Here is a 70033-nt window from a genome sequence, read left to right as displayed (position 1 = left end):
TCAGCTTAGAGGAGACTCAAGGTGATGTCACTAATCTTTGAAGTTACATGTAGGACTGCTAAATGGAGAAACGAGTGGCCATGTGTGACACTGTGGCCACAAGGAGGTGGGTGACAGGACAGCGCTAGCATGCAGACCACAGAGGATGAAGGTATGATCCAGCAGGTTCCTTTTTCCTAAGGATTCTTGGCTGGAACACAAAGGCTCTGGCCTTGACCTTGAGTCAGCCAGGGAATGCAAATCTGAACTCTCAGTGTCTAGCAAGGTCTGGCATAGGCCAGGGCAGGGTAGCCCCTGACTCAGGCCTAAGCTGAGCTCCCATTTATCTGACACAGATGCTTAGAGCTGAGGACTGCCCTCACAGATTGCTGAGGGAGATAGAGGGCTGGCTCTTCTCCATCACAAGAAGTATGTTTGAAATGCAGAGGCTCCTGTAGTAGAGGAAGAGGGAAGAGGGAGGGAAGAATTCTTAGGCAAAGATAAAAATGGCCAAGAAGCCCCTGCAAACATGCTCCTGTGTTACGTGTCCCGCCAACATCTACTTTTTCACCATAGGAAAAAACTTGGCCACCTAGAATTAAGGCAGTTTCTAGCCTCCAGTCTAGGTGGGGCCCTGTGCCCAAGTTCTCTGATCATTGGAAAGCTTCCAGAAACCTTCCTTAGTGGCTGCTACGTGTTCTGTTTCCTTTTACTTTATCCCTTCTCTCCTCCCATGACTAGAAGGTGAAACGTGATGGTTGAATTCTCAGCAGCTGCACTGAATGAAGGAGACGGGGGGCAGAGCTGGCAAAGCAGCAAGATCACTGTCTTGGTGACTGACACCGTGAAGTCAGCACTGTCGCTTTTCCTTGAGAGTACATTTCTGGCCAGGCATGGCATCTCCAGCCTATGATCCCAATACTCTAGAAGCTGAGGCAGAGGGATTGCCAAGAGTTTGTAGTCAGCATGGGCTTTAGTGTGAGACCGTGTCTCAAGAGAAAAGGGGAGAGAGAGAGAGAGAGAGAGAGAGAGAGAGAGAGAGAGAGAGAGAGGATCTGTATTAGTTAGTTTCTCCATCGATGTGACTTAGTAGCTGACCAGAAGCAACTTAAGGAAGGAAGAATTTGTTCTGGTACAGTTTGAGGACACAGTCCACTCTGATGGGGAAGGTGTACTAGCAGGAGGGTGAGGGTGAGGGTGAGGGTGAGGGTGAGGGTGAGGGTGAGGGTGAGGGTGAGGGTGAGGGTGAGGGTGAGAGTGAGGCACCTATCATTGTATCCACAGTCGGGAAGGAAGCAGAGAGCCAGGAAAGTTTACTGTTCAGTTCCACTGTTTCAATGTGGTCCAGGAGCCAGCCTGGGAAAAGGTGCTGCCCACATTTAGGGCCTGCTCTTCCTACATCAGTTAAACTCCCCCCCCCACTAGAGACTCCCTCACAGGCATGTCCAGAAGGTTTTCCCCCCATATTGTAATTCTAAGTCCCATCAAGTTAACAAGAGTAGCCTTCACAAATTCACCCCTTGTTGACCTGACACACAAGTGGATCACACTTAAGCTATAACCTTCTATTCCCTGTCTCTCTAAGGCTGCTGACTAATACAAGATTCATCGGAAAAAATGTTCCACAGCCTTTAACAGCTCTGACATTGTAGAAAAGAGCACAGTCCAGGTCTTATCTGGAACTCAGGATACTCTTTTAACTAATTATGAGATTTGTAAAATGCAGGTTACATGTGTCTACTATACAGTGGCACAAAAAACACAAAGGGAACGAATGGGGTACAGCAAGATATAATTAGACCAAAAGCTAGCAGGGAAAACATCAAGTGTTTGTCTGTCCAGCATTTGGGGCTCACATGGAACCATCTGGGCTGTAAAGGACTTGAGTAGTTCACCTCTTCAGCTCTGCTGCTTATGCAAACATGGCTTCTCTCTTGGGCTAGCATCACTCTCCAGCTGTGGCATGTCTCATGGTCCTGGCATCTCCGACATCCTGCAGTCTTCATTTTGGGCTTCACCTTCACAGCTTCATGCAGCGGTCTCTCGGGGTTTCCATGCAGGAATTCTGCCACACTGCCACACTGCCACACATTGCCTTGAGTGACTCTCTGGAACTGTGGGGCAAGATTCCATGACCTTCTCAATCTTGTATGTTTCACGCCTGCAAAACAGGTGTCCTGTGGGACTATGCTGCCATGTTCTGATGCCTGTTTGGGATGGAGGCTTGGACTCCCTGGGTCAGTGCCAGCTCTATGGGCTCGTATGTGCTGATCCTGAGGATACATGCCCCTTGTTGTTGAGGAGCAGAGCACCAGCACTGGGTTTTTAACAATGCTAGTCTATTTAATAATCACAGATACTTTGTCATTTGCTCTCCCGTTGTTGAAACTATAAATTTAGGTACCCAGCTTTACCTCAGCAACCTTTTATTTCCGGTCACCACTGTGAACCTGGATGAGAGCAGTGAGCGAATCCATGTTGCGTCCTGTGTGTTCTTCTGCCAACATTACCTCTGCCAAAGGAGTCTGCTATCCACCCCCACCTAAGATGGCGACAACAGTATGTCTCTTAGTAGACGAGGTAGAGAAAAATTGCCTCTAGAAATGAGGTCTGCAGAGGCATTCCAGGTAGATAACACAGAGGTATGGACTAGAGAAACAGTGGGACAAGTTCTGGCCCAAGGCCTCTGTGTCCAAGGAAGGGAGGCCTTAATACTTGGTCGGTTCTGTAAACTGTCATGATTTCTCCTGCCAGCCGACTGGGTCCTAGAGACTATTAACGAACCAGATTCTACTAACAAGATGGCCATCAGTGAAATTTCCTTGGGGCAACAAGGCTTTCCTTTTAAGTTCACTGGAGGTTGCCTCACACCGCTTGTAAAATACTGCAACTTCCTGGACAGAAACACTCTCGCTAGCAGGGTTAGTCAAGACAGAGGGAAGGAGTAAAACTTCGAAGGCGGTCATGACACTGGCGAGATCACACGGTGCTGATACGTATATATGTGAGGTGGGTGCTTGCAGTGAGGGAGGGGAGTAGTGTCCTGGCACCAAACCCTCAAGGGGCTCTCACCACGGGGTAATCTGTTGGAAACATGACCATGAAGTCCACTAGCTTTAACTTCAACTCCAGGGGCTGGAAACACAGCTCAGCAGTTAGGGTGTGCACTGTTTTCTGAGGACCTGGATTCGGTTCCCAGCTGCTCACACACTCTGCAGCTCAAGCTCCACACGACTTGATGCCTACCTCAGGACTCAGTGAGCACCACCACCCCTGCCCCACCCCACCTGTCCACATAAAATACAAATGTTTAAATTCAACTTCATTCAGGGTTTCAGGACATGGGCACACGCAGCTATACTATCTGCCTGGGTATTTCCTGAATGGCCTTGTTCTAACCCTCTGAAGCCTCACCGGCCGGGCCTCCAGTGCCTCCTGCATTTCTCTTGGAATTCTACTTTCCCCAGAGCTCTGCTCCTAGTATTCAAGGGCATTTCTAGCCTAACTTCCAAAGCCTTCCACATTCCTCCCAGAAACGAGTCCCCAAAGCCCCAGAGCCACATTGATTTATCACACAGCTCCACCCTGTGTCCATTGCCTTTGTGTTGCTGTGATAAAGCACTGTAACCAAAGGGAACTCGAGGAAGAGGGGGTTTGTTTTGGATTAGGGTTCCAGAGGGATAAGAATGAGGGTTGAGGGGATTGGAGAGGGGGCCAAGCAGCAGTCACACTGCAGGAGCAGGAAGCTGAGAGCTTGTCTCTCAACCTCTTGCATAAAGTGAGAGAAAAGTTGAATGTAGGCAAAGAGCCCTTTTATTCTCACAGCGTGTCCCTTGACATATTGGCTCAGTAAGGCCATAACTCCCAAGTATTCAAATGTTATGATGGGGGACATTTTTAAAAATAGTAAATGTTTCTGCAGGTGTGTATGTGAGTTTCACGTACCTCTGATGTCCAGATGCTTGTGAGCCTACCAGATAGGTGCTGGGAACCAAACTCAGGTCCTCTGCAAGAGCAGCATGTGTTTCCCTCCCCCTTCCTTCCTCCCAGAGACAGGGTCTCTGTGTAGCCCTGGCTGTACTAGAACTCGTTTTGCAGAGCAGGCTGACCTCCAACACAGATCCACCTGCCTCTGCCTCCCTAGTGCTGGGACTAAAGGTGGGAGGTGGGGGGTAGGGGGAGCAGTTAAGAAAACAAAAACAAACCAAAGCAAAACTGTGAGCCAGCTCTTCAGTCTAGAACATTCCACCACTCACCTCTTGGAACCAATTTTCTGGGTCACTGCTGTGACAGAATGTGACAAGATACAAGAGGGAGAAGGGATCTTGGCACACAGCTTGGGGAGGGTGGGGGTGCTGCATTCCACCATGGCAGAGATCAGGGCAAGAAGAGCCTTATGTCTGCAGTTGGAGAGCAGGGAGTGGTGAGTTCCTGCTACTCAGATTGCTTTTTATTCCGCTTGGCACCTTGGCCTATAGAGCGCCTCCGCCCACCTTTAGGGAGGGTCTTCCCACCTTGCTAATGCACCTAGACACCCACTCTAGAAACTAAGCTCAGTCTGGTTTTGAATCCCACCAAGTTGATAGCAAAGACCAACAATGGACGCCTTCCCCACTCAGGGGCGAGCTACTTATGCCCATGTCCTATCTTGACAAATGAAACAACAGGACTTCAAGAGACCACGAAATGTCACTTAAACATACGAGACTGGCAAAAAATTCAAAAGGTTGTATCTGCGGCGAGTGTCAGGGTGGTTAATGTCCCGCCTTTGCCCTGAGGTGTGCAATGCCTGTGTATCGGTTTTCCTCACCCCAAAGATGGAGGCAGAACAAGGGAATTTGGCCAGAGTCACTGTGAAAAACAGAGGTGAGATGGCCCAGGGTGGACCAGGTACCTGTCACATCACTCGGTGACCCCCGGTGTGGATGTGACCCGCACACATGGTCCCTGTGGGACTGCTATTTCAGAGAGCTCTGGCTGGCTTTATGAGAGAGGTTTTGCACCCCAGGGACCCAAAGTCCTCAGGGAAGGAGGACTGTTGCTGGTGTATATGAGTCACTTTCCCACTCAGAGGTGTTCCTGCAGCAGACCCACCCCATGGAGTCTTTAGCCTGGGTGGTCTGGAAGTGAATGCCTGTGGTGGCCCTTGTCATGGAGAGATATGGGCAGGTGGTAAGTACCCAGTGGCCTGCAGCCCCTGGGATGCATGCTGCAGTTCTAGAATTCCCAGAAGAACAGGCAGCAGCTCCCCAGGCAGTGCCCTCCTGGATGACCTTTGCACTGGCATCTCGTGTACCTTCCTGTTCCCTTGTTCCCCTGCATGGCTGCTTCCTGTGTGGCCTTCTGAGTACGTTTCCTTGCCTTTTCCTGTTGCTGTGATAAAGTTCTCTGACGAAAGCCACTTAAGGGAGAAAGGGCTTTAGTTCGCAGTTTCATGCGGAGGAGGTCAGGCATCTGGGGCTTTGTGTCTGCAGGCAAAGGGAACAGTGAGTGCATGCCGACACGCTGGAGCTCTGCTTGCCTCCTCAAACAGTTCAGGGTGCCCCGGCCAGCACCCACAATTAAGATGAGTCTTGCTCTATCCATCAACACAGTGTGATCCCCCGGGGGGGTCCATCTTCCCTTAAGTGTGTTTTCCTCATGCTAGTGACATCCAGGCTCAGATGACACAAAAAGGGGCATATGTGCATGGGTGGGTGTGAGTTTACATTATTTCTGTGTATAGGCATATGGGCATGCATGTACCATGATGTACCTATGGAGGACAGGGGACAATGGTGGGAGTCTGTTCTACTGTGCAGGTTCTGGATATCACACCAACAGCATCAAGCTCGGCTGTGAGCACTTTACCTGCTAAGCCCAGAAAGGCCTTTGGTACCTGAGAGGCAAACACTCTGTCCAAGGAGCAGACAAAAACACAGCTGAAGGCTAATCTGCCCAGGGTGGACTGTGCCACCCTGAGACAGACCTGTGAGGGTGAATGCCCCACCCCACCCCTGTCTCCCAACTCCCTCTCCTCACAGAACCATGCATGCCCTTTTGCAGCCCCTTTCCTCTCCCAACCTGTCAGCCTCAAAACTCCTCGGAGAGCCAAGGAGAAGCAACAGTCACTTCCACTGTGCCTCACCACAACCTGTCCAAATCACCAACGCACTGCCTAGGTGGTAGCCAGAGCAGCAAGGTGGCTTAAAACGGGACCTGTGGTCCCAGGAGGAAGCTGAGATGGTTGACAGGAAGATCCAGTCTCAGAAGGCAACACAGATACACACACAATACAGACACACAGACACACACACCCACTAAACAAAAACATCAAAAATAAAACAGATGTGTAGCCCTTGCTTCGAATCCTTGCACTGGAAAAACTGAAGAACCAGGACTGCTGTGAGTTCAAGGTCAGCCTGGGCTATCGGGTGATACTGTCAAATCAAATCGACATGAACACACATCTCCCTGAGAGCCTCTTGCCCTCTCTGGTCCCAGCCACCAGGGTCATCTCTAAAACAACTGTAGGTATCCCTGCCTCAGGGCCTTTCCAAATGTGACCCCTGCAGGCTCCTCTTTCACATTGGTGACTTGTCATTTGGGCTCCGATGCCAGGTGTGCCTGTGGCTTCACTTCCTAAGGATGGCCGCCACTCACTCTAGAGACCCACCAGCCTCTCTAGCCTCTTTTTTTGCAGGAAGTGAGGAAGAAGAATAAGGTTCCTCTGCTGTCTCCCCAGAGGCCGTGCCTGATGCACAATGCATGCCGAGGATACCTGGGTGCCGGAGTTGCTGGTGGGACACCGTGGCCTCCCCCTGTTAGAGATGCTATGATCAGAGACAGCACACACACAGACAGGCTGCCTGTGGATCACCAGACCTTACTGCCCCACCCCTATACCAAGAATAAATGAGTCAGAATCATGGAAGGAAAACTGCACAGCTGGCCACCGGGCTTGTTCCCACCCCAGCCTTACCTATGCCCTCCTTTGTGGCCTGCTCAGGACCCTTGTAGTGGGATTAGGTGGCAGGGGGGCTTGGGTAAACATGGCATTTTCCCCTCTCTAGGGGTTGGGGCTAGGCAGTCCAGGGTGTTGTTAGGACAGAGACTGGCCAGGACCTGGGGACCTAAAAAGCCCACTGGCATTGGGTGGCTGTCTACTCAGTGAAACCACTCGAGGGCCCTGTGCTGGTTAGCATTGTTTATACATGCTGGTTTGTTTTTGTCTACACGGGCTAGAGTCATCGAGGAAGCGGGAACTACCGTTGAGGGAGTCTCTCCATCCATCACGTTGGCTTACAGGGGAGTCTGTGGGTCATTTGCTGGATCAGTGATTTCTGTGAGAGGGTCCACATCACTACAGATGGTTCCACTCCTGGTCAGGTGCTCCTGGGTTCTCTAAGAAAGCAGGCTGAACAAGCCACAAGGAGCAAGCCAGTAAGCAGCATCTCTCCATGGCCTCTGCATCAGTTCCTGCCTTGAGTTCCCTCTTTTGAGTTCCTCCCCAACATCCCTTGGTGACGAACTGCAATCAGAACATATAAGCAACAAACACTTTCCCGAAAACCCCAAGTTCTTTTTGGTCGTGGTGTTTATCACAGCAATAGAAATCATACCAAGGTATCCTGAGAGTAGAAATGCTGGCTGTCTTTGACCGTACACCAGATGGACCAAGAGAAGACTGGTATTGCCCAGATGGAGGGAGTGAGGAGGAGAGAGAGGGAGACCTAAAGATGTGGAGACCAGAAGATCTGAAGATAGTTGGGGGGTGGGGGGCAGTCACCAGAACAGGGCTGGAAGTCCCAGGCACCCAGTGAGACCCCAGAGAGAGCATGGCTGATGGGTTCAAGGAAGAGGTGAGGAGCTGGGTGGGCAGAGTTGGGGAAGAAGACGGGGCAGGAGGGTACCAGCATCAGCATCAGCTGTCTCTGGGAGAGACCACGGCCCAGGCAACGGGGCGGGGCATTAGTATTCCCGACTGCTCTCCGACACCCAATTTTCCAGCTGGGTGCTCTAGCTGGCTTTCAGCACCTGCTGCCAGAGCCAGCTAATTGACAGGGAGAGGAGGCTGCTGGAGTTGGGACAGGGGCAGGAGGAAGTGGGAGGAGGTTGGAGAAGTGGGGGAGAGAAAGAGATGGTGAGGAGGAAGAGAGGGAGGGAGGATGAACGATGGAAGAAGGATGGTAAGAAAAGGGAGGGGGAGAAGAGGAAGGGAGGGGGAAGAGACAGGAGGGGAGGAGACAGGAGGTGAGCACAGGAGGCTGGATGGGAGTGGCTGCAATGGAGAGACCTGACAGGGAACAAGAAGAGCCACTGCTCCTCAGAGACCCAGAGAGATGTGGTGGCTTGCTTGGGGACACACAGCCCAGGAAGGGGAGGCAGCATCAGAGGGATGAGGGCCTGTTTCCTGACTCGAGGCCAGGGATGAGCGGCTACAAAAGGGGGAAAAAGGCGTGGAAAGAGCTTCTTGGTGGTGAGACGGGACCCAGAGGCTCCCTTGCTTGCTTGCCTTCATTCTGTACTCTACCCACGGGGGCACAGAGCAGGAGCAACTGGCATAATGTGTGGGGGTGTGTGCACATGTGTGTCTGTGTTAATGGAGGCCAGAGGTTGAAATCAGACGTTTTCCTCAGCGTCTCGCTGCTTTATTTTTAAAAAGTGGGCTAGAGAGATGGCACGGTTGGTTAAGAACACATGTCCACACATAGAAGTAAAATGAGGGCAGGAGAGTTGGCTCAGTGCTCAGAGCACTGTCGCTCTGGCCGAAGATTGATTCCCAGCAACCATGTGGCACTCACAGCCGTTTGTAACTCCAGTTCTAGGGGATCTGACACTCTCTTCTGACCTCCACAGGCACCGGGCTTCGGTGGCGCACAGACAGACAGACAGACAGGGAAAACACCATACGCATTTTAAAAATGCTACTTTTCTTTTTCTTTTTCTTTTTTTTTTTTTAAGGAAAAGTAAGATAAATCTTTGTTTGCTTGTTTATTGCATGAGTGTGAAGGTCAGAGGCCAGCTTGTGGGAACCAGTTCTCTCCATGTGGGTCCCGAGGCTCAGACTCTGGTCATCGGGGTTGGTGACAAGTGACTTTACCTGCCAAGTCATCTTGCTGGCTCTTCGCATTAAATCTTTTTAAAAAACGGTTTTTATTTTTAGCTCTGTGTGTAGGGGCTATGTGCACATAGATGAAGATGTCAAAGGAAGCCAGAAGAGTGTGTTAGACCCCCTGGAACTCGAGTTACAGCTAGCAACGAGGCACCCAGTGTGGGTTCTGGGAGCCAAACTCGGGCCTTCTACCAGAGCAGTATATATTCTTAACCCTGAGCCGTCTCTCCAGCCCGTCTTCACATATTTTGAGCCAAGGTCTCTCACTGAATCTGGAGCCCACTAATTGGCTGACCACAGGGCTCCTCCTGTCTCTGTGTCCCCACTCTGGATAACAGGCACTTGGTTATTCCTAACTCGGATGCTTGCTTGCACAGCAAGCACTTAGGTGACTGAAGCATCCCCCCTCAGCCAGAATCTACCATTTCTGATGCTGTCTGTGCTGTTGGGGTGGGCTGTGTGTCTCCCCCTTACCCAGCCTCCCACCCGTGGAGTCATTAGCACTAATGATAGGATTGGGGGCTGTGTTATCACACACTCAGCCCTGCTGGGGCTCAGGGCCCAGGAGGTGGGAAGGGGCTGGCAGGTAGCCCAGGGAGGGAGCTGAGGTGGGAAGGGGGGGGCAGAGGAGGCAGGGCGGGAAGGAAGAAGGAAGGCCTTGGGGTCTGTTCAAGAGAAGCTTCTCAGCCCTCAGAACAAAACCTACCCCTGTGTCCCTTGTAGTGGCCACTGGGCACACAGTAAAGCATGCTCAATGAGGAAAGGGACCTCATGCAGACTGGGAAATCAGGAGGCAGAGAGGCGACTAATGCCTAGGAACCAAGGCCCGTATGCTTAGTCCTGTATATCACTGTCACTTTAGGTCTCCTTCCACTTCTGTCCCCAAGGCTCATGTTTCTGCCAGTTGAGGTTAGATATCCCTTCATTGTCAAGGGTACCCTTAGGTGCTTCATCTGTCCCAAGAGCAGCCCTCTCAGTCCATAGCCCAAGCCCCGCTGGCCTTCACACTTGTCCCTCGGACCCACCAGATGCTGTGGTGGACTCTGTCTTTGAGCTCAAGGACTCTTGGTGTCTCCCAGGGTCCCAGAGATGCAACCAGAAAACTGCCTGTTTTCAGGGGACAAACACCTCTGTGGCAGCCTCTGTTCTTTAAGTATCAAGACCTAAGGGTCTCACTGTGTAGCTCAGGTTGGCTACGTAGCCACTGAGCTCCTCCTGACTCAGCCTCCTGAGCACTGAGATTAAAGGCGTGTACCACCCTAGGAGTTGCGCAATCTTTGAATGAGTGCTGTGTGATACTTCATTTGTGTAATTCTAGCCCTCTAGAGGTTGTGGCAGGAGGATTGTTGTGAGTTCAAGGCCAGCCTAAGATCCTAAGATACAGTGTGTATCCCTGTTCTTGACCTCCTCCATCCTCTACTTAAAGGCGGGGGTGGGGAGGAGGTGGTGGTGGCAGGGGGAGACAAGAATGTCAAGATCTAGACTGGGATTGGGACTGTGGCTCAGAGGCAGAGTGCTCACGGAGTCTGCACATGGCCTAGGGCTCCTTCCCCAGCACTGAGACAAACACACAGAAATCTCAAGAGCCATGTTCATACCTGTAAATCCAGCCCTTAGAGAAGGAGGCAAGAGGACTGTGGGAAGTAAGTTCAAAGCCAGCCTGGCCTATCTTGGGATACTGTTTGAAAGCAGACAGGCAACTCAGCAGTGGATCTGAAGGCAATGAATTGGAATGTTCTGGACTGGGGGTGGGGGGAGCACCAGGTTGGTGGTGGGAGTGGAGTCTGAAGAACAGAATGGTTGACTCCTGTGCCCTTGGAGGTATCCCATACCAGCTATCTAAAGGGGCAGGGTCTCTGCTGAACTCATCCTGTAATAAGCAGATGGCCCCTTGTGTGAGTTCAGCATGGAGAGGAGACTGGATGTGGGAGTGGGCAGGGCCCAGGCACCTCCCAGGAATCTCTAGGCCTTCTGGAGAAATAGGCCAGATTTGGCCCGGCCAATGCAGTGTCCCCAAACTGGGGCAGGATCAAGGAATCTGGGCCGAGGACCTGGTTGGTCCCTGGGGGTAACACCACGTGTTCTGGCATCTTCCCTCCAACTGTCCCTGGGGGAAGAGTTGGGCAGGCCAGAGGTCCACCACTGCCAGTCTGCCCTGAGCCTCACAGGAGTCTGGGTAAAGAGGGACGAGCAGAGCTGGGGTGAGTACCCTGCCTCCTCAGTCCTAGGGTTCAGCTGCTTCCTTGTGTCTTAGAGCACACACCACACGCTCAGAAGAGGTAGCTGAGAGGGAGCCACGTCTCTAGGAGCTTTATCTTACCTGGTTGGCCTCCCCAGTCCTCAGCTTCCATTCACAGCTACTCTACCTCGTCCAGGAAGCCTCCTGATACCACGTCAGCAAGAAAATGTGGTCCTAACTCATGCTAGAACATCCACTGCTGGGCCCTTCTGCTCACAGGTTGCCCTGGAGGCAGGATTCAGTCAACCTTCATGGCTTCCTCCTGCTTCTGCCCAACACCTCAGACAGGCCTAGGAGAGAGGCCCAGAGTGTGGTAGCGATGGCAGAGTCTGTTCTCACTGAACAGAATGTGGGTTGACCGGCATGGAGAAACTGAGGAATGAGCTCCTACATCTGACGTCCATGCTAACCAGCTTCCCCTCCCCTCCTGCAGTCTCAGCAAGCCCTGTGTACCACTTCCCTACCTTTGACACAGGGCTCTGCGCTGCCACACCCTCTCCCTAATTTCCCCTGAGCTCAGAATTCTTGGTGAGGGCAGTCATGGAAGGGCAGATGGTGCTCTTACCTGTCATCCCCTTCCCTGCATCCTTCCCTGACTGAGACTGCATGGTGTCTCGTGCATGGGTGTCTGTGACTTCTCAATCACAATGCTCACTACTCGGTCTGAAGGCCTGGGATAGGGAGAGTTCCCTGACGGAACTTGAGTCTAAGAGTGGCTGGCAGAGGGGTCCCAGGCCATGGCACCAGTGCAGAAGCTGAGGCCAGCATAGCATTCAGTATAGAGACGTACTTCAACTTCATAAGAGATCAGATAAATTGGTGTCAGCACTGGGTGTGTGCGACTGCCGGCTGGTGTGTGAGGTTGCACTGAGTCGGGTTTAGGGCCTCTGTGGCTCCATGATCCAGGAACTGTGGGCTCCTGCCTTAGAGGGTCAAATATTTTCCTAGGGGAGCCTCTATCTTCACACAAACACCTGCAAATCTTCCAGAGGCTAAAGACGAGTCAGTGATGGGTGGAGGGTATGCATGTGTGTGTGTGTGTACATGTGTGTACATGTGTGTACATGTCTGTATATGTGTAAACGTGTGTGCATGTCTGCATGTATACATGTCTGTATGTGTGAACGTGTGTGCATGTGTGTGCATGTGTGTGTACATGTCTGCATGTGTGAACGTGTGTGCATGTGTGTGTACATGTCTGCATGTGTGAACGTGTGTGCATGTGTGCATGTGTGCATGTGCGGGTGTGAACCAGTTCTACAGTTTTGAGAAATACCTTCCCAGATTCCTGAGTGCATAATCATGGAAGCTCATGGTGCCAGACTTGGGCTAGGCTCAGCAGTTGCTCATTCTGTCAGGGCAGCCAGGGCAGTGATGTTTAATGCACATGTGCTTTTGCTGCAAAAAGTGCAGGTTACTGTAGCCATGGTTTGCATGTGATTGTCAACCAGTCAGCCATAGGTAGCCTATGAATGTTCCTAAGAGGGTAACAATACTGGATCTTGAATCCTTGCTGTGTCGAACCTAGGAAGGACCTTTGGAATGATGGGCCTAGAGACAATGAGGATTGGCCTGGGAGCAAGACTGAGTGGAGACCAGAGGCAGAGTCAGCTAGTGGGTGAAGATAGCTTTTCTATAGCCCTTTGTCGGGACTGTTGGGGGGAGGGTCTGGCACAGGGTGTTGTGCTGAGAAAGAGCTATGTGTAAGCACATGTGTGTGCATACCTGTGTTTACATATGTATGTGCATGTATGTGGTTGTGTATGGTATATGGTATAGATATACACGTGTGTGTGCACATGTATGTGTATAGGTGTATGTTGTGGTTGTGCATGGGTGTACATGGATGTGTGCATGTACATATGTGTGAGCATGTATGCCACATGTGTGCCATTGTGTGAATAAACAGGTATACATGTGAGTGTGCCTATCGTGTGCATGTGTGGTTGAGTGCATGAGTGTACGTACACGTATGTAAATACGTATAGTCCTATGTGGTTGTGCGAGAACATTGTATACATGCATATGGGTGTGTGGTGTGTACATTTGTAGCTGCGTGAGTGTACAGTGTGCTTGGGTGCATCACACAGCTGCCATTGTCTTACCTACCTGTTTTGCTGTCATAGCAAGAGCTGCCTGTTGCCCATCACCAGGGCTGGGGGCAGAGGATCCTTTATTCCCCAAACCTTCCATGGTGATTAAGTCTCCAAACTTTTCCTTAACCATCGTATCTTCAAAATGAAAAACCAAATTGCATCTCCGAGAGCTTGGAAATCGATTTCTTTCAAAATGAACTTTGGGTGAAGCGATTCCAAAGAGAAATGAGAGGAGGAAGGTAGGAGGGGGATGGGGAAGGGACAGAGGGCCTGGTTGGGGGCCAGCAGGGCAGGGCAGGTACTGGTCTTTCCTGGGAGGTGGGGGAGGCATCAGGAGTTCTCTGGAAGAGGCACAGTAACTGTGTAACCACAGTGGGGGCAGAGATGGAGGATGCTGGGAGACAAGGGCTATTAGAAATGGGCTCTCAGGAGGACTTCCCAGCATCCTGAGTGTCTTTCTCTCCTTCCCGTGTGCTTTGAACATCTCCACGGTCCTGAATAGTGCTTGTATCTGAGGGGTAGGGGGAACATGGGGCCTGTGCAGGGGCTTGGCTTGATAACTGCTGTACTGATGTAGGAGTTGAATACTCTCAGTCCAGTCAGGTGGGAGGTCCATGCTGCTGGCCCCTCCCTCACTGCTCAACTGGGCTGCTGCTGCTACTGCCTCTGCCAATGGCCAATGCCGGACAGCCCTAGAAATAGGTCGGAGAGGAAAAGGCTAGGGCAGGTTGGAGAGGACTTGGAGGCTAGGTCAGCTGGGAGGGGAGGAAGAGAAGGGACCTGCTGCTGGAGAGGGTGACCCTAGGAGACTGTGGCTGGCAGCTTTTGAGCCAGGGGAGCAATTGTGGAGGCCTCTCCTCTCCTGCTCCCTGTCTGGCTCAGCTCTGGCTGGCAGCCGTGGGTGTTGAATATTGCTCAGCTGAGCGTCGAGCACTTGGGAGGGAGCAAGACAGCTAGATGGGTGCGCAGTGCAGTGGCGGTGGCAGGGGTGGCAGCAGGAGGTGGCAGGGGAAGTTGGCCAAGGTGGGGGCGGATGAGGAGGCTTCGGAAATAGGGCCTTAGGGCCCAGCTGAAAGATGCAAAACAGTGGTTGGAGGTGGCCTGGGGTAGGGATGGGAGCCTGCCTTTTCTCTCACAGAACACCAGGAAATGAGGAAGCAGACTGCTCATCCATTGGGGGAAACTGAGGCTCAGGAGAGCAGGCTGTCCAGTAGCTAGCAAGTCAGAGATGGGATTCTGGAGCCCAGTGTTGGGAGAGGGCAGTAGAAGGTGTGACAGACCCTTAGGGCTGGGGACTCTCCCATCCTCTCCACCCCCAGAGAATCCTTGGACAGGAAGGGAGGACACCTGAGGGACAGGGGAGCAAGCTTAGTCTCTACTGCTCAGTGGCCTCAAGTCCCTGCTCTCAGTGGCCCCAATCACTTCTCTGTGAAATGGGAATCATCTTGGGCTCTTTGTCAATGCTTTAAGCTTTTGTGATGAACCCTGAGATTCCAGCATTCATAGGAAATGGAACCTATTACCCCTAGAAACTGCCTCTTCACTGTTTCAGTCTCCACCCTGCATGAGAACCCCAAGTCTTTCTGGAATGTGCTGGCACAGGGTAGCTGAGTACTGTGCCTCCCTCCTTCCTTCCCACCTCCCTGTCTTTGTCTGCCCCCGACTGCCTCCCCCCCAACCTCCCGCCATCTCCACACTTCCCCCTCCCCCACCCCTGGCTCCCAGATCCCTGGAGGGCTGCTCTGATGAGAGGTTCACTTTCCTTTCCTCATGCGGGTGACAGACCCTGCTGCCAATAATCTCCTGTGACAAATCAACACTGAAGTCCAGTGGCTCCCTGGCCCTGGAGGAATCCAAGTAGATCAAAGTGGAAAAAAACCCAGGGGCTCTGGGACTGGGGCCTGGAGGGACTGCTATAGTCAGCAGACACATCAGGGGCTCACCCTCCTTATCACCCTCTCTCTACCTGGAAAGCACCTCCTTCCTCATCCTCCAGGTGCTTTGAGGGTATAGGATGACAGGCCTGGCTGCAGTGCCAGGAAGAGGGGGTCCATCCTGAAGGGCACCCCAAAATGCCTGGAGAGAAGGGATCCTCTGCTGGACCTCAGGGAGCCATGGGAGGCTTGTGAGCTCAGGATGGTTGTCTCTGCCTCCTTAGCATGCAGCTCTCAGGGTGGACCTGGCCAGCCTCTGGGCACTCAAGCCCTCACCCTATCACGGGTGAGGGGTGTGAAGAGTGCTGGAGGTGAGACCTCTGGATAGGCTACCTCACAGGTTGAGCCTGGGCCTGGCATAAGCTGAGGCCAAGGGTTGGGGGTTGGGCAGATTTTTTCAGATTTTTGTGCCTCTTCCTTATTCTGAGGGAGGGGCTCTGTCTGCACGAACACATTTTTTCAGATGAGGAAAGCCAGCGTTGAGAGTAGTAGAGTTACTGAAGGCCGTCAAAGAAATCTTCTCCCCTGCATCAGCACTCGGCACCATGAGGAGCTCAGCTCAGCAAAGGGAGAGGAATGGTTGCTTGAGGTTTTCCTGGTGAAACAGCTCCGAATCCTTTCCAGATTGGGTTATCCTTAGCAAAACTATCAGAATTATCCACGTTGGAGATACAGAGTGAGACATTGGCTTGACCATGGACAGAGCTGGAGTCTCTGGGTCCCGTGGTCGCAGGCTATGAGCATGGAAGACATACTCACACTCACTGCGCTGAAGTCTCCCTGGGTCCATCGTTGCGTGGCACTACCCAGGATGGGCAGGGATAGAAGCCCAGTACCATGACAACCTGTCATTGTCCTGAAGAGCAGTACAAATGGACGTCAGTGGGGCAGGATGGGCCAAATGTCCTTAGGCTCTTAGGGATCTCTAAGCTCAAACTGAGCAGAGCGAGCATCTGTAGAGGACCCAGACCTTCAAGGCCTCAACTTCCAGCCTCTCTCCACAGTCACATGATCCCTAGTGCCCTGCTTCCACCAATGACGCTGCCCTGCAAGGCTGGGGGGTCCTCTCCCTGACATCCTCTCCTCTCTGGCTCTCTTTGTGTGTCTTTCTCTGTGTTTCTGTCTGTCCCTTTCTCCCTCTCCCGATGGATGACAGTTCTAAGTCCCCTCCGTGCCTTTTCAGCCTAGTGACCCTTGCCATACCTCAGTTAGGTTCACACCTATGGCTCTGGCCCTCTGGGTCTTGTGTGCTTGTTGAGAGCCATTTGACCACATGGTCTCCTTGAGGTCAGCCTCCCAAGGGAGGGAAGGAGCTGTGTTGGTTGACCACAAGAGAGAGGGGGTAAGGGGACGGAGAGAAGGGGCAAGGGCTCCAACACCTCTCTGGAATCACACTGGGTCCAGGCTTGTACCCAAACATTAGAAAGGAAGACCAAGGTTGAGAGATCTTTGTACCCCAGCCAGCCCTCAAGCCTTGCCCATTCTTCCCTAATGTGACAAGTGACCAGCTAACCCCAAGCAATAAATGGAGTAAAAAAGTGCCTTTTAGACATGTAAAACGGGCTGAATTAGGGTCTCCACCACACAAGGCTGTATATGACCAGAACTCAGTGACGTCACTCAGGATAACCAGACACCGTCTTAGAGCCCCATGACACCCGTTGGACAGTATTTAGGCAGAGACCAAGAACAATGCTCTGCTCTGCACATCGGGAGAGACGACACCTTCCTCGATCTGCCCTTGGGCCAGAGAGTCTACCCCAGGATCCTGGCCCTTCATCAGAGACTTCTGTTAGAGACTGGAGGTGACCTTCGGCTAAGATATGTCACAGGTGAGCAGCCTTGGGGAAGACAGGCTTAGGACCGTAGTGAGGAGTTTAGAGTGTGAACATTGTGCGATGACCCTCAGCAGAATCAAATATGACTTTGTTACACTATGTGTACCTACCTTTTTGCTGGAGACACCCTGGAAGGGCAGAAGGAGTGTGTGTGCACGTGTATTTTTGTGGATGTGTATGATATATGTATCATAAAAGTCCCCCTTGTGCATTTTCATGACATGCGTTTACTGTATCAGCTGACATTTGCAAACGTTTCTGTCCTGCACTCATCAGAAGCAATGACCCCAGTAACCCCACTCCCTAAGTAGAATCACACATTCTGTCCTTTGGTGCCTGGCTTAGGTCACTGAGAATGTTCCGATGACCTCTTAACAGATGGGTAAACTGAGGCACAGAGAGACTGTGGCATTTCCCTCCTGCACCCTTCTGCTCCCTTGTGCCCCTGCCATGCCCCCATCCTGCTGAGAAAAGGAGAAACTGTGAGCTGTGTACTCGTGCATGTGTGTGTGTGTTTGCACATGCATGTGCTCTGGGCCCCAGCTGGAACTCAAACACAGACATTGGAGGAGTCACTTAGCCCTCTGTGGGTGTAGTGTGGCAGGTGGTAGGATGGTCACATCTCTTTGCTGGTCCCAGTGTCTTTCCCTGAGGCCGACCCTAGGAGCAGGCCCTGCGGGTTGCTTCAGGCTATGCTGACATCGCTTCTCCAGGGCTATGCGGTTAAGGGAGGGGGACAGGCTGGTAGTTAGAAACATGGCCCAAGGGGATACCTCAGGCACAAAAAGAGTCTGATATGGCCCTGGCCTGCAGGCGACCTCTACCACCTGATACCTTCTTCCCTACGCTCATGTTTGGACTTCTGAGTTTCTGAGCATGCCTGTGAGCGCGTGTGCCTGTGTGTGCCCATGCCCGTGTGGTGTGTGTGTATGTGTGTGTGTGTGTGTGTGTGTGTGTGTGTGTGTGTGTGTAACTAGGACATGAGAAAGCTTTCACTGAGCAGACAGTGTGAGCCAAGGGACCTAACATTCAGGCATCTGACCAGGGGAGGAGGGAAGGTTTTTTCCCCTGGCCCTTTCTAATAAGACCTTCTGTCATTCGACACAGGAACGTGTGTCTGTCCACTCACAAGCAGATCCTGCCGTAGGTAGTGACAGCTCTGTAGATCTGTTCCTTCAGTGGGCACTGACTGAAGACCAAGCCTGGCTGTGCCCAGGAGCAGCACCAGACAGGAATGCCAAGCCGCAAGGGAGATCAACTCACCCAGCTGTCCTTTCTGGGAATCCACACAGCCCAGGGTGCTGAGCGAGTACCAGGAGATGGAAGCCACTGGATGAAGCTGTGGGACGTAACAGGACACAGGATCAGGAGAGTCAGGAGACAGGGGGAGCCTGGCTGAGACCCTGGGAAAGGACTGCCTGTAGTCTAAGACCTTGGGACCTCATGGAGCAGTTGGTGGGAGCTGCTGTAGACTCAGAGCCTCATCTGGGGCAAACACATGAGAGTCCCAGCTTCCTTCAGGATCCTGGTCCAGGGCCTCCTGCTTGTCCATCACACTAACCCCACAGGAAACCGTCAACATGAAGCTGGGAGAAAGTCTCAAGCTGCCAAGGACAGCCCAAGGGCTGTTCTCTGCTGTGTGCTACCCACCGCTCCGAGTATGGCCTTGCCCCTGGATGGCCCTTTCAGCCTGAGGTGTGACTGCCTTCTCTCCAGGGCTCTCTCTGGCCTCCAGGTCCCAACTGGGAGCCTAACTGGGGTTGCAGATTACATAGTCTCTTCCAAAGGTTTGTCACTTAGCCCCAGCCGGGACAGGAGAGTAGGCATGGTTGAGGCTGGGCCTTCAGGAGCCATCTAAGCCCCAGAAGCAGAGAAAGCAGCAGGCTCTAAGAGCTGTTGTGGGTACAGAATCTTGTAACTGGAATTGTGTACAGTATGAGGGTGTGTCCACCAGGGAAGGTGCCAGGCCTGAGAATCACCCTAAGCCCATGACTTGAAATTTAAGGCTTTGAGGGATTTTTATGTGCGTGTATATGTGAGTGAGGCCATCTGTGGAGGTTAGAAATGTTTCCTGAAGCTGGAGTTACAGGCAGATGTGAGCCTCCTGGCATGGGTGCCGGGACTTGAACTCAGGTGCCTCTGGAAGAGCAGTATTTACTCTCTAGCCTCTGAGGGATGTTTTTTGAGATTCAGAGGCCAGACCCATGAGCACTGGAGAAATTGCAACAGTCCACTCACAATCTTTATCAGAGACAGAGACCTGGCTCTCAGGTCCCAGCCAGCCATGCCTCTTGGGAAGACTTTCTAGGGTCCATGATTCACCCCCATGCTCACCTTGGAATTTCCCATTCAGATCTCTGAGATGCTTAAGGTCGAGATTTATCCGCCCCACCCTGCTCGGTCACCCTCAGGCTGGTGGCAGGCGGACACTGGGTACTGATGATAGTTCAGACGAGCAGCAAGGGAGAACAGTGGGGAGAGGCCACTAGGACGAGAGAGGGAGAAACCTACACCTATCCAAGGGTCCCTTGATATCCTGTGACATTGGGACTGATTGTGAGTACACTAGGAGCCTGTTGAATAAGGGACAGGGTTCTGAGGTCCTCTGAGGACTGTCTCTGCAGAACCCTGAAGCTAGACTGGGAATCCCCTCCCAAGCCCTGGGGCTGGTGTCCCTGCCCCTGGCTCAACCCTCCTCTGTTCCCTACCATGGATCCTGTTGCCCTCCAAGGAAGCAGCAGATGCTGCACCCCAGGGTGGGACACGGAGTAGGGTGGGGGATGTGGTGAGGGGTGGGAGGCAGTGTGGCGAGGGAAGGGGCGTGCGAATTGTCTCTGTCTCTTCCACAGAATGCTTCCTTCTCCTTCTCCTGCTACTGGTGTTATTTTTAAAGTTTCACTTTGTAAACGTTTGTGCTTTATTTGTTTATTCGCTAGAATTACCGGTGCATTTATGCATTCAATATTTGAAAGGTAAGCGTGTGCCATACGGAGGCTCCCCTCCCCTCCCCCAGGGACCAGACTCCCTCCCTGGAGGCAGCCTGCTTTGCCAACGACTTCCCCTCCAAGGTGTCTGCTTAGAAGAACAAACACAGGCGTGGGAAAGCAAGCAGAACCTTATGCTCGCCCCTTTCACTCAGAGAGCAGCAGCCTTCTATCACCGGGATCTTCACGGCAGTTTCCTACCAGATTCTAATAGCTAAGAACACTGCTAAAGTCCGGAGAGGTTAAGACTTGGTCTAGAGTCACACAGCTTGGTGGCAGGATGTCCAACCATCACAGAACACGTGTGGTGTGGGTAGCAGAAAGAGGCAAGGGAGAACCAGAAGGGATGACTTGGGGCTGGGGAGGTGGGTGTGTAGGTAGCAGAGCAGGGGTGGCCTCTTATCTACTCTCTGCTTGGGAGTGGGACACCAGGCTGAGCACACCCCTGCCCTGCCCTGCCCCTGCAGGCCACTGGAGCTGGCCTCTGCCATCTGGAAAATGGGTGTAGAGTAGGGGAGGCAGTATCAAGATATGGAACTGGAGAGGTGGTGTAGCGCACACGCAGACACACTCAACGCACAGGCTCGCTCGCACACATGCACTGTGACTATTCTGTCCTTCCCTGTGCTCCACTGGGTTCTGGGAGGTGACTCTCAACACAGCTTCACTGCAGCTTGAGGCTGTAGCTTTTAAGTGCTGGGGTCTGGGCACGCTGCCCTGAATCCTAGAGCATGGTCCAGCAGAGTTGCTGCAGATTTGATCCCTGCAGGGCTATCCTGACACCCCCACCTCCACTGGGAGCTGGGCAGGAGCAGGAAAGTCGGCTTAGACTGGAGGTGAAGTGTCTGGGACAGACTGATCTTGACTGATGGTTATGGTCACCTGGCCAGAGCAGGGGCCCAATCAGGAGCTGCTGTGATTGAGGATGGTTACCTGTCAGGTCAGCCAGCCTGGCTGGAGACTCTGGAGCCCGTGTGAACCCTTGGAGAGACCACTAGGTATTCCCAGCTCCCTCTCAATTTCCTGATGCCCATATCATACAAAGTCAGAAGGATTCCTGAACTCCTGGCTCCAGGGATCCTCCTGCCTCATACTTTGGAATAGCTGGGACTAGAGCGCAAGCCATTGCCCCTGGCCATTCTCTCTGCTCACTGGCTTCTCTGAAAATGTCCAGAAAGGGAAGTGATTGTGAGCCGCCATCCTACCTGACCCTCTGATTTGCTATGTGACCTTGGGATATATGGTCACCCTCTCTGGGTCCATACTCACACCTGTCAACCTAGCAGTTTCCAAACCCTAGCTGCACATCAGTGTCCTGCCCATTCCTGACTCCTCCTCACACACAATGTGAGTCAGCACTCCCCATACCAGGGAATCTGTGAGCCCACAAACTGTACCTGAGAAGCACGGACCCAAGGACAACTGGCTGCGGCCCGCTCATGGTCTGATTTTGGACTCCGGCAGATGAGGACCTTGGGACCAGGCCTCCATTCTGCTGGGTCCCAGCTTTACTCCTGGAGGCTGAAATGATTCTGGCTAAGTAGCCTAGGCTGGTCTGGAACTCAAGGCAAACCTCCTGCATCCTCCACCTCCTGAATGCTGGGGTAACCTCAAACAGCTTCCCTGGTCTCTCAAATGTTTCTCCCACACTCCCAAGTGCCAGGTTGCTGTAGGCTGGGCCATAGTGGAGCTGTGGGGGAAGGGAATGGCAGACTGTGGTGGAGGGGTGGGGGGAGGGAGCTGCCTCCTCCTTAGTCTCCAGGGGTTTGTGTTCCACCCTGGCTCCCGAGGGGGAATGGTTTGGGGGAGGAACTGATTGAAATGTACTTTTCATTTCAGTGCGGGGTGGGGGGTGGGGGGAGCGGTGTTTAAAGTCTTCAATTTGAGAGAGTGGCGGCAATTAGTGTCTAATCACGGGAGGTTCTAGAATGTGGAACAGTGCCCTGGCTGGGGAGGGCACCTGGCCCCAGGGCTGATTACAGACCTGCTTCCTGTCAGCCACCCCCAACCCCCACAAAGACCAAAGTATAATGGGTGCATCCATTTGTTTTCTGAAGGAGAGAAGCAGCTCCTAGAGAGGTGATACCAGGGTCCTCTTGCTCCATCTTGCTCTGTGGGAGCCATGACGACAAGGAGTAGGGAGAGCGAAGCGTCAGAAGGAAGATGCCACCATCTTCCTTAGGGACTGGCTTTGAAGTCTCTCCCATCCGGTCCAAACCCTGTCCCTGCCACTTATTTCCTGGCTATGTGGCCATGGGAAACCCACAAGTCTCTGCGCCAGGCTCGCATCTAAGAAGAGGACAAGCCAGTGGGAGGCTGCGTGGTGTGGTGCAAACACACCTGTAGATCATAGTGGGTCCATGCTGAGGGAGAGAGGAAGGTGGGGTCAGCTATGGTGGCACTGGGCCCATGCACCCGGCTGAGCAGGGCTCGGGCTGCTGCCAGATGGATCTTGGGCCACACATTCTGGATGCCAGCAGAAAGAGCTGGAGTCCCGGAGCATGGCTTCTAGGCAGAAGGCAACAGCCTAACCCATGGGTGGTGAGACACCTCTGCAGCTCTCTGTGAGCCCAGCTCGCCTTTTCCTTCCTTCCTCAGCACTCGGAACCCACTCAAGTCCCTACTGTCACCTTTGCTGTGGCACAGCATTGACAACCACACAGACTTGGGGTGGCATCAGATCCCCCAGCTAGCCGTGTCTGGACCCCTGCCAGGGAAACCTCTAGATGCCACCTGCAGTTCTCTATGTTCCTATCTGGTTGCAAACATTGGTAGCATTCACCTCCTTGCCTCTCCAGCAAGGCGGATGTCTTGGGAGGGTGGGCTCCCAGGAACAGTTTTGGGTTCCGAGCTGGGGGAGTCGGGCCTCCAGTCCACAGAGTATAATATAACATACCAGGTATTGTGCTAAGTTTTCCCTGCCCTTGGGTTGCCTTCTTGTTACTCCTCTGTGAGGCAGACACAATCACCCCCATTTAACCATCTGAGAAACTCAGCCTCCTCCCAGTGAGAAGCCAAGTGATGGGCTCTGCTGGGCTGACAGGGAGCCAGGGCTCTGTCCAGTTCTGGCCGCACTGCAGGAGTCAGAGGCTGCAGCTGCGTGGGTGGGCAGGCGGGAGCAGGCCCACAGGCTTGGCTAACGGCCCTCGGTAAGACTGCCATGAATGGGAACAGGAAGTGCTAAGTTCTGATCTGGTGGGAAGGCAGAGTTCCTCTGACTGTCCCTCCTTCATCTCTCATGCCATGGAGGAGAGAGACCCAGAGTGGAGGCTCAGAAGGAAGGTTTAGACCTCCATTGCTAGAGACTCTGGGGCTGTGCCTCCGCTTTCTCTTCTGCCCAATGAGCTCGTGACCCCTCCCCTCAGCTCCTGCTCCAAGCACCAAAGGGTAAGGCTATAATGCAGTGGTTCTCAACCTCCCTGGTGATACAGTCCTTAATACAGTGTCTCATGTTGTGGTGACCCTCAACCATAAAATTATTTTTGTTGCTACTTCATCACTGCAATTTTGCTGCTGTTATGAATTATAATGTAAATTTCGGATATGCAGATGGTCTTTGGTACCCTGTAAAAGGATCTTTCAACCCCCAAAGGGCTTGCTTCCACCTGGTTAAGAACCACTGCTATAATGTAAGGTGTGAGCCTGGTAAAATCTGAAGAGGGGGACTACTTGGGAGGGTCAGGTCCCCCAAGATAACATCTAGTCCTTGGGGGGCTCTCAAGAGAGTATGGGGGACAGTTTGATGATCTGAGTCATATCAGGAGCCCCGCTTCTTCCCTTCTTGTGACTTCCCCAACAGTTCTAAGTGAGGGACATTCACAGCCAAGCCTGAGTAGGTGGGTAGGTAGCACTGGCTTAGCTAAGAAGTGCCTCTCTCTGATTCGTGGCTTGTTTCTATGGTAACCGATTGATTGCCCCAGCTGCAAACTCAAGGAGAATGAGCTTTCTCCCAAGCTGGGCTGCCTGGGAGGCCACCACAGCAGTGGTACCTATGCCTCCTCAATGGGGTCACCTTAGCTCAGCTCAAGAGCCATGGCGACACCTGGTACACACATACGTGATGGTGTAACAGGAGGAGGGTCCTAGTGTGTGGGAAGCATCTACTATCTATGACTGGAGTCCTAGAGCCTTGACCAGAACCTGGCCCAGCCACATCCCAAGCTTGGGAGCTTAGCTGAGTTTAGCCACGAGGCCCAGACGCTATCACCACAGCACTCCGGGGATTAGCACAGTTAGTGGAACCCACCAGGACAGAAAGGCAGTCCATGGGTCTCTGAGGGAGGCCAGGATAGAGTGATGGATGAGTCAGGGTGTGGCTTGACTGAGAATATGACTGGGTGGGAGCGAAGGGGATCAGGTGTGGTAAAGGAGTGGACAAAGGCAGGGAGGGTGACCAGCAAGACCTTGGTCTGCCCTCAAACTATAATGAGGTGACCAGGCTGGTGTCTGATTTGTCAGCTTCTAGTCCTTCTGGCCACACCTGCTTTCTTAAGGACCCCTGTCCTCAGCTCTGCTTTCTGTCCAGGTCTGGACATGGGCTTCCAGGGTGTCCTCTGCCTAGGCCGGCTGAATGTCTAGCCTCTAGCTGTTGTGGAAGGGTCCCAGGTACTGATAGCGGCTTCTCCTTTTTATGCACTTATATTCTTTCTGTCTCTTTAGCCCCTAAAACTACCTCTGTTCTGCCCCCACCCCCACCCCCTGCGTTCCTTTCTTGCCCTTGGAGGCAGTTTTACAGTGAGCCTGGCCCTAATCCCAACCCGTTTCATTCAGTGTGGTTCTCATCCCACCCTTGCTCTCTGACCTGCCTCCTGCCTCCTCGCCCTCTTCATTTTCAGCCTCTGCCTGGTCTCTGGTCCCCAGATGGGCTCTTCAGGCCTGGCCTCATTGACATTCTACCCATGGCAGCCTCAGTCGCATGCTAGCTGCAGGAACTGTTCCAGTGAAGGAGCAAGACAGAGTGGTTGGGCTGCGGGCTGGGAGAGGACTGAGGGGGGTGCTCTGGGGTGTCTGTCTGAGCTTCAGTCTAGAGTCTAAGCAGGACAGACTGCAAGTCATGTTTGCCACTGAAGCACTGCACCCAGAACTTCAAACCTCAGCTGCTTAAACCCAGGAGCTGGGGAGGCCTTTCTGATCTTCTGGGAGGTGAGGCCCATCCCTAGCGGGACGGCTGCCAGACATCCGGGTCCCAGCTCCCGGGTCCTTGGGGCAGTTAGGCAGATGGTTCTTGCTCCCAATGCTCCCGGGTTCCTGAAGGGCTGGGGAGCCTCTACGAATAGAATAGAATCGGGGTTTAGCAAGGAAGCAGGAGGGGGACCTGGATCATTTCATTGAGAGCGGCACAACAGGAGCCTCAGAGATCAGAGATCATCGGACAACACGGAGTGGGGCCTAACTGTATTAATTGGTTATTCATTGTTCTCCCGCCTCTTCCTTGTCCTCCTCTTTTTCTATTCCTCCTCCCCCCCCCCCTCCTTTTTTTTGAGGCAGGATTTCACTATGCAGCCCAGGCTGGCTTCCGGGTCACAACAATCTTTCTGCCTCAGCTCTCAGTGCCACACTACAGGTGTTCAGCACCCCAGGTGGCTTTCATTTATTGCATATTTAGTTAAGTCTGGCCCATGCTTTTGCTGGGACTGCACGTTCAGAAATACCAATACAAGTCCTGGTGCTCCCTGGCCTAACAGGAGAACTATGAGAGATTCATGAATATTCATAAGGGCAACAGGAGACGCTCATGCATATTTATAAGGGCAGCAAGGTCTCATCAGGGGCAGCCAGAGGTGGGGGTTGGGGAGCACATCTAGAGAGGTGCCCTAGACTCAGGCTTTTCTATGATCATGGCTTGAGTGGCCACACAGAGAATGAGGGGCCACACTGGACTGGGCATAAGGAAGAGAATTCCTGACCCATGCACTGGTGTCGGAAAAGCAGGCTACAGTGGATAGATTGGAGAAAGGACAGCCTTCCACATTAGGGTGCTGAGCAAGGGCCTCCAGGGGTAGGGCAGTGAGGAATCAGAGGGCTGTGGGTTACCTATGGAGAGTATGGGATGAAAAGCAAAGAGACTTGAGATCTGGCTCCATCTGGTAGAGTGATCGTCCAGCATGCACGGAGCACGGGTTCAATTCTCAGCACCCCATAAATGCTGGCAAGTGCCTATAATTCTAACTCTAGGCAGGCGGAGGCAAGAGGCTGAGTTCAAACTCATCCTTGGCTCCTGGGTTACGTGGACGCTGTCCCACCGAAACAATTACAGCAAAACAAAAGCAAAAACAAAATACCCCAAACCTCAACCACCACCACCACCACCAGCGTAGCCAGCCAGGCTTCTCACAACCATGCCATCCAGGTAATGTGTGGTCTCAGGGCCGGAGATGAAGCTGGCATAGACTGTGTGTGCTATGATGGAGGCTAAACTAGGGAGATGGAGAGAGTGGGTCCCTTCCGATGCAGAGGGCAGGAGGCAGGGTCACCCAGGAGTGACATAATACATCACAGGTATTTCCTGGAAGGCCACAGTGCTCGCTCTTGGGCACTCTCCCAGCCTTCGCAGGTAACCCTCATTGTCTGGCATTCCCATTTGTTCTGATGAGAATCTGAGCCTAATGAACCACTCGTCCCATTAGGGAAGGGTGGGCGCCAGATTCCGGAAAGGACTGGGCAGTCCATAGTTTGAGAGTTATACCTTGTGGGCAAAACTACCCAGCTTGCCTATTCCTTGTCATGGAAACACCACCACAGAATGGGTGGGGTTTAAATACAGCCGTGGTGTGGAAGTGAAGCTCAGTGGGCAGAGCCCTCCTAGCACCACAGAGGCCCTGGGCTCCACACTCTCTGTACTCAGAACTATCAGTCTGGGTACAAACACAAACTTGAAAAGTCCAATTTCAGACAAATTTCACAGGAAATGTTTGTTTTCTTTCTCTTTACAAATATTCGAGCTGAGGATACTGTGTGCCTACAGTGTCAACACTCAGAGGCTGAGGTGGGGGAGTGACTGAGAAACAGAGGCCAGCCTGGGCTACATAGTGGGATCTGGTCTGAAAGTAAACCATGGATGCAGAGATTGCTCAGTGGGTAGAGCTTCTTCCTGACCCTCAAACTCAGGGTGTGCACCCCCCAAATAAAAATAATAAAAATGAAAGAAACAACTTGGGAGGTTGATGCAATATGAGATTGTGCTGAGTTCAAGGCCAGGGTGGGCTATGTAGTGAGTTCAGGGCCAGGCTGAGCTATATAGTGTAGCACTCTGTCTCTAAACATATATACATACACACATACATACATACATACATACATACATGCATGCATACGTACACACATACATACATACATGCATACGTACACACATACATGAGTACATACATACATGCATACATATATACATATGTATGTATGTATATACGTATATACATACATACATACATCCTTTTCTAAAAGATAAAACTCTCAATATTATTTTTAAAGGGTGATTAATTGCCAGTTATCCCGAAGCAATGTTAGCAAGACTGAGGCTCCTTGGGTGGTTACTGTGCAAGCATCTCTAGTGTCCAGCGCAGTCCAAGGCCGAGTCTCCTCCCATAGCCTTGCCTGACCTGACCACCTCCCTCTCTTACCCTGGGATGCACTTGCAAGCACAGCGAACCCACTCCCAGGACACCCAGCTCCGTTAGAAGGTAATGTGAGCCGGCCACCCAGAACAGGATCTCTCCCCAGCTACTCCCCAGTGGAGCATCTGAGACCTCCAGGAGCCTCCATTTCTCTGCTAGAACTCTAGTTAGTATTCTGTTTGTGGGCTGTAGCAAAGAACCCACCTGCAGGGTCATTGTGGGGTCTCTCTGACAGTGTCCTTGGAACGGTGTCCAGTTCCCGAGTGCCCCAGTCCCCTGTCCCTTCATTTCTCTTCTTTAGAGACTGAAAAACAGTGTCCTATGGTCTCTGTGGCCTCTGGGTGGTGTTTCAAATGCTATTAAACATGAGGCTCCCCCCAGGCCCAGCCTGGCAGGGGGGCCTCTGTGGGAGCTTGACCAAAGGGCTGGTCATTATCAGTTCAAATAGAGAAAAAGTCACTGCCCGGGAAACAGAACTGGACAGAAGAACAAGTTCCACTTAGGCACCATGGTAACTGTGGATCCACTCAACTCCTGCTGCTGACTTGGTCGCCTGATTCACTTATTTTGTGTGTATGTGTGTTTTGTCTGCTACACACACACATACACACACACACACACACACACGCCTGTGGAGACCAGAGAGGCTATTCCTTGGAACTGGAATTATGGACAGTTGGGAGATGTTCCATGGCTGGGAACTGAACCTGCATCCTCTGGAAGAGCATCATCCAGTGATCTTAACCACTGAGCCATCTCTCCAGCCAGGCTCAGCTAACACAAGAGACCATTTTTGTTTGTCCTGAGAAAGGGTTTCTTCTAGCCCAGGGTGGCCTGAAACTTGATAAGTAGCTAAGTATGACCCTTGAATTTCTCATTCTTTATCTCCTGAGTCCTGGGATTACAGGCATGTGGTACTGTATTGGCTGGTTTTGTGTGTCAACTTGACACAAGCTGGAGTTATCACAGAGAAAGGAGCCTCCCTTGTAGAAATGCCTCTATGAGATCCAGTTGTAAGGCATTTTCTCAATTAGTGATCAAGGGCGAGGGCCCTGCCCATAGTGGATGGTGCCATTCCTAAGCTGGTGGTCTGGGGTTCTATAAGAAAGAAAGCTGAGCAAGGCAGGGGAAGCAAGCCAGTAAGCAGCATCCCTCCATGGCCTCTGCACCAGCTCCTGCCTTCATGTTCCTGCCCTGTGTGAGTTCCTGTCCTGACTTCCTTTGATGATGAACAGCAATGTGGAAGTGTAAGCTGAATAAACCCTTTTCTCCCCAACTTGTTTCTTGGTCCTGATGTTTTGTGCAGGAATAGGAACCCTGACTCAGACAGGTATTGTGCTGGGCTGTGGGTCCTTATTGTTTGTTTGCTTGTTTGTTTTATGAGACGGGGTCTCCTCTGGTTAGCCTGGAACTCATTATACAGACCAGAACTCCCAGAGATCCTCCCGCCTCTGTCCAAGTGCTGGGACTTGGGGGGCAGTTCTTAAAGCCCTTGCCTGTTTCCAGCTGGTAGTGGGTGACAGGACTCCCTAGGAGCCTTTCTGGAGGGGACCTGTGAGTGGGGAGAGAGAACACTGCAGTATATGCAGAACTTATGGTGGGGATGGGTATAGGACAGGGAGACCCAAGTTCCTGACTCAGTCCTTTATCAGAACCAGATAGCTTGGAGTGATCCAGGACACTCCCTTCTCCTCGAAGCCACCGAAAGGCAGGAAGTCCCACCCTTCAAACCCAGTTCTTTCTCTTTGTCATATTCTAGACCAAGTCATCAGCTAAGCTTGACCTTGACTGAGGGAATAACTACTGAGGCGGAGGGAGCGGCTTTGGCTTCCTGTAATGTGCACATTTTCTCCGCACGCAGGGAAGCTGTGGGGGTGGGCTGTCTGCTCTGGATGGAGCAGGTGGGGAAGGGCAGGGGCTCTGCAGATAACGGGCAAAGGCAGGCAGGAGCCGGTGATTCACGCAGGAGAGGAAACACATGTGCTTAGCCAGGCACAGAGATAATTCATTCCCACTCAGCTCTGAAAGCCATGGAAATTTTAATAAATGCAATTCCATTCAAATGAACAAATATTTTAAAACACGAAGTTATTTAATCTAGCACTGAAGAACACTCACTGTCTTCAACAGCTTGTCACCAGCCTGGGCGTCCCCTCAAAGCCTGCCATGTGGGCCCTTCTCAAAGGGGCCACAACTCACAGGTGAGGAAACTGAGTAGGGATGAGTCACCTCACCAGCAGCTGTCAGGTGACAGGCAGGTGGCACAGAATGGCTAACTGGGTAGGTCTCAAATGCATGATCTTAGACCTGGAGCCATCAACACAGCCCAGGAACATGCTGGAAACCACGTTGGTGGGTTCCACTCAAGACCTACTGAGTAGAAATTCTGATGATCATGTATGTATTTCTCCGAGCTCTCTTTGGGATCTGTGGTGGAGACGTCTCCTGCTGGCTTCTGGGAGAGTGTGTAACAGGCCAATGCCCATCTGATTGTTTAGCTTCATTTCTCCTTCAGGTACCCTGACCTGCTGAGCCACTCCACAGCTTGGCATTGGGTTTGGAAAAGTGTCAAACCAGAAGCAACCTAAGTCTCCAGACATATAGGAAAACTATAGAGTCGTGCAGTCTGGCTACTGCACAGTAAGAAAGAAGCTTATGAGGGACGTAGGATATGGCACAATGGGTTTCAGATCTGCCCAGGAGGAATCCCCAGAGTTAACACCAGGCATCCTGACTCCAGAACCACCTTAGCCCTGAGCAAATGGGATCACATAGCCGCCTGAAGGGTAACTGCTGTTAATGCTGCGGGCAGACTTGTTCTGCTGCCCTCTTGCTGGGCAGGGGTTAGCATGGTACTTCACTCTCTTGAAGCTAGGCGACCATATGACTTACATCTGCCAGTGAAGCATGAGAGGAGATGACTGTCCTGCCCAGATGACATCTAGTCAGGCCGGGTCCCCAACTGCCCATGGCAGAGACCCTTGTGCAACTTCCCACAGGGTAACGTAAGCCATGCCCTTCATTGCAAGTGATATATGACATTATTTCTTGGAAGACTCAGACCCAGATAGGGAGCCAATGACAGACTAAAGAATGGGTACCATAAAAATCTAGTCTTAAGATGTTTTGACGGGGGTGTGTGGTGTGTGGTTACCTACAGGAGTGTGGGTGAAGAATTACTCACAGGGAAAGAAATGAATCAAAGACAGCCGCATCTCCAAAGCCTAACCCAGCACGGGTGACAGCTCACAAAAGCTGGGAACCTGGAGCATGGGGCACAGCCAGCAGGTAGCTAGATGGCTTCAAGAGTGTCCTTTTCAGGGAGTGCAGTTGGTCTAAACCAGTGCTTCTTATCCAGTGGGTCATGACCCCCGGGTGCAACAGCCCTTTCACAGATGCCCTGCATATCAGATCTTTACAACTCATAATAGTAGCAAAATTACAGTTATGAAATAGAAATGAAAATAATTTGTGGTTGGGGATTATCACAACATAAGGAACTGTATTAAAGGGCCACAGCATTAGGAAGGTTGAGAACCACTGCTCTAAACCTCTTCCAGGACACTCTTCTGGTCTCTGCCTCTTCTAGGAAGCTTAGAGGGCAGTCCTTACTGCTGATATATGCTAACAGAGAGCCCTAAAGAATCTGATCAGTTTCAGGGACTTCCTGAAGCTTTTGAGTTGTTTACTTCCGCATGGAACCTTTCACTTCTCTTTAGAACAGTCTGTCTCTGAAGGCACCTCCCTCCAGAATGGAATGTTTTCTCTCTCAGGGAATTGCTACACAACTGCAAGGGATTAAGGCTTGTTACTGCAGGGTGCCCTCACCTGCTCTGACTGGTCCTGTAGGACATGGGAATTCCATAGTAGTAAGGCAGATGCAGGCCACTAAATAGAATGGGCTGTACCACTGCGGATATCTAAGTCATCACACATGTGTGCGTGCTAGACAGGTTTGGAAATGCTGGCAATATCAGGTATACTATAGGAAGTTTTGTGACTTTTATTTTCTTCTCTGTTACACTGTCTTAACTTTCTATAGAGACTGTCTTTATTGTTTTTTGACAGTGGATGTTTTATTAAATAATTTCTTTGCAGCAGAGATGGCTGCTCTCTGGTCTTTATTCAGGGAAAATCCTCAAGGGAGATGGGAAGAGATTAATTGTAGCCTTTAGAGGAGGGACAAGCTGAGGAGGTTGTGGATCTGACCCCACTATGATGAGCAATGGCTCCTAACAATTCAACTACTGGGTGGGAGTGGTCCTGTCTCTCTGTGGGCTGCTGGGAGGAAGTGATGACATACATCCAGAAGACGGAGGAATCTTCCTTCCTTGGGAGCAGGGTGTGTCTCTGTGATGGTACCTTAATAATAGTGAACCTTTGTTTCCTCTGGATGGATGGAAGGAAGGAAGGAAGGAGGGAGGGAAGGAAGGAAGGAAGGAAGGAAGGAAGGGAGGAAGGAAGGAAGGAAGGAAAGAAGGAAGGCAGGCAGGCAGGCTGTTGTTACTGGCTAAGAGGTCCCTGGATAGGGCTGTGGTTAAACACGACATGAGATGAAGTGTCTCAGAATCAGCTGCGTGGCACTTACAGCCTCCTTGAGGGCAGCCCAGACAGCCACGGTTTTGCACCAGAAGCCAAGCTGTAACCAGATAATTGGGATAAGAGAGAGGCTAGAGTCTTTGGGAGAAACTGGCTGGTGCTCTATGGCACAGGGAACTGCCCCTGCATTGGAGAGCGCAGGAGGAACGGGGTAAGCTGGCAGCTAGAGTGGCTGATAGGTGTTTGGCATTTTGGGCTGTGGCATCAGTGCTGGCCCAGGTGGGCTGTGCTGTCTGTGCCTAATGCAGAAATTTCAAGAAATTGAGGGGACGCTGAACGAAGAGGTAGATGCTGGGAACCCTAGAATTTCTCCCGAAGAGAGGATCACAATGAGTTGATGCCAGCATGGGTTACAGAGTGAGACCCTGCCTCAGAAAACTAATCCCAGTATTCAAAAAGCTAAGGCAGGAGGACTGCCCATGAGTTCTAGGCCAGCCTAGAACCGTGAAATCCCATTTCAAGCAACCAAGCCTCTAAACAATTCTCCTAAGAAAAAGAAAACGGAGGGACAACTGCAGAGCTGTCAGGGTTGTTAAGGCTAGTCCACTGCAGCCTTTAAGGTAAGAGAAAAGAAGGGTCAGGGACTTCTGAGACCCATTGAAAGTCTACTTCTTCCTTTGGGCTATCCTGGGCTAGCAGGTCAGCTGGAGATTCTGAGACCCAAGATTACATCTGGGAACCCCAAGCTTCCTGTGGCAGGAGGTGCGCTGACAAGGTCCAGAGACAGCAGTGCATCTGGGCCAAAGCCATACAACTGGCCTTGGGGAAAGTCAGGATCTGAACTCAGGTCTTCAATTACTTACAATATGCCATTGGGGCAGGGCAGGGTGACCAAAAAAGAAAGACAGGGCACAGGAAGACCACAGGGGAAGTGGGGGGGGGGGCTTCCATGTGGCCTAGCTGACTGTCCCAATATAGGGAGTCTTGCACCTTGTAGCTCCCTCCACTGACTGTGGTTTATGTCAGTCTGGCCACGTACCAGACTGTTGGGAAGAACAGAGATCCCCGACATTCAGGCTGCTGCTTCCCAGCCACCATCTCCCCCACATCCCTGCCAGTGCCGGGGTCTTCCTTACTCCACCCTAATGGAGAGTCCCTAGAAAGGCTCTGGGCCCTGCCCACAGTCTGAGGCTGCACACCCTTCTGCTGCTTTTTGTGTCTTCTTGTTCTAAGGTAGCCACAGAGCAGGGAAGTCCCCTCCCCCAAATCCACCAAACTGCTCCCCACTTCCCACTTGTGTCCAGCTGCTGTTTGAGGGATTCCCATACTCCCTAGAGCAGACCTTCAGGTGGACATGTCCCCCACCCCCACCCCGATCCCCTCCCTGCTATCTCCTTGCCTCTCTGTCACTGCGACCTCTAGCTTGCACAGTTCATCTTGGGTTCCAGTGCCGGCCTGCGACTTGGCCCTGGAAAGTTGCTGCCTCCCCTTTCCTAGGTCCTGTGGAGTCTGGCTTTTCTCCTGGAGAGCAGTTGGGAGCTTTTCTGGTAAAGAAAACATCACTCAACTTCTGAGAGAAACCAACGGGATGAGAGAAGGAGGTGGGGCCTGGTTCATTGCGGTAGAGAATGTGGGTACAGAGAGGGCCAGCCATTGGACTAAGATCACAGAGCAATTTGGAGAAAATCCAGGATTAGACCAAACTGTCTCTCTCTGAGGGGTCTTTCTGAGGGGTGAGGTCAGCTAGTGCCTGGGCCTTGTAGGCCAGAGTGGCTGTTTCCCATCGCTGGGGTGATGGGCTTGGCAGTACCCTGGTAGGAGGAGGCTTGCCTTTGGTTCTTTGATGCTCGTTCTCTTGAACCCCTGGGGAATGCCTGAGTCATCGCTGAACGGCAAACATATTTAGCTCCTTTCATCGTCTCTAATAAATCAACTTCTCCAGGTCTCTCATACCAGCCTCCAACTCCAGGCTGCCTGCCCCCACGTCCTGTCGCCTGACATCTGGGCACTACAGAGACTTCCAGCCCCCAGGTTCCTGGCAGTGGTCCTCTCACCATTTCCTCTCTCTCCCCAGGCATTCTGGGCCAGACCAGGCCTCCTCGTGCTGGGCTGGCCTCCACTCAACAGCTGCGGTCCTGGAGCCTTCCAGAGATCCCTGCAGCTAGGAGCTGCCAGGCATGGACACAGGGATGAGCAACTTCCGCCACAGCTCACCCCTGACCCTGACTAACACCACCGCACCCTCTTGGCCCAGTGGGGCTCGTGTTGGGGCCCAGGGAATTTCCCAGAACACCTCATCCTGTCTTTTATGGGTCATGCATGTGCATGTGAGTGTGTGTGCGCATGTGTGCATGTGTAAGTGTCCCAGGATATACAGAGGTCAGAGGATGGCTTTTATGAGTTGCTTCTGTCCTACCTTGTGGGTCCTGAGGATCTAACATGGATCCTCAGGTTCCTTGACAGGTACATTTACCCATTAAGCTTTTGTGTTGGCCCCACTGGCCTAAGCATTTTGTATATATACTTAGTTATTCCTATTTTACAGGTAGGCAGTCCAAGGCACCGAACCCAGATCTTCTGGAAGGCTATCATTGCTTTCCCTCCATTGGAGTAAGTGGCCATCAGAGACCTGCTTGTCACCCCCTCCCATTGCTCCGGCCCTGGGAAGAGCCCATTCCTGAGACCTCGTTGTCAATAGACATCTCCATTAAAGGTTAGTGCCATTAAAAGAGTTCTCAGGGAAGAAAATCTAATCCAAACAGAGAGCAGCTTGTTCTGAGGTGCAGCCAGAAAGAAGGCCGGGGAGGCAGATGTGTGTGGTCTCTGTGAAGAAGGGAGAAGACCCTAAAGGGCTGCTCAAGGACACAGGACCTCGCTGATCAGATGCCCGCCACATGCCACCCCCCAAAACTCACGATTCCTTCACAGGTTCTGAGCTGGTCAGGGGTCCAGGCTCTGTCCTTCCGATTTCAGGAGAAAGCTCTTCTGTGTGTGGTGAGTGCCGCCTGCTGGCCAGATATAGCACTGACTGCACATCCGCAGAAATGGGTGAAAACCATCCCTGGGGAGGTCTTCTTGAACAGAGTCAGAGGGACCTCCCAAATGTCCAGGTGTGATGTGATCCTGGGCCCTCTCTGTCCCTAGAAATATCTGTCTTTTTGGTCTCACAGTCTCAGAGGCCCCGGAACCTATTGATGCTGAGACCTCAAGGGTTTTATTGGTTTTGTTTTTGTTCCTGTTTTTTAAATAGGGTAATTTCAAGCCAAACTAACGATTACTTTGAACCCATTGTGTGCCAGGTGCTCAGCAAGTGCACAGTTAGACCTGGATGGATGCCACAGTCTGGCAGGGTGAGGTGACTCTGTAATACAGGTCTGGCTGCCTAGCCTAGGCACCCTCCTCCTGGATTCACCTGCTCAGCCCAGTCCTTCCCTGACCCCTGTGCATGCCAGTCCGCACTGGGTCTGCACCGAGGATTTGTGTGTAGAACAGTTTCACTCTGTAGCCTAGGCTGGTCTTGAACTCACAGAGATCCAGCTGCTTCTGCCTCCCAAGTGCTGGGATTAAAGGAGTATGTCACCATACTCTGCATGCTATTTTTAAAAATTATTATTATTTACATGTACATGTATGAGTGTTTGAGTGAGTATATGAATGTGTGCATGCATGTGTGCATGTGTGGGCATGTGTTTTCATGCACATGGATGTGTACATGAGTGTGCATGTATGTAGATGTGTACATTTGTGTGTGAGTGTGTGCATGCATGTGGATGTGGATGTGTGTGCATGTGGATGTGTGTGCATGCATGTGGATATGTGCATGTGTGTGCATGTGTGTACATGCATGTGTGTGCATGCGTGCATGTGGATATGTGCATGTGTGTGTACATGTGTGTGCATGCATGTGTGTGCATGCATGCATGTGGATGTGTGTGTTTACTATGTGCCTGTGGGGGTCTCAAGATGAGCTTGGATCTCTTGAGTTACAGGCGGTATGAGCTGTGTGGGGCTGGAAACCAAACCTGAGTCCCCTTGGAAGAGCAGCAAGTGTGCATAACTGTTGAGCCATCTCTCTAGCCTCCAGCCTTGGATGCCACTGTGGTCGCAGGTGTCTTTGGATCCCCGGCTCTGTTGCAGAGATCTGGGTACACCATAAACACTCAATACATGGACAACAGAAGAGAGCCATGAACAAGCTGGACTAGTTCAGCCAGGGATCTCTGAGGAGGGTCCTGATAGTGGGGTTTTAGGTCAGAGCCTGAGCGAAGGACCAGAGAGCACTGGATCATGAGCTTAGGTGGCAGGGATTCTGCCTTGGCCTGCCAGTGCCTGGGACAGAGCCTGGCACAGCTGGGATGCTTCACAAACATCTGTGTGAAGACAGTCAGCAAAGCTTACACCATCCTGCCCCACACTGGTCCCTGAGCCAGTCTGTGCTTGCATCCCTCCAGCGGTGGTGGGATCACTACCTATTTTCCATATCACTTGTTCTATCTGTAGATTGGGCTGCCTTCTGGAAAATTCTGTCTTTCCCTGGGCATAGCAGAACCAACCCAGCATAGCCCCACCTTCTGCCCCATGTGAGCCCACGGAGAAGCTTGGCTGCTGGGGAACTTCTGTCCAGCATGGTAACACCCACCCCACACAGAGTCCCAAGGCTCACTGAGTGCTTCTTCTTCCTGGTCTGGGAAAAGGATGATGGGGGAGGACCAGGGAGGAGTCAAGGGTGGTGATGTAATCACAGAAGGATAGCTTTCTGCCACGAGTTGAGTCATGAGCTTTTATTCTTGCTTCTAAGTGTTACAACAGGAAAGAAAAAGATGCTCCCCCACCTTGGAGCTGGGGAAGGAGCTGAGGACCAAAGAGGGGAAGGGATAAGAGTCTGACAGCCTCTGTACACACACACATGCCAGAGGCAGAGGAAGACTTTCGGGTCCCTTAACCCACAAATGGGAGCAGCTGGTGTGGACTCAGCTCACCAGAAAGTCTTCAATAGTCCAGCAAGGGCTCCATTGCCGATGCCCCAGCTCTCAGCCGAGTGTTCCTCCTGAGACAGGCGTCTTACCCCACCCCACCCCACCCCACCCCACCCCACAGCACTTCTCTTCCTACCCTGTAGACAGTGCACCCATGTGTGCTCCTGCAGAGGACAAGGGTAGCCTAGCCACCTGCTGCTCCTTCCCAGAGCCCAGGCTGGCCCAGGGCACAGGGAGCCCCATTTCTTGCTCCCTTGCTGAGGAACTTTCCCTCCTTCGGTCTCTTCAGTCAGGAGGAGGTACAAACGCTCTGGGGAAGAAATATCCCCCCAAGAGGGACCTCCCTGGGGACAGAGCAGCCTGTATGCAAAGCTGGCCTTGCTCTGTCAGGAGGCAGGAACAGGGGCCCATCCTGCAGCCCCTGACTACCTCAGCTCTGCTGGCCAGGTCGCCAGCAATGGCACCATGACTGAGAGTCTGTCCAAGCCTGAGTCCTGTGTTACCACAGGCTGGCTGTGGCCTCCAAGCAGCTGTCCTGGTGGGCACAACCTGAAGCATTCTCTTCTCCCATTTTCCTTGGTTGTACGCCAGACTGGCAAGCCATAGAGACTGCCAGAGCCTCCAGGGTCTGTCTCCTCTGCTCGTCTCAGGTCAGCACCCTTGGGAATAATGCTGGCAGTGTCCTCAGAATCTTCCAGCTCAGTCTGTCCCATTCAGTCACCTGGTATCCCAGCTCCCTCTGGAAACCAAGCTGACCATAAAGTTACTGGACCAAGATGTTTCCTATTCAAACTCTATGATTCGAAAGACCCAGAGGAGGGCTGTGTGCAGTGGAGGGGTTTGTCTGAAGCTTCCGAGCTCCAAGTTAGATGAACGCTGATACTTGTCCATGGCAGAGACAGCCTGGCTCAAGCTGAGGGAAGGAGAACTTCTGAGGTGGAAGCCTCCAGGGAATCCATAGTCCTCCTGATGGGAGGGAAAGGGTGAGATACACAGAAGGGCTCTAGGCTGGCCATCCACACACACAGTGGTCCCAGATAGAGCTTCATAAGTTCTTCCTGTCAAGCTCCCTGTGAACTCTGTGCTTTCTGAGGATCCACAGCCCCAAACAGCCAGTTCCAATGATGTGGAGGGGCAGGTTTGTGAGCAGGAGCAGGCACAGTGGGTCTGTGTCTCCTGGTACCATGGTTCCCACGGGGTTGCCAGCACTGCCTCCCAGAAGTTCACTGCTTGCCCACTATCTTCTTTTTCCGAGCAGACAATAGATCATAGAAGGGAACTCGGGTGATGCTGGCCCTAAGGGTAGGGAGGAAATGAGACTTCAGGGCTTGCTAGAGTTTAGGACTTCCAGGCTTATGATTTGGGACATGGGCTCACCCTGTTGCATAAGAAAGGCCAGGGATAGATATAGTAATGATCATCCTTGCTAGTTTTGTCTCAGGGGCAGGCCCAGCAAGCATGAGACCACCAGATACCACCAGACTCCTTTCTGGAGAAGCAAGAGAGCTGGTGGTGGAGCCAACTGGGTCCCTCACTGCTGTGCAGCTCTGAGCAAGGGTCTGCCATCTCTGAGTCTCTCTGATCCTTCAAATGCCTTGCCCAGTGGCCACTGCTGCCTTCTAGCTGACAGGTCTCCCATTCACCCATGTCTGCCCTGTTATCTACATACAGAGTCCTTCACCTCTTCCCTTCCCTGTCCCAACCCCTTCCAGGCTGAGCTCCTTGGAAGCACCAAGTGCCTGGGACCTCCCTTCTGAGTTCCCTGGATTTGGCATGGCGCCTGACTCAAGAACATGCCCACCGATGGCCACCCAATAGGAGAGAGATCTGGAGTTTGTTTCCTTATAGACAAGGAAAGAAGAGCCCAAAGAAGTCAGAAGGGGACAGATGTCCACTGTCCCTGCTGCCCCTCACCTGATGGCCTCGATCCACTGGTCGCGCTCCTCGGCATTGGCAGCTGAGATGCGGTAGGATTCGTGTTTGCCTTCCACCACCTTGCCATCCCCGTCCGTCTTGCATGCCTTTATCTTCTGGCCCCGGCAGCTGGGGTTGTACAGCTCCAGGCAGAACTATGTGAGGTGCCATTTAGGGTGAAATTCAGGGGACAGGCTAGGACAGTCTTGGGGGGGGTCAAGGAGGAGGGAAGAGCAGCATTCCCACAGAATGCCCTTCCCAAACAGCCCTCGGGGAGAGGAAACTGAGCACCTACTATGTACCAGGTTTCCTAAATGCCATGTAACAGATCTGGGGCATGCGTGCATGCATGAGTGTGTGCGTGTGTGGGTGCATGAGTGCGTCTGTATCCTGGCTCAGAAAATAGCTGGGATTTAGAAGTTCCCTAGTTAGTGCCAGAGTCAAGCTCCACAAGACAACTGAGGCTTGTTCTTTCAATGACACTGTCCAAAGCTTCAGGAGACCCTACAGGAGGAGTGGTTGGGCCTCATGGAGGGTCCCACGAAGGCCCCTTCCCTCAGCCATGCAGGGAACCCCCAACTGAACCCTTACCGGCTTCTTGGGGTCATCCACCTTCTGCACAGAGAGGTTCTCCAGGGGGATGATCCCCCGAGGCTCTTTGTCCTACGGAAGCAAAGTAAGGGGCAGGAAATAATCTTGGGACCTCCTCAGGCCATCTTTGCATACTGCCTAGCCAGAGAGCGTTCAACACTAGCGCCTTGGTTGGGATCTGGAAGACCCAATTAAAAATGTCTTTTTCATTTTTTATTCTATGTGTATGGGTGTTTTGCCTGAATGCATGTAAGTGGGCCACACGTTGGGTTGGTAGTGCTCACAAAGGCCAGAAGACGGTGTCCGATTTCACTTCAGGACTGGAAGGAGTTACAGACAGCTGTGAGCCACCATGTGGGTGCTGGGAATTGAACCCAGATCCCCTGGAAGAGCAGCCAGTGTTAACTGCTGAGTCATCTCTCTAGCCCCCTACCTCTTTTACAATGTTTTTTTGAAAGAAGGATCTTGTTCTGTAGCCCAGGTTGGCCTTGACCATGTTAGGAGCTCCCATGCCTGGCCTTTAGCAACTCCATTTGCCTTGAACAATTTGTTTGTTTGTTTGTTTGTTTTCGGTGCTGGGAATTGGCCAGGGCCTCACACAAATTAGGCTCACGCTTTAACACTGATCTACAGCCCTAGCCTGGGAAACCCAACTTTAAGCCAGGCCTCTCCCCTGCCCAGCCCCTTCTCCTCTTAGTTCTCTACGTCTGTGGAATGGGACATAGGGGCACTGAACCCTCTAAAAGGGCCTAACACTCTACAGCAGTGACACTGGCTCTCTTGCGGACAGGGTCTGGTTATGTCTGGTTGTGTCCTATTCCCACCTCCCCACACACTCACTCACAGTGGTGAACTCAAAGTAGTAGAGGCAGTTGTCCGTGAGAATGAACCAGCGTCGCTTCCATGTCTTCACACGGCCCCCTGCACGAGACAGGCAGAGGGGAGGAGGGTCAGCCTTCCTCCTCCTGGGTCACCAAGTCCCCCCAGAGGACAGCCACAGAGCCTTGTGAGCATTGCTCTCCAAGCCTCCAGATCCATTCTTTCTATATCTCAAGTGTTAGCAGCTCCCAGCAACTCCCATCACCCCGTTTCCTTGGATTTGGGTTCCCAGAAATTAGGTAGAGGGACAGTGGCACTGTTCCCTGCTCTCCCAGCTAATGTTACCTGACCTTTACTTGACCCCCCACCCAGACCCATGCTTGCTTTACGTGCTTGCAATGCTTAGTGTGGACTGTATGATCTAAAGTCATCAGGACAAGCCTCTGGACAGGTCCATTCACGAGAGGGTTTCCTGACTGAGTTTGCTGAGGGTAGTAAGCAGGGGCTGGACTCCGGGACTGAAAAAGGAGAGACTGAGCCTTCGTTGCTCTCTGCTTCCTGACGGTGACCTGCCTCCCCAAGCTTGTTGCAGGAGGGGCTCTTCCTCCTCAGTTGCTTTTGTTGCAGCTCTGAGACCAGTAGCTAACACAGCACTCTACCTTTGATGTATCAGGCCTTTGATGATGAAGATGTGAATCCCTGTGGCCATTCCCACCACACCCCTGGATGGCCACTGGCAATCCCATTTTATAGATGAGGAAACCAAGGCTGGGAAAAACTAGACTATGTATTCAAGTCCCTGTGCTTTTCAACTCCAGTGTCCTTGTCCTGGAGCCCAAGCTCTCAGCCATGTTGCTATGTGGCCAGCATTCTCTTGGGTCACTGCCTCCACAGTCCAACTACAGAAAGGGATGCTGAAGAGGGGGCAGTGAGTTCTGACGCCCCCTCTGCTGTCTGGCTTTGTGACCTGGAGGCTGGAAGCCAGTGCCGGGCAGCAGAGGAGGCCCAGAGGACTGTGGGAAGAGAGGCTGGGGTGACAGACAGAAGGCTTGGTGGGCATCTGGGATATGGGTAAGTCTGTCATGATCTAGGTACACAGTAAGTGATGGAGACTGCCCAGCCCAGGCATTCCTCCAAGATGAGCCATTTTTCTTCATCTGCCTTGGAAGACCCCAGTCCTTGCCTGGCTGGCCATGCTGGGTTGGCTCCTGAGGGTGTTTGTGGAGGCAGGGTTGGTTGTTTCTATCAACCATTGGAGCACCCATTGCTGCATTCACCATGGCTCTGTCTTAGTTACACCCTTCCCCCCTCCCCTCTCTCTGTCCTCCTGCTTCAGGGACATCCAGCTCTCTGCTGCCCTAGGTAGGATGCTTGCTGTCTGTGTGCTCTTGAGAAGTTCCTTTAACCTTGCTGACTCTTGGCTTCTGGAGAATGATCACCCAAATGTTCGGCTGTTCAAGGACCAGCACCTTACAGTCAGTAGTCCTGAGCAGAGCTACTCTGCTAGACTCTTCTCTCCAACCCTCTGGGAGAGAAACATCCATGGAGCCTCTGTCTCCCACTGTCCTCTAGCAGTCACCCCTGTACCCCTGTACCCCTAAGACAGATGGATGGGTAGAAGGGGAGGTGTTTTTATATATATGTGCACGAGTGGATATGTGCATGAGTGAATATATGGATAAGAGGATAGGTAGATGGATGAATGGATGATGAGCAGGAGGATGGATAAAGGAATGTGGATAGATAGGTGGGTAGATGGATGGAAGAATGAGTGGATGGATGAATGAGTAGAGGAATGGGTGGGTAGATAGATGAGAGGATAGATAGAACAATGGTGGGTAGGGGTGGATAGATTGATAGATGACTGTAACAGATGGATAGATAAACAGGCTAGGTGGAGAGGTGAATGGGACAGTTGGATAAGACAATTGGTGGGTAGGTAGATGGGTGGGTGGGTAGATGGGTGGGTGGGTAGATGGGTAGATGGATGGATGGGTGGATGGATGGATGAGTGCATGGGTGGTTGAGAGGAAGGATAGAAAGTGTAAGCAGACTGCTAGGCTGTGGGTTAAGAGACCCAGAGCTGTGCAGGTCCACTCCTGAGGGGTATGTGTGTGTGTGTGTGTGTGTGTGTGTGTGTGTGTGTGTGTGTGTGTGTGTGTGTGTGAAACGTGTACAGGTAAGCACATTTGAGAATGTACATAGAGGTCTCACCCAGCTTGAGTAGCCATCCTTCACGGTCAGGATTGAAGAAGGTGTGAGTAAGGTCACTACCATCATCCTCGGGGATGGAGAAGGGCTCACTCTTGATGCTGTCAAACAGGTTCTGCCCGAGAGGAGGAAAAGGGTGGCTTCAGTTCACTGATATGGGCCCTGAACAAGTCAGCCCTCTCCTGGTAAACCCATTCCTGAGCCATTCTTGTGACCTATCCTGCCAAGTCCCTGTCCCCTCAGGTGACTGGCACTCACCTTTTGCACTGGCCACACCCAGAGCCTTGTATGCCTTCCCCTGTGTTACCCACAGGCAGAGTCAGCAGGGTGGGTGCCTTGGGTTCACACATAAGGACACTGACGCTCATTCCTACCCTCCCTGGGGACAGCAGCTGAAGTAGGAACTGCTTTGGGCAGGGCTCATGGTGGGAGATGCCTCTCTTCTATTTAGATAGACAGTAGAACCTTCTAGATAACACATGCTGGGGTGAGGCTAGAGGAGGCCTTAGGGAGGAAGGGATTGACTGCTCCAGGCTCAGAGGCCCAGTGGCAGGCAGGAGAAGTACCCAGTGTGGGGTGCTGGCCACGGTGTCTATCTAGAATGGGTTCTCATTGTAGGGATTGGGATTTAGAGGGTCCCCCTTTAGCCCTCCCTAGATGACTTAGCTGTTTAAATGTGCAAAGAGTGACCCCAGAGGTATGTGAGCCAGGGCTGAGATGGCTTCTACCCTAGGGCAGGGCATGGGTGCAGACCCACCAGAGTGATTTGAATCTCTAGTGGGCACTGGGCTCGCCCAGCTGTGTGATTGAATCTATGGGGGTGGGCCTGGGCCATCCTCTGGCTCAGCCTTTATGTCCCCTTCCAATCTTACTGTGGTGTGGGAATGACAGGAAAGTGAGGACCCACTTTTTTGGCTGGAGTAGGGGGAGCGGTTCGTGGGGGTGGGGCGGCAGGCTTTACCTTGGGAATCCCCAAGTGGCCTGGCAGGTGGAATGAGTGTCTGGGGCAGGAAAACCATTGCAGTAGCTGAGCTGTTAGCTCAGACAACTATTAGGGAGCCTGAGGAGGCTGCAGGGCCACAGACAGGTTTTCAGCCTCTGCTAAACCCACAAGGGTACCTGAAAGTTTCTGCGGTCACAGTAGCAAAGTTTGTATTCTGCCTCGCAAAGACGGTGCAGCACACCCACACTTCCTGTGTTTTGAAGACACCCGAGGCCCCTGTCACTGAACAAACCACTGCATAGAAAACGTCAGGGCCCTGGGTGACCCTGTGGCCCTGTTCCTAGGATTCCCTCTCCTCTCCTTTTGTCTAGGTTTACAGTGAGTTGGGTATCCCACTCCATCTCCAGATTCCAGGGAGGGACAGTGACCTCCATTTGGCTGTGTACAGCCTTGTATCCTATGTGCTATGATGACTAGTTTAAGCAGAGATACGTGACCCCAGCCAGTCAATAGGAATTCATTCCAGGAGTTTAGTTTTCTGGGCGAAGCTGGCAGCCTGGACCCACTTGGGTATCGCTGATGTAGCCAGGGTCTAGAAGAGAGCCAGGGTTCAGGGTAGCCTTGATGTGACATGTAGCTCCTTTGAACCATCAAGCCCCTGGATCTAGCCACACCTGAAGCCAACAGTCTGAGAAAAAGGGAATTCCTGTTCTTTCTTTCTAAAATCAATCAATCAATCAATCAATCAATCAATCAATTGTATATGCACGTTCGTGTGAGGGTGTTGGATTCCTCGGAACTGGAATTACAGACAGTTATGAGTTGTCATGTGGGTGCTAGGAATTGAACCCCAGTCCTTTGGAAGAGCAGTCAATGCTCTTAACCGCTGAGCCATCTCTCCGGCCCCATCCCTGTTCTTTCCAGTGATATTAGTTGTGATTCTCCCAGTCAGTGTGACAGGACAGGAAGGCATGAAGGAAGAGGTATTACGATGTACATATGATGGGCTGGCTGAAGGGCTCAGTGGGTAAAGGCGCTTGCTGCCAAACCTAATAACCTGAGCTGGATTCTTTGGAAGGAGAGAACCAACTCCTGAGTTGACCTCTGACCTTCACAGGTGTACTGTGGCCCCATGTAAGGGACAGAACCCACAGAAGATGAGCCTCCATTTTCAAATGCTGAAGAGAACACTGCAATGTGAAGGAGCCGGAAGGGTGAGGACTGGGGACCTGCAGCTTTCGACTCTCGGTCCTGTCCCAGAAAGCCTATCTCCCTTCTCAGAAATGCCTTTTTCTTCCTTAGTAAACTCCTATCACTATCCATATGTCCCTGGTTCCGTTCTTTGTTTTAGGACACACGAGTCTGGGAACCTCAGCGGGTATCCCTTAGACCTCCTCCTCTGTGACAGCTGGAGGTAGTATGCTCAAGTCCGCTCCCCCAAACCTTCTAGCTCTTACAGGAGGCGACACTGCTTAAGCTAGGACTCTCCTGTCATAAACATGAAGCCTCAGGTCAGCTAACTCCAGTGGCACCCTGTGACCCACCGTAGCTTGACCCTGGTAATGGGGGTGGTGGTGTGGGGGTATGGGGGTGTGGGGATATGGGGGTGTGGGGGGGACCACAGTGACAGCATACCTAGGACATTGTCTGCTGTGACAGAGAGCCTAAAGAGTGGCCTAGGGAAGAGCTGTATTCATCTCCTGCCCCTGTGTCCAGCCCCTACTTCTGCACCTAAAACCTTGTAAGTACTCTGTCCCGGTTGCCTGTCCCCTACAGCTACAACACATCTCTCATAGTCTTTCCTACAAGCATACCCTCCAGGGCTGTGTGACCTTGGGGTGACCTCTCTTGGGGCATGCCTCTGTGTAAATTCACTTCTGTCTCTTGGTGTACTTAAATGCATTTTGTGGCTTCTTTGGAAGTTGAGCAACAAGGGTCCATGGAGAATTCACTTCTGCAAAGAGACAGTGTGGCACTGGGCTCTTGCTTTTAAAAAAATATTAAAACAAGGCCCAGGGGCAGGTGAGGGGAACCTAGGTTCATGTGGCTGCCGGTGAAAACCTGGGATGGCTCTCAGAGTGGGCCTGGGCACCCTAGGACACAGCTGGGAAGATTCGAACTCGCTACCCATTCGCTATGAGCTCTGCTCACTCCTGCTGGAGGGACTCCAGGACTCAGCTGCGGCTGAAAGACGGGCAGTCATGGGGCGGAGGCTCCCGTTGGCCCTGCTCTTTGCCTGCCTCTGTGCTGCTGACCAGGGCACCTGACCTCTCCCAGCCTCCTAGACAGATTGGAGGCTACCAATCTGAGGTGCCTAGCTATTACTTCCAAGAAAGTTCTAGCCTGGGGCCATGAGGAGGGGATGATGCTCTAGAGGCTGTCTGGACAGAAGGCAACAGGGGTCAGTTGGGGAGACCACGCACATTCAGGGCCCCTGTAGGAGGCATGCTGGTTCTGCTCCCAGGTATGATGCCTCTAATGTCTGTGTGTGTTCTAGTCTGCACTGAGGGCTGGGTTGGTTTTGTTTTGCTTTGTTGCTCCTTTTGCTTGTTTGTTTTGAAACAGCATCTTCTCTAACCCAGGCTAGCCTCAAACTTGCTATGTAGCCAAGAATGCTTTTGAATTCCTCATCCTCCTGCCTCCACCTCCCTGGTGCGGGATTGTAAAGTGAGCGCTAGGGACTGGACCCAGAGCCTTGCGCATGCTTGGTTAGGGTTCTGGGGTAACACCTTTGCCTCTCCCACCCGGGCACCCAAGATGGCAGCAGCATGTCTCTCTGTAGCGAAGCTCTCGTGGTCATCACAGTTGATGTCAGCTGTGGGGTTGAGTGTGGATGTGATTCATGTGTGGTCCCTTCCCACCAGACCTTGGACTTTGGACTTGGTCTAGGCAGGACCTGTGTGGAGTTAACCCTAGGTCCCTATGCCAAGAACAGGTTTTGGTGCAGTGTGGCGAGGATGCTGTGTTGGGATTAAGGGATAAGAGACTTGGGACTAAGCTTGCTGTAGAGCTAGTGAGGATTTGTGGGAGACTGGCTTTCCCCCTTTGAGCACCCAGCCAAGCATTTTCTCCCCATGACTTGCAGAGAAGCTGGGATTCTGCGCTTAGGAGGTACTGGCCCCTTTTACTGGGGTGCTCAGATTGGATCCCTTACAGTCTGTGCTTGCCCTTGAGCCACACACTAAAGTACCATTTGGGGGTAAGTGTGAACAATGGCTGACCAGGGTTCCCCTAAATCTAAATCTGATGGACTTCCCATGGTCCACCTGCCGACATCCTTGTTGAGCTGAGGCCGGGCTGATGATGCCCACACATGATGGCGCACCTCACAATAATGACTGGTGTGGTAGACCTCCGCACCCTCTGCCTTCACTGTATCTCAGAGGGGATCGGTAAGGGAGTGGTGAGCTCACCCGCAGCTGCTCCTCAGGCAGGTCACTGCCACTGTTGATGCCGCGATTCATGGACACAAAGTGCTCGAAGTGGGGTCTGTCCCGCACATTGGGGTTGTGGAGGCCGGTGTTGAGCATGATGACAGAGAAGGACAGCACGTAGCAGGTGTCTGTGGAACCTGGTATTGGTCACAGTTCTGGCCCAGGTTATTGTCCCGTCCTCTGTCCCAGTGCTGCCTGAGCTTGGCAGACATTCAAGGCCCAGCCTCCCCTCCCACTCTTGCGAACCTCAGCTGCTGTTCTGCCCCCTGCGGCTGTGCCCTCCCTCCCTCCCTTTCAGATCCAGCTTGCCATCAGCCGCAGCCCTTCCAGGCCCGCCCACTCTGTTCTCTGCCTCCTGGGAGCTGGAACTCTTTGTTAGCCGCCCCTTTAGTTAGTAGCTTGTTCTAAGCTGCTTGGTAACCTGGAGGCCTCTGCAGGCCAAGCTGCCAGCGGCCTGCTGTAATGTAGGAATTTGTGTGCAGGCTTCCGGGGGTGACTACTGTTCTGGGTCTCCTGAGAATCTGGAACCTGAGGGGGCCAGTTCCAACCCCTTGACCTGTGCTCAGTTCTCTGCACCCCCGGCCTGTCCCAGGAGAGAGAGGTACAGCTGCACCTCTATCTTAAAGACCAGACACTGAGGCACAGGAAGTTGGGTCACACGGTGACTCCAGGTGACACAGTGACAAACTGATCAGATGATTAAAATACCTTCCATTTCTATGTAGCCTGAATGACTTAGATTGATTGAGACAGGGTCTTACATGAAACCCTGGCTGGCCTTGAACTGGCAGCAATCCTCCTGCCTCACCCTCCCTAATGTTGATATTATAAATGCATGGCACCACCCCTGGCCTCCCACCAGTGTTAATTGAGCATTGCACTATTCTGGGCTCTGGGAGTCACAGGTGAACATGGGGTTGATGAGCTCCCTGCCCTGGCTGGGTGTTTAAGTGTGTAGGAACCATCAGGCAAACAAATGCCAGCTCACGGGGCATGGCCAAGTACAGCAAAGGCTCCAGGGGACTTTTGTCCTGAGCACAGCAGAGGAGGAACAGTTCGACTTAGAACAAAGTTGCTTCCCGTCTGACTCTGGCTCTGTGCTTCACCAGGGACAATCTGTTGCTGTGCCTAGAGACTCTCATGGGGGATTTAAGGACGCTGACAAGAGGCTCCAAAGGCCTTATGCATATAAAGTACCAGGAACACAGGGACCCCCTCTGAAACTTGGCTTGTGGTGTGTGGGCTCCTCCCTCATCCTGTCCCTATCTCAATATTTGGTTGCCCTTGGAGACCGAGGTATGTGTGACAGAGCCTGTTGGTCACCTGCTCTGTCCTTTGCCCCTTGCCTGCCCTTCCCAGGATGTTACATGTACTAGAGCCTTTGTTTAAGTAGAGACAGTAAAGCATTTTCCCATTCTAACTTCTTAGAGAACTCCTAGTCATCCTTCAAAACCTCACTCAGACTTTGCTTCCTCTGAGAAGCCAACCTATACTCCACACCCCAACGCTGCTCTCTTTCCCTGCTCTCTCTCTCGAGGACCGTGCTTCAGACAGACATGGAGTTGATGCTCAGTGAGGGTTCAGTGAAGGCTTGAATGGGTGAAGGGCCTGGGGGACATGAGGAGCTTGTCACCTGTGGACCGGAAGACTCCAGGGTTACAGAGGCAGTAGCGAGCAGCAAAGGCCTCCATCATGCGGTCAATCTTCTGGGCCTCACCTGGCAGCCTGAAGCTCCACAGGAACTGCCTAGGGGGACAGGACCATGGTCAGTGAGGCAGGTGGAGCTCTTGGAGGGGGGGGTGGGAACCAGACCGTGAATGGGAACTGGCAACCACTGGGCCCAAACATGACGTGGGTGAGTTCAGGTGTGAAGGTGCCAAGAGCATGGAAGGATGTGGAGTCTTACAGAATACTGGCTGTGGGGCCCTGAATGTCACCTCTCCTCCATGGACCTCCCTCTCCCTAGGACCAAAGCTTCCCCTGTGTTCTAGAAACTTGTAACTTAGTGTCAGCAAAGTTCTGTTATCTCCTCAGGTCACTTAAAACCCGCTCAGCAAAAAGCTTATTGAATGAGAGAAAGAGTAAGAAAGAGAGAAAGCAAGAAAGAAGGAGGAAAGAAAGAAAGGAAAAAAGATTGATAGTGATAGATAGATGATGGACAGATGATAGACAGATGATGGATAAATAGATGATAGATGATAGAAAGATGATAGACAGAGAGACAGACAGATGAGTGATCCCTAAGCCCTTCCTCCCGGAAGCCCATATGGCTTGGATAATAGTAGCCTCTTCTTTCTTAGCCTTGCAAACTCCTACTCATCCTTCAAAGCCCAGGTCAAATCCCCCTCTTGGGAGCTGACTTCCAGGCCCTCCCAACAGCAGCTTTAAGACTTCCTAAGTTGACACAAAGTCTCACTAAGACTTAAAGCTGACACATGTGAAACCGGCTGTGGCAGATTACAAGTCCTTCCTCATTTAGCTCTCCTGCCCTCCCGACTTGGTCCTGATTTCTGTTATAGATGAGAAAATAGAGGCCCAGGGAACCTTCCTTCCTCTTCTGGTTTTTGTTTCATTTTGTTTTGTTTACTTGTTCTTAAGACAGGGTGGTCCACACTAGCCTGGAACCTGCTATGTAGCCCAAGCTAGCCTGGAGCTCACAGCAATGCCCCTGCCTCAGACTTCTAATTGCTATGATTACAAGCGTGAAGCTCCACGCCCAGCTTTGAGGTTTCTTCTTTGTGCCTTGCTCTGGGTCACGTGGGGAACGAGGGGCAAGGCTGGGGTTTGGAGAGGACGTTATGGGGCAAGCGCTGCTCACGTGGGCACCCTGCCGTGCCCACGGGTGGAAAAACACAAGTGGAGGTCAGTGTATTAGAATCTGGGGGTCACGAGCCATAGCAGCTGTGTTCTACACGGAGCTGGACACAGGAAAAAAGTAAACGTGTGCTAGCCTAGAAAGCGCTAGAACATTGTGCTCGACCCTCAGATGTCCATGAGGAATGGCAGTTGCAGATATCTCAGTGGTGGAGCAATGAGAGGCAGCTGCAGGCTTCTATACCTGGGATTCTCCTGCTTCAGCTCTACAGGGCCGTGGACCTCTCAAACTTCCTCCTCTGCATGCAGCTCTGGGTTGGACCCCCACCCCTACCCTCATCCCCATCTCCCATCCTCACCCCCAACCACGTCGTCCCCTCCCTGCTCCACTCACCTGAGGGCCTGAACGAGGTTGAGGTTGGCAAACTCGTGGCAATCCACGAAGGCCTGCAGGACCTGCAAGTTGATGGGGTCCCTGGAGAGGGACAGGACAAGAGGGTACACTTGGCAACTTGCTATGTCTGCCTTCTAGAGGGAAGGAGAGATCACATCCTCCCAGCCCAGTTATACAGTGGGGGCACACCTCTGTCTCACTCTCTTAAACACACACACACACACACACACACACACACACACACACACACACACACACACACACACGCAGTGAACTCTGGGCTACTGCATCAAGTTCTTCTTGGTCATTTCCTGCTTGGTGACCCTACTCCAGCCTCTGCACACACGCATGCCCCTCCCCCCTTGCCTGCTCATTAGCAGCAGGAGATGTAGGCCTTTCTACTTCCTCTCCCCAGCTCTCAGGTCAGGAGCCTGTGAGCTGCCTCACTCAGCAGTGTTTGAGAAGGGCTGGTGACTCACAGCCTCCTACACGGTGGTCCATCCCCCTACCAGCTAGAAGGTGGTCCCAGACACTCCTGTCTAGAGCCTCCACGGATCCCCCTGCCTCACACCCTTCCTCCCTCCTTCCCAATTCTTCACTCTCTTCAACCTGCCGCTGAGTTGAGCTGTCTCTGCCTGAGGGCCTTTGCGTGTGACTGTTCTTACAGCCTGGAATCCTCCTGTGTGCACAGCCTTCACTTCCTAGCCAACTGAAATCAGAGCCCTAGCTCAGAGCCCTCATGCTTGCCTTCTGTGTACGGACAGAGCTCATCCCCCTCTCTCTCCCATGCACCTGTCCCCAAAGACAGGAGTTTGACCATCTTGTCTTATACAGCCAGCATTTGGAAGAGAGCTCAGAGCCCAGTAGGCAGAAACAATATGCATGCATGCATGCATGCATGAATGAATGAATAAATAAATATGCCAGAGCCTGGGAGTCAGTGCTTACCCCAAGTCCTAAGCATGATGGCTTCCAAGCCCTGCCCACCCTGAGCAGTATGTCTACCCCACACCCTCACTTCCCCGCTCCCCGTCTGGGGACCCTCTTACTTTTCCCCCAAGTAGGTGCCAATGGCTGTCTTGTTGAGACCTTCACCCTTGTACAGGAATTGGGCGATGTCCTGAACATCAGAGGTCAGCAGCTTGTGCTCAGTGAGATACTGGATGCCCTGGAGATAACACAGAGCTCACAAGTAGCCCTCACAGCATGGGCCCTGGTGGAGGAGGGGGACCTGGTGTTGGACTCTCCAACAGCTTGTTCCGGGATGGTGTTCTCAAGCTGCCCTTGGAAGGTGGTGAGCTCCCCGTCTCTGGAGGTGTGCTCAGGGAGCTAAGTGAAGCAGTGCTTCCTGGGGTCCCTCCAGCCTGGCACTCTTAGACTACACCCTCCCATGGTTGCTGGAAGTCACAGTTCTAAGACTCGATGAGTCAGCCTCTCGTTTTCTTACCTCCCCACTCTTATTATTCCAAATAGTTTCATTTTGATCACAGTAGCAATCTACGCTCATTGTGTAAAAGTCACACAAACCAGCTGAACCCAAAAGGGGAGGTGACTGTAGGAACCCCACCTGGGAGGTAGCCAGCCTCCACGGCAATGACCTTCACTGCTCTTCTCTAGTGGCTGGGAGGGCATACCCCACCTCCTGGCACTTTGAAGCCAGCTTTGCTGGGCCTCCTGTGGCGGAGCTGGCAACATGTGCATGTTTGTAAGAGGGCAGAGAGGTGGAGCAGTGATCCAGGGCCCGTGGCTGTGAAGGGTGAACACACAGCCCAGGCGGTCTCAGCCAGAACTTGGCCTTCCCTGTGGCTGCCTGGACTCTTGCCCTAGTGCAGTGTGTGGCTTCCTCCTGTGGCTGTCCCTGGTGCAGGAGGAACCCATGACCACTTGGCAGAGTGAAGGCTGCTGGCTGGCTCTGAAGCCATGGGCAACAAAGATTCAGACTGAGTTTCTGCAGCCTGGGTTTGGAAGGCATGCTGGGGACAGAGTTCAAGATCTAAGGGCCTCACTGCCCTAAGCCCACTCCAGAGTAGGGCATGGAGCCTGGGAAGCAAGGGGATTGGTCCGTAGGGGGACTTCACATCCTTCTTGTCTTTGGACTGCCATGTTATGGAATGAACAGAGGTAAGCCCTAGCTAGGCACCAAAGGCTTGTCCCTGAGGGGTCTCAGCTCTCTCCCCAGTTGGGTGGTTTGTGGGGTCAGCTGCAAAGGTGCCCAGAAGGCAGCTTCCTCCCTTACTTAACTTATCTGTGTACCTTGGTGAGGCCCATGTCTTCCTCCTGTGGCCACCCAGATGCCCACTTTGGTGGGGTTCACGTCCTCTCCCCTGGATGTGTACCTTAGCAGGGTCCATGTTGAATTTCTTTCTCCCGATGCACATCTCCTTCTCTTTCTGCGCCATCCGGCTGTGAACAGAGGCATATCAACATGGTGGCTCTGGAGGTCACTGTCCCCCATAAACCCTGAGGGGACCTTCCTCAGGAGAGCCAGCATACCCTTGGAACTCCATGCATAGCCCCAGCCCCTGTGTCTGAACTACCTGAAAGAGCAAGAACAGAGTGGGAGGCAGTGAAGGGGTAGGGTTGTAAGCTGAGCACTGAACTCTGGGCCTCTCAGGAGCCCAGCAGAGCTCACTGGGGAGGAGACAGGGGCATGATGGGGCCAGTGAGAACATGGGCTCCAGAGGCTGCTCCTGAACTTAAGTCTTCTTGCTGTATATACTCTTGGGCCAAGCCACTAGAGTGAGTCCTTTCATTTCTCTTCCCTCCCCCAGATCTGTTTCCTTCTCTGCAAGGACCACCTGCTGCCCTCATGCATGCGTGCGTGCGTGCGTGTGTGTGTGCGTGTGTGTGTATGTGTGTGTGTGTGTTCATGTGTACACATGAGTGTGCATGTGCATGAGACATTGGTGAAGCAGGGGTTTCAGAGGCTGGGTGGGCTCCTGGCAAACCATGTGTAGTTCAATAGTTCAGTGCCCTAGAATCCTAGCAGACATGTTCAGCCTGCTGGTTACAAGGGGTTGCATCAGGCTCAGGAGAGCGATGAATGCCAACCATTACACACCTTATTTAAAATGTTAAAAGATTTATTTTTTGTAATTTGTAGCTGAAATGTCACTTGTGGTTTTACAATGTCAAGATGTTGGGGCCTAGAAGATTGTGTGGGAACCCAACCTTCTCCTTATACACAGGGGGAAACTGAGGCCCAGAAAGAAGACCCAGCCCTAGGGAAAAAAGCCAGCAGGAACCTTCTTGTGTGAGGAATGAGGTGGGCCAGCAGAGCCTACTCCAGGTTTCCAGATACCAGAGCTCATCCGGTTCCAGCTGCCTCTGACCAGTAATGTGTAGGTAGTGCTGTGGGGAGGTAGGGTGGAAAGGTGAGAGCATGGGGGCTGTTTGAGAATAATGGGGAGTGGTCCAGACAGTGTGTGGGGGGCTGTGGGCATCTCCTTGGGTCCTACCACCATCCCTGGCACACGGGGAGCGAGGTGTGCCCAGGAACTGTCTTCCCATGGGCCAGGCCCCTTACCTCTCCTCTGTGCTCTCGAAGCAGTCAATTTGGGCAAACACGTCTGCAATTTCATCCTTCAGTTTCTGTGGACGAACGTAAAAGGGTCAGCCTGGAGGTCAGGATGTCCCCTTGGCTCCCTCTCTGCTTATGGTTCGGGCTCTTCCCCCAGCCTTCTCAGCCTCCCCCACGTCCTGCGCCTTTTTACTTTCAAAGCAGGAGCTCAATACCTCTGTGCGCTCTTGTGCCTGCACCAGCCCTTGTCTCAGAGGTGGGAGTCCCTGTGCACACGCCTGACCCTATTTTCAGCTTGCTCTCTCTCCCATGAAGTCTCCCCCTCTCTGTTCCCACCAACGAGGCCTCACTCCACCTGGCTGGCAGCTCCCCATAGAAGCATGGTGCTACTCTTCCCTGTTCAGAATTCCTCTGTGGCTCTCCATGGCCACTAGGACATGGACCCTACCTCTTGTCCGGCATCACATCTTCCCAGTCACTTGTCACTTGTCAGTAAGTGCCTGTCATATGCTGTGGGTGCCCTAGGGCGGGGCAGCACAGGCCTCTCAGTAGCTGTGCAGTTCATTGGAACAGAGGGGACAGAAATGCCACGGCCAAGGGGGCGTTTTCATGTCTACAGCGCAGATTCTAGGCCTGTGCTGCTCTCGATTCCATCCCAGCATGCCTCAGCCTGCTTCCAGGGCTTGCCCAGTACAGAGGAGGTCCCCACCCCAGCTTGCCCACCAACCACTAGGCAACTAGGAGTAGCCTTCCTGGTAGCACCCTGCGGGTAGTAGATGAACAGGGTAAACTGCCCACGAGGCTAGCACCCTCTCCCCACAAGATGAGGGGTAGTGAGGTAGGCGTGGGTGTTCCTAGGGATCAGAACTGACATGGGACCCCTTGCTCTGAGGGCTGACAGATCCTTGCCTTAACTTCCACCCATAGGCATCATGGGGACACCCTCACTAGTATTAACTGAGTACCTGTATGCTATAGCTATGGGGCCAGGACCAGGAGCCAGGGGTGAACAAGGCCCAGGTTCTGTTTCATGGAGCTGGGGTTTGGGGATTTTGAGACCATGGGTGCATGGTGAGGGGGCGAAGAGGCTAAGGGAAGAACTATGTAGAAACTGCCAAGACGGAGCCTGACACACGTGTGTGCTCAATAGGATGCTAGCCGAGCGGGTGCTTTCCCGTGGAATCAAGTGTGTATGTGTGTCTAGGTGGCAGGCAGCTGGGAGGAGGAGGTAGAGCCTCGTTCAGGAAGAAGAAGGTGTGGGAATGTGAGGAGAGCCGAGAGGAACCCCAAGTGGAGGTAAGGAAGTACGCAGAGGCCCAGAGGCTGGACTGAGCAAGGGGGAACTGAGGAATGGACCCCAGTCTCTGGTGGTCACTGATAATTACAGGAGCCCATGAAACCGGTGAGCTCCCCAGAGCTGAGCCCAGGGTGAGTGTGACCTTGTCCAAAGGGCACATGAGGGAAGAGACAAGCGCTTGTACTTGGTCTGCTCTGGGCCTGGCTGCTGAGCCGGTGTGGGCAGTCCCTGGCTACTTCAGCCCACTTTCTATTTTTGAGGTGAGATTAAGGCTGGTGCTCTGGGACCTAGGATTGAGCTGAGAGGAGTCAAGAATCCAGGACTTGGGGTAGGAGGCTGATGCTTGGCTCTTGAGGGGAGGGGCTGGTGCCTGGGGTTTCAGGGAGGAGAAGACAAAGTCTGACTGGCTTTCTGAACGTTTGGTGAGGAGAGTAGGAGATATGATAGTGTTGAGGGCTGGCTTGCAGGCATGTGTAGTTTAGCCATTAGTATGAGTGCATGTGGGTCCCAGTGTGGGCATGTGTGGGTCTGTGAGTGTGAACATGTGTAGATCTGAACTAGATCAGGTATGAGTCTGTTGAGTGTGAGTGTCTGTGGGTCTATGAGTGTGAGTATAGATGTGCACACACCTGGATGTCCTCCAGTAGCTGCTTCCTGTGCCATTTGATCTGCTGTAGCTCCCTGGCCTCGCCACTGCTGAGCTCAGCTGTATCTGGAGAGAGAGGAGGATTGTTTGGTTCTGTACCCCAGGGCTGCTGGAGAGACCCCTGAAATAAAGTAAGACCCATGATGCCAGTGACACTTGCTGGTGCCACTAGAGCCTGACTGGATGCCACTACCACTGAGAGGCATTCTTGGACATCCCTCTCCAGAGTAGCCCCATTTTTTTCATCATAATTCTTTTTACTCCCTGGAGAGAGATTCCCTGAGGCCATTGTGGGGTCACCTGGCCATACCTAGCTGCAAGGGAAGCTGGCAAATGAGCTTTACTAGGATGATCCTGACTTTGTAAGAAGAGAAAACAGAGCCTTTCCAACTTGGGCCTAGCAGAATGGGTCCCACAAAGAAGTGGGGTGGCAAGAAGAAGAAGGGCCACTCTGCCATAGCAAGGTGGTGATGTTGAGAATACACTATCAACATTCACAAACGCATCCATGGAGAGGGCTTCAAGAAGCATGCTCCTCGGGAACTCAAAGAAATCTGGAAATTTGCCATGAGGGAGATGGGGAGTCCAGATGTGTATGTACATTGATATCAGGCTCAATAAAGCCATCTGGGCCAAAAAAAATAAGGGATGTTTCAGATTGCATTTGTACAGAAAACGTAATGAGGATGAGGATTCGCTAAACAAGCTCTACACATTAGTAACTTACATGCTTGTAACCACCGCCTGTAACCACATTCAAAAAATCTACAGATCACCAATGTAGATGAGAATGTTAAACCTGCCGAATGTTAAATAAAGTTGCAGAACTGCCAAAAAGAAAAAAAGGGGCATAAACAGAATCTGGGGGTTTGGCACACCATCAGTCCATGCTCTCAGACACTGCAGCTCAGAGAAGAGATCGGACTAGCTCCCAATCCCATGCCATCCATCAGCCCCCAAAACAAAGTGAGGCCCACAGTGCTGGAGCCACACACAGGACATTGCGCATTCTCCCCACCTACCACCCTCCAGTCAGGACCTCCACAGAGCCGGCTGCAGAAGCTCATCATACTTGTAATCCTAGCATCTGGGACGTCGAGGCAGGAGGACTACAAATGTGATGCCAGCCCAGGCTATAGGGTGAGACGCAGCCTCATCAGCAACAACCAACAACCAAACAATCAAAAGCAAACTACAGCCAACAATGTGGGCAGCTAAGGATCACCAAGCCATCCCAGAAAGACCACGGCAGAGACCTTGGTCAGGGCACCTGATTCACCACTTCCTGTGGTTCAGGAAGAGAGGGTAATCTTGAGTTCCTGCTAGCAGTGACTAGCTGAGACCAAGGCCAAGTGAAAGGACAGTAGATTTCACTTGGGGGCACAGGTTGGGAGGAGGCATGGGTGGCTTCATGGAGGATGGTGAGCAGAGATTTGCAGGGGTCACTAGCAGGCAGGTGCACAGGAGGGGCCTGAAGATACATCATGACCAGTGACTCACCAGCCTCCTACAGAGCCACCCTGGTCCTGGCACGGCAAAGGAAGTAGCCATATGGTGTGGTAAGAAGCTGGACTCCTTCCTGGGTCCCCTGACTACCACCCATCGATGTCCAACCAACCGGGTGCAGATACTGGCACTGGGCCACCATTTCCCTTGGGCTGGAACCTTTGCTCTAACAAAAACCAGCCAGTTCTTTATTTTTGCGTTGCTAAGGATAGAACCAATGGCTTTGAACAGGCCTGACAGATTCCCGACCACTGAGCCCCATCCTGGCCCAGCTATTCATGTTGGCTGGAGTCCACAGGTTCAGATAGATACCGTTCCTCTACTCAAGGGCTTTCAAATACCATGGGACCATGTGAAGCCAGGAACATTTTCTTAGCAAAGGCTGTGTGCAGTGGGACCTGAATGTCCCCACCCTTTGTCACCACCACGGCCTGCTAGAGAACAGAGCAGCCTTATGGTGATGCAGAGAAGGTCCCCTGCTTGGATGGTCCCTCCAGGACACACAGTGCCCCTTCCCATTGCACATGCAGCTGGGGTGTGGGGCTCCTTAAGCGGGAGTATAGGCCTGTTGCCTCAGTGGGACTTTCCCTGCAGGGGGTAGAGATCCTGTTCCAAGTGGGGCAGAGAGGAGTGGGATGCAAGTCTCATTTAAGTCCAAGCTCTTGGACACCCAAGGGACCCTGTTCACTTAGTCTTCGTGATGGGGTAGACTCAGGGACTCAGAAAGGTGAGGTGACATATCCCAGGTCACACAACTGGGAAGGAGCAGTATGGGATTTCAGCGTGGTTACTGACACAAGGCTTTGCCCGAGAGAGCCAGGGGTGTGTGTGGTGTGTGTGTGTGTGTGTGTGTGTGTGTGTGTGTGTGTGTGTGTGTGTGTGTGTGTGTGTGTGTCTGTCTGTCTGTCTGTCTGTCTGTCTGTCTGTGTCTGTGTGTCTGGAGAATGAATGAGCATGTGTGTTCATCTGTGTAGAGGCCAGAGGCTGACACCATGCTTTGTTGTTTCTGTTGTACTGTCTTTCCTTCCTCCCTTCTCTCCTTCACTCTCTCTCTCTCTCTCTCTTTCAACAGGGTTTCTCTGTGTAGCCCTCTGCTGTCCTGGAACTCGATCTGTAGATCAGGCTGACCTCAAGTGTCACCTGCCTCTGCCTCCCGAGTGCTGGGACTAAAGGCGTGCCCCGCCACTGGTGGCATCTCTCATGAAACCTAGACAGCTACCAAGCTGCACCTGGACCTTACACAACTCTGAGAATTCCCCTCTACCCAGCCTCTTACTGAGCTCTAGGAATGTACCCCAACCACAGGCACCTTGACACTACCTCCCTTTACCCTTTGGGCACCGCCATCATCAGGTCTTGTCAATCTTCCTACCATGTCTATCCTTCCCCCCGGCCCTCCAATGACATCTGATTGCCTTACTCAAGGTGGAAGATGGGCTTCCCAATGCTGCTCCACCTCCCTCTGTGTGCTGTCCCTGAGTACTCCCAATACCTCCTCCTCCACAAAGGACCTACTGTGTGTACTGCTCATCCTGTCTCTCAATCCCCCACTGCTCTGAAGAGGGGATTTCTAACTCCCTGCTCTATGTGATACTCTTGGGCTTCCCAGAGGTTAAGTGACCTCTCTCAGCTGACATAGCTGGGTGGTGGTGGAGCTGGGGTTCATGCTCTGCCCACCTGGGGCTGGAGGCTACAGCTGCCCTGGAACCTTGTAAAATCCACAAGCTTGGGTCTTCTGACAGCCACAACAGTGTGAAAAGCGGTCACCCTTGACCCCAGCCTGCTCTGTCTTCTGTGCTCCTGTCTCAGGTCTATGAGTGCCCAGGGCCCGCTGCCCGGCAGCCACTACCTCAGCCTCTTACCACTTCCCTCTTGCCCTTCCTCTTTCCCGTCATATTTTTAGTGCCTGTGTCTTAGCTTCCAGGGCAGCTGGCTCCACTTCCCTTTTCCCAGTGAAGGGGGGACCACTGGGCACACAGGGAGGGGGCTCCTGAGGGCTGTTTGCTAGAAGGGGAGGGAACTTCCTCTCCCTGCCAGTGACCTCTAGTTTTAGTCTGCTTGCCCTCATGCCTTTACCAGGCAGGACTTTCTTGTGCTCAGGGCTCGCCTTGCAGCAGGCCCTGGGGAAGGGCCTTAGCCTGTTCCACTGTATATAATACAGGTCCATGGCAGGAGCCAGAGGCAGCTTGGGAGAGCCTTTACCTCCATCCCCAGTCATAACCATCACATGGGAACCCAGGCCTGCTGTGGAGGAGACCCAGCCCTGCCACCCGCAGGGCAGATCCCCACATTCTCAGAGGTCGTCTGGCTGGGAGGACGAAGGAACAGTCGTCCGCAGACAATGAATCCGAGGAGAGCCCTGGACGCCACGGGCTCCTGTGGGACCTGGGCAACAGAAAGATCTTTCCCTTCCCAGGTGCCTCCTCCAGGAAGTCCCCAGTCCCTCTCTTCATTCTCCTCATTTGTGGGTGTGGCCAGGTAAGGATTAGAGTCCTCTGTCCCTCCACTCAGCACCCTGGTCAGCCAGCTCCCCTTTGGTCATTGGGAAGCACACCACAGGGCTATTTGTAGAATGAATAAATAAAGAACAAACAGAAAGATGAACTGGTCTGTGGAGACCCTTTGCCTGGTCTCGCTTTGCCGTCATGTTGGCCTTGAGCCTCAGCCTAGTCCCTGGGTCTCTGTGGAACTTAACACACCTCCCCTTTCTCCCCGCCCCCAAAAGCCCCAGAGACACAGTGGAGAGGTTATGTTAAGGAGATCTTTGGTGGCCAGAGACGTAGCCTCTTCTTATATCATGTCTCCTCAAAGCCTCCTGTGTCCCGTCCATAAATGAATGGCTGTTGAAAGAGCCCGAGGGAGCCAGGTACGGTGGGACAAGCCTTTAATCCCAGCACTGGGGAGGCAGAGGCAGCTCTGTGATGTGGAGGCCAGCCTGGTCTACAGAGCTAGTTCCAAGACAGCCAAGGCTACATGGAGAAACCCTCTCTCCAAAAATCTAAAAAAAAGGGGCGGCCAGGGCGGGGTATGAAAGAAAGAGAGAAAGATAGATAGATAGATAGATAGATAGATAGATAGATAGAAACAAACAAACAAACAAACAAGCAAACAAACAAAGAAGAAATGAAGGGAGAACCTGATAGGTTTCTATGTTCCTGGCATTCAGAACAAGGCCCAGCATCTGGAGACGGCCCAGTGTCAGCGGGTGGGGCCTGGCTGCTCAGCATTAGGTTTCATTTGGGGAAAGGTATCACTCTGAACCAGTTAGGAGACCTGGGGATCCAGACAGTTAGCAGCTGCTGTCCCTCAGCGCCTCCAATTCCAAGAGAACTCTCTGAGGCTCAGGGCACAGGGACAAAGCTCCTCCCACAGCCCTGCTCTCTGCTCCCTGTCCCTCCAGTGTCAACTTCACAGCCTCCCTTTTCTCTGTCCTTCAGACCCACCACCCTGGCTACTGAGTGAACCCTGGCACCAGGGCCTCACTGAACGTGTTAGTCCTTCAGTCAGTGTCCCCAGCCTCCATCAAAGGTCACCAGACCCTAAGAGCTGAAAAGGCTCTGTGGTCCCTCACACTGGCCAGGTACGTGTCACCACCAATAGTATCCACCTTCATCCAAAGTCATTTTTTTCAGCCACCTCCCGGCCCTTGCAGACGACATTCCCTCTTCCTGAAAACTCTTCCTGGGGACTCCCAAGAACTCTCTTTCCTGAGCTGTGTCATGCTGAGGCCTCTAAATTTCTTCTCTCCTAGTCCTTGATCTCCTGTCTTATCTATCTTTTATCTCGTTTGTCACCATCCACCCCATAGCTACAGCAGAGCCCAGAAGGTTAGTGACCACTCAGATCCCTGTGAGACCCTGAGACCTGGAGTCTAGCCTGGTGCCTGCCTCTGCACACAGAGTTTGATGTTTGCGACTAGTTAAAACCAGTTTTATTTCCAGGTCTTTCAGGCATGGCTGCCATTGTGTCCCTGTTCTGCAGGAGGAAAGGGCTGAGACCTGTGGCTAAGACCTATTGCTTACCTGCATGACATACATCCATTCTGAAGCCCCCGGGGGAAGGCGGCCCAGCTGCTTGTCTTGCTGGCTCAGAGGCTGCTCTGGTGGGTAGCCACCAGGACCAGTCAAGGCCCCTTCCTGTCTGCCCCGCCCAGACCCTGTGGGAGGAAGTCAGCCCAGGCCACAGGGGTCTGTGCGCAGGCTCCTGACGCAGTGAGCACTTCCTAAAGGCAGTTGAGTTTCACCAGTTAGCTTAGACCCTGGCATTTGAGTTCTTGGAAGGTGAGAAAGCAGAAGAAAGGCAGATCTGAGGCAGGCCACTGGTAAAGACAGACAGACAAGACAGACAGATAGATTATGGGTATCCACAAGCTCAGTCACAGAGAAGGTCCTAAGGATGGACCTCTTCTGGGGGCTTGGGCCTTGACCCAGCAACCTCTTTATATATAAGCCAAAGGGTTTTCCAGCTTCAAGGGTCCTCTCTGAACTCTTCCTTGTGAAATCTCACCCGAGAAAAGACAAAGTCATACAGGGAAGGGCAGGGCTTCGCTTTCCTTCAAAGGAATGCCATCCTCCCCCCATGCCTCACAAAGTGCCTAATTTCTCTCCCTCCCCAGGCTGCTGGAAAACTCACCATCAAATCCGTTAATTCTTCCAGGTGACTTTGTGGCCAGATTCAGATGTTTGACCCTCAGCTCCTCCACTCCGGGTGCATGTGACTTCGGGCTGGTCACACATTACACGGAGCCTCACTTTGCTTTCCTGTGAAGGGAGTGTGCACACTCAACCTTGGGAATGTAGAGAGAACATGTGAGATTCTTGGAACGTAGTAGGTGCTCAAAAAAAGCTTTTCCTTTAGGCTTTAATACACCCCCCCTCCCCCCGTTGGCTGCTCCATCTCTCAGGCCTTTTCTGACAGGTCGGTTCAGATCTTGGAGGGAAAGGGGGATGGCTCAAAGAAACGTCGGTAAGATGAGGGCTTACTCTTTGGAATTCAGGGCACATCTTGGCTCACTGATCTGTTTCCAGTCTATTTAGAAGTCCAGTGCGGGCATGGTCACATTTGTGTCCTAGTATCTTGTAAAATGTGAGGAGAAAGGGGTGTTCAAGTGAGGATGAATTAATGAATGAGCAAATGAATGAATGAATAAATGAATACACCAAGGGGAGATAGACATGTAGTCCCTTCCTTGAGTGACACAGAGATTGCTGGCCTGCTGGTATAGGCCTGTCATCCTGGTTTCTTGGGAGACTGAGGCAGGAGGATTAAAAATGTAAGTCTCATCCAGACTGCTTAGTGAAAACTTGTCTTAAAATAAGAAACAAGAAGCAAAAGGCTGGGGACTTAGCTCACGGGTAGAGAGCTTGTCAAGGCCCTGCATGAGTGTGCACACGCACACACACACACACGCACTTGCACACACACATGCACAAGTGGGATCTGCTCTTCTCCCCTGGAGTCTGACCTCAGCCCCGTGTCTTTGACTCAGAGTCTAGCAGTTTTGTGTATAAACAGCAGGGGGCGCCCTGGGGGCCTGGACGAATCTGATTTACAGAGTGGAGCAGGCTGTCTCTCCCACATCTGTTGCTTCTCATCCAAGTTTGGCCACAGGATTAAGAAGCAGGATTCTCCACAGGCAGCAGGAAGCTGGGAACTGGTGCTTGGGAGTGGGGTGGACCAGGGGCTACAGCAGGAACAGAGAACTGGGGTCAAAGGTCCTGTTGCTATGTCTAAATTCACTCTTAGGAATTGCCCCGGTTCCTGAGACCCCTCCCAGGGTCATTGGCCATTAGCTAATATGGGACGCATCTGACACAGTGGTGATCAGTGACATTATGAAGTAGGAGTCAGTGCCTGGCATGAAAGGGACTAGAGCTAGGATGATGATCAGGGTGGTTAGTGTAAATCGCAACTTGACAGAGTCTAGAGCCACCTGGGAGATACCTCTGGACATGACCGTGGAGGGTCATCTTGGTTTTTGTTAATCAGGAAGGGAAGACCTGCCCACTGTGGGTGGCACCACTCCCTGCTGGCTTCCGGGACTGTATAAACAGAGACAGGGAGTTGAGCATGTGTTCATCCACCTTCCTCAGCTTCCTGACTGTAGGTGGAATTTGACTGGCTGCCTCAACCTTCTGACTCCTCTCTCATGGTGGATCCCACCCTTGAGCTGTGAGAAGAGAAACTCTGTTGCTTTTGTCAGAGTATATTGTCCTAACAACAGGAAAACAAACGCTAAGACAGCAACTAAAACAATGATGGCCTACAGCAATTCAGGAGTCTTCCTGCCCTGGTGGTCAATACAGCTGGTGGTCCAAAGGAGGAGCTGGTCGGCCCAATCCCAGAGGGTCAGGACTGTGTTTGGACTGGGGCCTATAGATACCAGAGATGAAGGCATGAGCACGGTGTCTATACCTGTAGTGCTAGCATTTGGGAGGTAATAGCAGGAGGATTAGGAGTCAAGGTCATTCTTGGCTGTGTTGGTGAGTCAGAGGCCAGCCTGGGCTACATGACACCCTATTTCAAAAACTGAAAAGAAAAGGGTAGGAGAGCAAGAGAGTGGGCACATAGAAGCCACAGCTGTCTCATTGCTATTCTGTGTCACCAGAGAGGAGCTGGGGAGGGCTAGCTTTCATGGGCAGGCAGAGAACCACCATGGGATCAGAATGCTGGAAACTGAGGTTCTGTCCTGAAACCTTCTCGGTTCCCATTTCACGGACCCAGAGAGTGAGGTTGCTAGATCCACCCTCCAACTGCTGTTGTCTGTCGAGCCACCTGTCTGGACATGGGGTCTTGTCAGTGATATTTGTCAGCTGGAGTCTCCGGCTGCAGCGGAAAGCCAGATGGTAGAGCCTTCAGAAATAGCGCTTCTCACACGTGTGCCCACCCCTGCTGTTCTTGCGGCCTTTGTAGTTTCACTTCTTCAGTGTCTGTTGTACCCCGGAGCCTTGGGGAACTTAGAGCTACCTAGTTTGGGGCCTGGGTTCAAGCCACCACCCTGTCTCAGGGCAGTGCTTGGTCTCCAGAACCTCAGCTTCAAAGTCAACTGCACACATTGGGTCTGCAGATGCTACACACACTGGGTCTGCAGATAGTATGGGGTTAGAGTGTGCCCAGGACTTTTCTCTCCTAAGGGTGTGTCAGGCTCAGAGATGAAGAGGCCATCGCCTTTGAGAAACTTATATATGGGCTGGGGAGACATCTCAGTAAAGTACTTTTATATGAGCAGGAGGACCCACGTTCAGCCCCATGTGTTTTGTTACTTTTCTGTTGTTGTTACAAAATGTCATGACCAGAGCAACTTACTGAAGAAAGTGTTGGTTAGAGTGGTGCCTCAGTGGTTAAGAACGCTGACTGCTCTTCCGGAGGTCCTGAGTTCAATTCCCAGCAACCACATGGTGGCTCACAACCATCTGTAATGGGATCCGATGCCCTCTTCTGGGGTGTCTGAAGACAGTGATAGTGTACTCACGTTAAAAAAAAAGTCTAACTGGACTTAATAGTTCTGGTCCACCCCCATCCTAGTGGGGAACACGGCAGCAGGCAGGCATCGCTCTGGAGCAGCTGAATGCTCACATCTTGATCCATAAGTAGCAAGAAGAGAGAGAGAGAGAGAGAGAGAGAGAGAGAGAGAGAGAGAGAACACCTGCCTCAAAATATATAAGGTGGAGGGGCTGAGGATTTAGCTCAGTGGTAGAGCGCTTACCTAGGAAGCGCAAGGCCCTGGGTTCGGTCCCCAGCTCCGAAAAAAAAGAACCAAAAAAAAAATATATATATATATATAAGGTGGAGAACGACTGAGAAAAATAGTGCATTAAGTGTGTGTGTGTGTGTGTGTGTGTGTGTGTGTGTGTCTGTTGTCCTCGGAGCCCACTGATCCAGTGTGTGCAGCATCATACACACAGACACACACACACACACACACACACACACACACACACACACTAAATAAATAGGGGCTCACAAAATGGCTTGTTGCAAGTCCAATGACCTGGACTCAATTCTAAGAATCCACAAAAAAGGTAGAGAGAGAGAACAGTGTTGTCCCCCAACCTTCCCATGTGTGAGGACACATCCCTCCCTCCTCACTACAAACAACACTAAACATGATTGTTTTGAGAAAGAAGAAAGATAAAGTGTCATGGAGTTCCCATGCGAGGGCCCTGAGGCAGAGGGCTCAGGTGGGGAGATGTCACTGGGCTGGGCTATGGGGAGAGGGGTCACCGTGTTTGGCTCAGGCCTAGGCTGTCAGAGCAGAATGCCAGGCCCGAGAGGGCCCTGGGGTCCCACTGCACATGAGAATTGATGCCAGAGCTCTGTCCGGGGAGACAGAAACATCTACCCCCTTCTCCTATAGACCCAAAGGCAACCTGGAATATGGCCTCCCCGAAGTTCACCCTGGAGAACCAGTGAGATTCTTGTGTGGACTTGGTATGGGGCTGTCTGCGGGAATAGGGGAAACCCAAAGCAACTGCACTGAAAGTCTTCATCCAGCATGGAGAATGGCTGCCCCATAGCTGGAATGCCCTCCACCTCCCCGATTCTGTACACTCTAGCACCTCCCTAGTGTTCCAGTGTGATACCCCAGTGCCACGTGTGACAGGACATGATTATCCAAAAATGATTGGGAAGAGTGGCCGGAACTTCAGGCTAGAGTAGACCGTCCATCTTCACTCTTCTGATAAAATGTCAGTTTACCAGCTCGGTGGGGATGGCCTGTTGTTAGCAGGTATGGCTGATCCAGAGAGGATGGCGACTGTATGGCTTGGTACTGCTGTTTGTGGAGGGGCAGGAACGTGGTGGCTATGAGGAAGGGTGCCTACGGTGTCAGCTGCTGCTCGTGGACTCCTGAGGGCTTTCCGGTGTCCAGCCTCGGTGTCCCTGCTCTGAGCCACTGCCAGGCCAGCATCGTCCTCTCTAAGATGGGACACAACAGTGTCTCATCTAACCTCCAGGTGGGGGTGGAGCAATGGCGGTGATGACACGATGCTGGTCCCTTGTCTCTTCCTTGGGCTCCCAGGTGCCCCATCCCTGGGCACAGGTAGGGTGTTGCTTGCCTTTGCTGGGGTCTAGGACAGATGGCCAGGGCAGACAACTCCCCACAGCTGCAGCCGTATCTCGTGTGGCCCCCATGAAGGTATGTTTCTCCCGTGAGTGGTCTGGAGTCCTTTCACACCTGTGCTAGGACGGATGGAACCCAAGCGCCCTCCTGTGTCTGTGTCGATGTCAACATTCCCTTTGGGCTGTAACCTTCAGCAATGAAATTACTGGAAGAGCTAAGGAAGCCATGTCTGTGTTGAAGATATGACATCACCCGAGCCTCCCACCCCAGAACTTTCTTCTAGCTGTCAGGAAAATCTGCCTCACCAAAGCTCCTGCAGGCTTCTCCTTTTGCACTGAGGAGAACTGAGTCACTTTGCTCTGTTTCCCTTTTTGCCTTAGCTGCCAGGAAGCTCAGGCAAATCTGAAGGACAGTCTCAGCACCCGAGTTTGGCGTAGCACCCTTCGGATTTCCTGTGGCTAGCTTCTGTGCATGCGGGGGGTGGGGGTGAAGGAGGAGTGGACATAGGGAGTGAGAGTCTCGATATCCAAATCGAGGAAAGAAGAAGAAAACCAGGCTAGATGTAGTAAGGTGGCCATGGTCAGGGAGGCCAGACCTGAATCATTAGCATGCTGTGTGTTCTTGGGCCATTTACCTTTACTCTCTGATTCCCTTCAACTTCTGACCCTGATGAATATCTTTGACATGTCGCCGTTTCCTCGGGCTCTCTGTTCAATCAACACACGTCTCTGAGGTCGGGGTGGGGTGGGGCAGTCAAGGGCAGTGCCTCAGAGGAGAGAAGGAAAGAGGCTGGTCCGCAAAGATCATCTCAGAGGGCTCAGGTCTGCGGAAGGATCTCATGGAGAGGAATGAGGTGCCGGGGATGTTGGGCAGCAGGCTCCACGTGGGTCGTTGTTATTCAGGGCCCGTATCTTTCTTCTTCTTAAGCTGGAGTGTCCTTGAGATGCAATCGACTCTCAGCTCCCGAGCCAGTCCCCTAAAACTCTTCAGATCCACACACTGTCTCCCTGCCGCGAACATCGTCCGATTCTTAATTAAAGAACAAGATTAGCGAGCCCTTGGGCCACGCTTCAATGTCATTTGGAGACCAGCGGATGAACTGGGCCTCGAGAAGCAACGGGGACAGAGGACTGATGGAGGCGCTCGGGGTAGAGGTCGGCTGGTTATTTATCCTGTAATTATCAGCTCCAGCGTTTAGCATTTCCGGTGTTCGGATATTTCACCTTAGAATTTACGACACCGGGCAAAGAGAAAACAAGGAGACAGGCAAGGTCATTGTGCCCAGAACTCCGGCGGGAGGGCGGTCATGCAGCGGGAGAAGTGGCTCAGCGGTTCAGAGCATTCACTGCCCTTCCAGAGGACCTGTGTTTGGTTGCCAGATAACAACCCTTTGAAACTCCAACTTTGGGGGAAAATCTAACGCCCCCTTCTGGCCGCTGCAGGCACTGCACCCACACGTCCATATTCCCACAAACGCACATAAAGGTAAACCTTAAACAAAAATGAATCGTGTGTTCTGAGACGAGATTTGATTGCCATGGCTGCCACCCCAACCCTGAGGCTCACTGCCTCCTCCTTAACTATGACAGCCCCAGCAGCTTTTTGGTTCCTAGCCTTGACCCATTCCATCCTATTCCCCCACTTAATAGTATCTGAAATGGTTGTCTAAAACTCAAACCTTATTAGACTTGAAACCCTCCTTCAGGATTGAGAGTGGGGTTCCAATGGCTATTTAGTTATAGATGCTCACAGTAGCCAGAAGGTGGAGTCATGTGTTCATGGATGAATGAGTACATGTAAGGACTGTGGCATATGGTGTGCACATATACAATGGAATATTATTCACCCCTGAAAAGGAAGGTGTCATGGGTCATAGTATGGATAAGTTGTGAAGTTGTGAAGACACTAGGCCAAGGGAGTAAGGCAGCCACAGAAGACAGAACTGCAGGGCTCCACTGTACAAGGTTTCTGGGGCATCAGATTCATAGACAGAGACAATCATGGTTGCCAGGGTGGGGGAAGAAAATAATGTAAAACATTCTAGAAAGAGCTGGTAGGATGGTTGTCTGTTGTGTATGCTCCTGGTAAGAAAATATACATTTTGAACTAGTAAAAAAATGGTAAACTTTATGCTTGTTTTGCCACAACTTAAACAAAACTTGATTACATTTTAAATTAGTTTTGTGCCTGTGTGCAGAGAAACATGTAGGTGCTTGGTCATGTGTGTAATGGTCAGAGTATAACCTACAAGAGTTGGTTCTCTCCTTCTATCAGGGGGTCCTGAGGTTTGAACTCAGGTCATCTGGGTTGGCAGCAAGCACCTTTACCTGTTGAGCCATCTTGCTGGCCCTAAACCAACACTGGAATATTATTCACCCCTGAAAAGGAGGTCATCTGACAGGGGTCATAGCATAAATAAGTTGTGCAGACACTAGGCTGAGGGAGTAAGTAGCAAAGAAAGTAAAACAAAATCCCTTCAGTGGTCCCTGTACCCTCAGCCTTTGAGACCCTCTGCCCCTCTCCACCACTCCTCACTGCAGGCTCTGACACTGTGGGGCTAGCCCACTTTTGTGCTATTTGGAGTGCCTATTAAATAGGCAGATTGCTCTTGGGTTCCCACAGACCACAGCTGCCATATTCCACCCCAGCAAAAGACAAGTGACAGCTTCAAAAGTTTGGGATCTCCTCCCTGTGCATGCGGGGGTGATGACACTCGCTCCCAACTTGGCCCTGACTGCACCGGGAGCCGTAGGCTTCACACTTCCTGGTGTGAAGTGAGGTGGGGTTCTAACACCCTCACTTGGAGGCTGTTGGCTCTACTGCTCTTGCTTGTTGAAAAGACCGCCTTTGCCAGGGTTGGGTGAAGGCAGCCTCACCCAAGGGTGTCAAGAAAGAATTTGTGATGGTTGGTATCCATGCTCAAGTCTATGGGATTGAGAATCATATGGGAGATGGGCTCTGGCCATGCTTCTGGGAGTTTACTTTGATCAGGTAAATTAACGTGAGACAGCCTGCCCACCATGGGTGCCATCATTCCCCAGGCAAGGGATCCTGGACTGTTTAAATAAAAAGGAGAGGAAAACGAGCCAAGCGAAAGCATTCACTGCTCTCCACGTCTCGACTTTGTGAGCTGTGTGACCAGATCCACCGAGCTCAAGTCACTTCAATCTCTCCCCTGCCACAGTGGACTGCACCCTTGAATTTTATAATAAAACTTTATACCAGCAGCAGCAGCAGCAACAGCAGGAACATAACTAAGGCGATGTGAGGGCAGCGGGTTGTAGTCCTCTAAAGCCAGCACACCCCACAGGAGGAGGCCTGACAGCCATCCGAGTGTCTCCTCTGTCATTATAGAGGAGGAAGCTGAGGTGAGGACTCTGCCCAGCACAGCCATCCCCAGTCAAGTTTCATTTCCTCCTCTGTGGCCCTGGGCTCTGTACCACTGTGAGGTCATTTGCTCAGTGTGGTCCGTCCTCCCACTGGTCTCTGCCTGCCAGCCTGTTAGAATGCTGAGGACCACAGCTAAGGTAGCTCTTCTATGTCACCTAGGTCAGTGGCTATCAGCCTTCCTAACGCTACCACCTTATAATACAG

At 52.3% G+C, this 70033-nt stretch overlaps 1 protein-coding gene and 2 long non-coding RNA genes across 19 annotated transcripts; 2 read left to right on the top strand and 1 right to left on the bottom strand.

Moving 5' to 3' along the window:
• The first annotated feature begins 9842 nt into the window (after nt 1-9842).
• Nucleotides 9843-20087, top strand: LOC134479754 (uncharacterized). Its single transcript, XR_015625753.1, has 2 exons — nt 9843-17174; nt 18288-20087. It is a non-coding gene; the product is annotated as an uncharacterized LOC134479754 (long non-coding RNA).
• A 16992-nt stretch (nt 20088-37079) lies between these two features.
• Nucleotides 37080-61479, bottom strand: Cyth4 (cytohesin 4). 16 transcript variants are annotated; one of them, XM_087558747.1, is made up of 13 exons: nt 61401-61479; nt 55856-55993; nt 53936-54000; nt 52746-52812; nt 51459-51622; nt 50410-50490; nt 48835-48947; nt 47181-47329; nt 42828-42939; nt 40639-40715; nt 39795-39866; nt 39204-39358; nt 37080-38585 (listed from the first exon to the last, which is right to left on the bottom strand). In XM_087558747.1, exons 7-13 carry the CDS (start codon nt 48893-48895, stop codon nt 38513-38515), a joined length of 699 nt encoding a protein of 232 aa, XP_087414873.1. In that variant the 5' UTR covers nt 48896-48947; nt 50410-50490; nt 51459-51622; nt 52746-52812; nt 53936-54000; nt 55856-55993; nt 61401-61479; the 3' UTR covers nt 37080-38512.
• Nucleotides 59771-68610, top strand: LOC148004875 (uncharacterized). 2 transcript variants are annotated; one of them, XR_015625750.1, is made up of 3 exons: nt 59771-59856; nt 60816-60958; nt 67367-68549. It is a non-coding gene; the product is annotated as an uncharacterized LOC148004875 (long non-coding RNA). The 2 variants fall into 2 exon arrangements; XR_015625751.1 differs by lacking the exon at nt 59771-59856 and adding an exon at nt 60108-60244 and having other exon boundaries at nt 67367-68610.
• Nucleotides 68611-70033: the final 1423 nt, after the last annotated feature.

The sequence above is a fragment of the Rattus norvegicus genome, chromosome 7, assembly GCF_021556685.1.
Source record: "Rattus norvegicus strain SHRSP/BbbUtx chromosome 7, alternate assembly SHRSP_T2T, whole genome shotgun sequence".
NCBI classification, from domain to species: domain Eukaryota; kingdom Metazoa; phylum Chordata; class Mammalia; order Rodentia; family Muridae; genus Rattus; species Rattus norvegicus.
The sequence above is the reverse complement of the archived record's forward strand: the minus strand, read 5'-3'. Positions and strand labels throughout refer to the sequence as shown.

What these genes read in the sequence shown, in the direction of transcription:
- Cyth4 (XM_087558735.1), bottom strand. An exon ending in TTCGAGAGCACAGAGGAGAG is followed by an intron (nt 52,813 to 53,935) that starts GTAAGGGGCCTG and finishes CTCTGTTCACAG; the next exon opens with CCGGATGGCGCAGAAAGAGA. An exon ending in AGGATGGCTACTCAAGCTGG is followed by an intron (nt 40,716 to 42,827) that starts GTGAGACCTCTA and finishes TGTCTCGTGCAG; the next exon opens with GGGGCCGTGTGAAGACATGG.